General features: G+C 44.9%; 6 protein-coding genes across 6 annotated transcripts; 3 read left to right on the top strand and 3 right to left on the bottom strand.

Moving 5' to 3' along the window:
* Positions 1–8419: 8419 nt before the first annotated feature.
* Positions 8420–10675, top strand: LOC134222997 (uncharacterized protein K02A2.6-like). Its single transcript, XM_062702137.1, has one exon. The coding sequence runs from the start codon at positions 8420–8422 to the stop codon at positions 10673–10675; it is 2256 nt and encodes a 751-aa protein (XP_062558121.1).
* A 4093-nt stretch (positions 10676–14768) lies between these two features.
* Positions 14769–16372, bottom strand: LOC134226863 (probable cGMP 3',5'-cyclic phosphodiesterase subunit delta). Its single transcript, XM_062707913.1, has 3 exons — positions 16210–16372; positions 15962–16148; positions 14769–15650 (listed from the first exon to the last, which is right to left on the bottom strand). Exons 1-3 carry the CDS (start codon positions 16260–16262, stop codon positions 15435–15437), a joined length of 456 nt encoding a protein of 151 aa, XP_062563897.1. The 5' UTR covers positions 16263–16372; the 3' UTR covers positions 14769–15434.
* LOC134226861 (uncharacterized) lies at positions 16287–22795 on the bottom strand. Its single transcript, XM_062707911.1, has 2 exons — positions 21898–22795; positions 16287–16407 (listed from the first exon to the last, which is right to left on the bottom strand). Exon 1 carries the CDS (start codon positions 22748–22750, stop codon positions 22163–22165), a length of 588 nt encoding a protein of 195 aa, XP_062563895.1. The 5' UTR covers positions 22751–22795; the 3' UTR covers positions 16287–16407; positions 21898–22162.
* On the top strand, positions 16726–17632 carry LOC134226862 (signal peptidase complex subunit 2). The gene is made up of 2 exons (XM_062707912.1): positions 16726–16885; positions 17006–17632. The coding sequence occupies exons 1-2, from the start codon at positions 16838–16840 to the stop codon at positions 17540–17542; spliced, it is 585 nt and encodes a 194-aa protein (XP_062563896.1). The 5' UTR covers positions 16726–16837; the 3' UTR covers positions 17543–17632.
* Positions 22796–34644: 11849 nt separating the features above from the next.
* LOC134226860 (regulator of microtubule dynamics protein 1-like) lies at positions 34645–39522 on the top strand. The gene is made up of 3 exons (XM_062707910.1): positions 34645–35022; positions 35375–35632; positions 38312–39522. Exons 1-3 carry the CDS (start codon positions 34834–34836, stop codon positions 38906–38908), a joined length of 1044 nt encoding a protein of 347 aa, XP_062563894.1. The 5' UTR covers positions 34645–34833; the 3' UTR covers positions 38909–39522.
* A 13503-nt stretch (positions 39523–53025) lies between these two features.
* On the bottom strand, positions 53026–54291 carry LOC134223984 (regulator of microtubule dynamics protein 1-like). The gene is made up of 2 exons (XM_062703207.1): positions 54028–54291; positions 53026–53970 (listed from the first exon to the last, which is right to left on the bottom strand). The coding sequence occupies exons 1-2, from the start codon at positions 54112–54114 to the stop codon at positions 53371–53373; spliced, it is 687 nt and encodes a 228-aa protein (XP_062559191.1). The 5' UTR covers positions 54115–54291; the 3' UTR covers positions 53026–53370.
* Between the last annotated feature and the right edge of the window lie 1982 nt (positions 54292–56273).

The raw sequence follows: 56273 nt of genomic DNA, 5'->3' as shown, positions 1-56273 counted from the left end.
TCGACGTAGGCCACTATCGCTTTATCGGTTGAAGATACAGTGATCGTTCGCTAATTGGGGCACGACCTCACCCCAACTAGCGAATGTCGTTCGCTAATTGGGGCGTTTTTGTTAACAGGTTATGGGCCCAGGAACGATTCCCGTTCTCCATCTTAGTGGGATCGTATTGCCGTCAACGTTATCGCAGTGGGATCATGGATCGGCCGCATAAGTCGCGTGGCGCAGTGGGATCATGGATCAGCCACGTAAGTCTTGGGTAGCGCCGGACGGAATTCATCAGGAGGTTGGAACGTTCGGTAGGATGCTGGCTGGTCAGCAGGAGTCCGAGAGGAGCGTCGGAACATTCAGGAGCTGGTCAACAGGGTGCTGTGCAAACGTCGGATAGAGGCCATTTGTACGGGCAACGGATTGGGCCAGGAGGAATTGTTCAGCGAAGAGGAGCTCTGGACGGGAGGCTCGGTGTTAGGAGGAGCTAGTAGAGTTGCGAGGCGTACACACTAAGAAGGAGTGTTGGAATATCAGGTAGTGTGCGACGCTTCGCTGTAGATCGAAGATGGATAAGAAGCGGGCGCCGGTTAGTTGAAGTTGCTCTTTGGTATAGATTAAAAAATATTGTTATGGATGTATTGTATATACCTATTGTTGAATAAAAAGAACTGCAGCTGCTGGCAGAATTATTAGTCAGTATCCTGCCGTGGAGAGAGAGGGAACTCTAGTTTGTTATTCTTGGTGAGGGGGTTCCCTTCTCCGGTCAACAGTTTTGACAAGCGTCAATGTTGTTTACTTTTTGCATTGAACAAAAGAACAGTAGTCAATATTCAATCATTTTCAATTGCAAGATGTTGGCCAGAAGAAGGAGAACCCCCTCACGAAGAACAAAAACAATACTAGAGTTCCCTCTCTACACCACGGCAGGCTACTGACTGATACTTCTGCCAGCAGCTGCAGTTCTCTTTATTCAACAATAGGTATATACAATAATCCATAACAAACTTCCTTAATCTATACCAAAGAGCAACTACAACTAACCGGCGCCCGCTTCTTTCCATCTTCGATCTACAGCGAAGCGTTGCACACTACCTGATATTCCAACACAAGAGCGCAAAGGAAACCTGGGGAGCCTTGAGAAAGCACCTTCAAAACGTCCCAAGTAATCAAAAGTTTCTTTAAAAGTACGTTTTCCGCTTAATCAGCTCAATCAGGAGTTTACCTGAGACGTGTGATACTTTGACGACGACGTTAGAAAGTCGCTCGGACATAAACTCACGATGGAACTTTTGTATGAGAGCAAAATTTATTGACGAATCCTTAAAGGTAGCATTGGGGAGTCAATTTTGAAGATTTGATTGAATTCTGTACCATTTTTGCAACAAACCTGGTTATATCAAGAAAGAATGTCCATTGCTATTTTATTTCAATATTTTTTACCATTCTGATATTTCTTTCTTCAGCAATGATTCATTTAGGCTGTGAACCATTCCAGCGAATCGTTTAACTTTTAGTTAAAATTTGACAGTTCGATGGTTATTTCTCCGTGGTTAAAAATAACCCTGCTCCGGAGCATGGTTAGATTTGACAGTTCGATAGTTAAACTTTGTTCGAGAGAAAATTGGCGCCAAATCCATTTTGTTCCAAATAACTATCAATCTGTCAAAACTCAAATGGGTCGGCTTCGGAGTAAAATTTTAACCACGATGGGAAAATAACCATCGAACTGTCAAATTTTAACTAAAAGTTAAACGAATCGGTGGAATGGTTCACAGCCTTAGTATGATATTATTGTACTTGCATTTGTGGTACCAGTTTCGATATACGCGATTGCGCTGCGCGGTCGATCAAAAATGATGTCACAGGTTTTAGGGGGGAGGGGGTCTAAGATTTTGTGACAGCACATGTACTAGGTAATATACAAAAAAGCGAGACAGAGAGGGGCGAGGGGGGCCTTTTTTTTCTTCCTAAGCAATAGAGGGGGAATTTGCTCAACAGACATCCTGGGTTGTCAAGGAAGTGCGGGGTTAGGGGCCACCACCAACAGCAAACGAAGGAGGCAGGACTGCTGTTAGTCAACTGTTAGCTGCGTGTCCTTGTAGCATCGAACATCGTGACTCGCTTTTTTAGAAGAACACCATGGTATCGTGCCAGCGCATTGCGGTGCCTACGCCTGCCCCAGCCTTGACGAGGACCCCTTTCCGTCCTCGGGCTAGCCATTCCTCGAGTCCACGCGCTACCTTCTGTGTAGCTCCAAGACGATTTGGACGATAGCCGATAAAACGGCGTTCCAGCCCACTTCATCTTTACACATCCTCCGGACTAGGTTGTCCGGGGTAGTGTCCAGACCACATGTGGCAAGCATGTGGTCACGCATTGTGCGAAAACGTGGGCACACGAACAACACGTGTTCCGCCGTTTCCTCTAAACCTGCACACACCGGGCGAGGCCGAGTGTCCGAACCGGTGTAGGTACTGTCTGAAGCAACCATGGCCTGTAAGGCCCTGGGTCAGGTGGAAAGTGATTTCCCCATGGCGCTTCTTGACCCACCACGTACCTGTCTCCGGTATCAACCTATGTGTCCATCTACCCTTAGTGGAACTGTCCCACGCACGCTGCCATTTGACCATTGAGGCCAATCTGACAGTCCTACGGTTGCCTCTCGTGCCGCGCATTTCGAAGCACTCTATGTCTTCACTGATAACGATGCAATAGGCATCATACCGGTGATGACGCAAAGTGCATCGTGCGACACGGTACGGTACGCGCTCGCAACTCTTAGGCACATGAGCCTATACGTACTTTCTAACTTCGTTCTGTAGCAGTTAATACGCAGGGCCGTGCCCCAAGCTGGCCCCCCATACTTCAGTATGGACAGAGCGACGCTAGCCAGAAGCTTGCGCTTGCTGGCATAAACCGCAGAGCTATTGAACATCATCCGGGACAATGCCACTATAGCTGTGGAGGCACGCTTGCAGGCGTAATTGACGTGGCTACCAAAGGTGAGCTTATCGTCGATCATTACCCCTAAGAGTTTGATGGAGCATTCAGAGGTGACCGCGCAGTTGCCTGCCCTTATCACCGCTTGTTGCTCCGACTTTCGGTTGTTAACAACAACCACCTCAGTCTTGTGGTGAGCCAGTTCTAACTTCCTGGAACTCATCCACTCCTCCACAATTGCGATCGAGTGGGCTGCTGTCAACTCCACCTCTTCGATCGATTCGCCGTAGATCTCCAGCGTAATATCGTCAGCGAAGCCGACGATTACCACGCCCACCGGGAACTTCAACCTCAAGACACCGTCGTACATGACGATCCATAACACCGGACCCAGTATGGAACCTTGCGGAACCCCTGAGGTTATGTCAACGCACTTCCGACCCGCCTCCGTGTCGTATACCAGTACTCGATTCTGGAAGTAGCTACCGAGAATCTTGTACAGGTACTCGGGAATTCCAAGACGCAGGAGCGCATCTGCAATAGCTGCCCAACTGGCACTATAGCGAACTCCCCTCCTCTTACGCTATCTCCGCGGATTTGGTAACTGACAAGATAGCGTCTACGGTCGACTTACCCTTTCGGAAGCCAAACTGGTTACTCGATAGACCATCCGCACCCTCCGTGCGTATCAACAACCTGTTGAGGATGATCTTCTCGAGCACCTTCCCCGCCGTATCAAGCAGGCATATTGGTCTATATGCCGACGGATCCCCCGGTGGTTTTCCCGGCTTTGGAAATAGGACCAAGCTCTGCCTTTTCCATGCTTCAGGGAAGACTCCCTCGTCCAGGCATCTCTGCATGACAGATCTCGGGAGCCTTAGCAATAGCCGCTTTGATGGCCAGGTTCGGAATACCATCCGGTCCTGGCGCCTTACCTACACCAAGGGACTGTGCAATCCCCGCAAGTTCCGCCACAGTTACTCTTCCCTCGTCGACCACCCTAGCCCCTGGCAGCTCCACAAAGTGAGGCCAGGGTCTTGGGTCGTGACGTGGGAAGAGCCCCGCGATGATCTTCTCCAGCATCTCTGCAGAACGCTCTGTTGGGGCCATTGCGACCCTATAGGCATCACCCCATGGAATCGCGTTGACACTTTGACACATGCCCTCGAAGCAGGCTTTTTTACTTGATCTAATCTCAGTCTTCAGAGCGGCTCTAGCAGCCACGAACGCCATCCGTCGTTCAACACGCTCCTCTTCTGTCCTTGCCCGTAGGCAGGCGCGGCGCAGGTTCGCAAATGCTTGAGTCCACCAGTAAGCCGGTGGCCTCCCATTCCTAGGGTGGACTTTCCTAGGCATGGTGGCATCGCATGCACGCGAGAGTACTGTTACTAGCTGCTCGCCGCTCAGACCGAGAGTATTGTGCTCGCGGCGGAGCGCTTCCTTAAACACCTCGTCGTCGAAGTATGATGTCTTCCACATACGAGGGCTAGGCCTCGCCCCTTCTTTCGTCCGCTGAATGCTGGTCGTATAGTCGATACTGTAGCGAACCGCCAGGTGGTCGCTGTGAGTGTAGCCATCATCTACCCTCCAGTTCGAACTACTCGTTTGGTTAGGGCTCTAGAACGTAACGTCGATAATCGACTCTGCTCCGTTCCAGCTGTAGGTACTTTTGGTACCGACATTAGCCAAGTCCACATCCAACATGGCCAGTGATTTCAGCAGGATCTGCCCCCGTTGATTTGTGGATCGGCTTCCCTATTCCACGGCCCAAGCGTTGAAGTCCCCCGCTATCACCACCGGCCTACGCCCCATCAAGTTAGCCGTCAAACAATCTAGCATACGACCGAACTGCTCGATCGACCATCGAGGAGGCGCATAGCAGCTGCAGAAGAAGACCCCGTTGATTTTGGCAATGACGAAGCCCTCGTGTGTCGAAGACACCAACTCTTAGACTGGGTATTTCCCCGTTATCAATATCGTCGCCATTTTAGACCCATCGGTGACCCAATTACCGTTCCTGGCGGGTACCCGGTAAGGATCTGCTATGATGGCGATATCCGTCCCCCATTCAGCAACTGACACAGCAGTTGCTGGCTGCATCACAGTGGTTTAGGTTTAGCTGCGTTACCTGCACTGTGATTTTGCAGCACGCACGCCGGGCACTTCGAACTTTGCTGGAACAGATCAAACAGTTTTGAGCGTTCGTGCAGCATTGTACCTTATGTCCCTCCAATCCGCAGCGTCGACAGAGCTTGCTTCTGTCAGGGCCTTTGCAGTCCCATTGCTTGTGCCCCGGTTCCAGGCACTTGAAGCAAACTTCGGGTTGCTCATATATGCCCACAGGGCATACCGACCACCCCACCTTGACGCTCCCTAACTTGACTACCTTGGAGGCGTCCGCTGCAGATAGCCGAACCAATGCTACATGTGTCCCTGCCGGACCTTTCCGTAGCCGAACGGCTGCGGTGGGCGCCTCCACTTCACACTGCCGCCGCAGTGCCGTGACGAGCTCATCGACTTCGGTGATCTCGTCCAGGTCTTTGACCCTTAGATTCACCTCCGTCGTGAGTGCCCTCACCTTGACCGTCTCGTCTAGGACTTCCTCCGCCAACTCCTTGTAGGCGGCGCCCTTTTGCGAGACGCCCCGCTTTAGCTCGAGGATCATCTCGCCCGTCCGGGTGCGTCTTATTCGACGTACGTCGGCGCCAAGTTCACCGAGCTTGACGTCACTCCTCATCGCCTTCAAGACGTCCGAGTACTTAGCCTCGTCCGTCTTGATGACTAGGGCATCGCCCCTGGAGCGATTGGCACCTACCCTAGACGCTAGGGTCTAGGGCCCCTAGAAATCCCAAAAAGTAATGGACGTCATAGTTGAATCACCCCTAAAGTGAATCTCAAACCGTCCTGACTGTTTGAACTGTTTCTTGCTTGGTCTTTATTGTGAGATGTGTTGAAATCGACTCTGGCAAAGTTATGTTGAAGCAAATGTTATTATTATTACCTATTAAATATTAGAATCTTGGAAGCTTGAAAACCGACTTAGGACTACGGTTCAAAAAATGCACACTAAAATTGGCTCTATTCTATTTTTACCGAATTCAAGATACAATGAAACTTTCCCCAAGCCAATGTATACGAAAATGAATTGGTAACTAATGAAGCATCTTCTTGAATAAGCTCATAAAAATATCGACTAAATTATTGCTAAATTATTGAGTCTATATGAGTTCCAATTCGAAATTCGCATATAAGTTGATTCTTCTTCAATCAAACTGCCAATGAACATTGTGGTGATAGGTCTGTGTGCGAGCTATGGTAAAGCTTGGATTGATGAATAAAGAAGACACTACTCAGAAGCGGTCGTGTTTGGTGCGTTTCATTTACCACAAATTGGCGACAGGATCGGATTTTTTTTCTTCGCTGTGTTTCGTCTGTGAACTACGCGAAGGAGCCCAAGGGTTGATAGCGGTAAGTTTTTTATGGTAATGTTGATATTGGATATGAAAATCCATTCACTTGATTTGCAAATAAAATTCAGCAGCTCGTGAAAAAAAGCTCTCATGATTTGTTGTAGGTGTGAGGTGGCACTGCGTCTGGAAAGCAGAGAGAAAGCTCTACTGAAAAGCTCAGCAGTGAGCGAACGGCGTCTTGGTCTGTGTCTAGTAAACAGAAGCCGTGTAAGTGTGTGACTGAAGCTCTGTGTCTTGAAACAGAAACGTCCGCGTCTCGATTGCGGTAAACAGAAAAACAGTCTGCTAAAATTTCAGCAATTTTGATCCGTGCAAAGCTCTGTGTCAAGCGAACAGAATATTCAGCTAAAGAGACTGTCGATAGAGTTGCGCTGCGTCTGGTAAGCAGAAAATCAAATCCGTAATTACTGTTTATGCTGATTCTCCGTATGGTTACAGGTTTATGATACGAATTGTTTTGGCTAGAGCTGGCTAGAGGTGAACCAATCTTGCACTAACAGAACGATTACGAGGCAATGGATGAAAACAAAATATTTTCCAAGCTCCCTCCGTTGTCGATCGTTGGAGTTCCATTAACAGAGCGCAGGAACAGATGGGTAACCTGGAAACGAGGGTTTGAAATTTGCCTACGAGCATCAAAAATTGAGAATGGAACGGAAAAGAAGGATATGCTTTTGGCGTGTGGATCTTTTGAGCTCCAAGACATATTTTTCAGCATCCCTGGAGCAGACGTAGCGGCTGATGATGAAGACGAAGTAGATCCATATGTGGTGGCAATGCAAAAGTTAGACGACTATTTTGCACCCCAGCGTCACGAGGCCCACGAGCGATTTTTGTTTTGGGCTATGAAGCCCGATCCAGAGGAAACATTGGAGAAATTTCTGATGCGGGCGCAGGCACATGCATCGAAATGCAATTTCGGGAAGTCGACATCGGAGAGCTCCGGCATCGCGATCGTCGATAAAGTGCTTCAGTTTGTACCAGCCCAGCTGCGGTCGAAGTTACTGCAGGAGAAAAATCTCACCTTGGAGGAGGTTATCAAGCAGGTTAATGCGTTTGAAACATCACGTGTTGCTAATGATCAGATGAGTGGAAGAGCTACACAATTTCAAGTGAGCAGATCTGCTGATACCGTTCAGTACGTCGCGGCGTCTTGCAAATTCTGTGGCCGTTCACATGGTCAATTTCCTTGTCCAGCGCGTGATAAGACATGTGCGAAATGTGGGAAACGAGGTCATTTCGCCGTAGCTTGCTATTCATCTCCTGTTTACCCATCAACAAGCAGACCAATGCAAAACAGCAATACAAACAGGCACATGCATCCAAAAAGACCTTATGAGAGAACGTTCTCTTCTAGTTCGGGACCAGTCGCAAAGAAGAAAGCCACACAGTTTGCTAAGAAGATACATGCAATCGAGCATGAAATTGAAGAAGAGCAATTTGAACTTGTTGAAATGGTATCTTCCGGCAATGATGCAGATGAGCTGATATGGGCGAAAGTTGGCGGGGTGTTGATTGAAATGCAAATTGACTCGGGCGTACAATCTAACATTATCGATGATCGTACATGGGAATCTATGAGAAGAAATGGAGTTGCCGTAATCGGTGACATACGTAGTTCGGATCGGAGGTATATATATTATTTTATTTATGTCGTTTGGTTGAAATCCAGCGTGGAATGAAATTCATTTTTTACATGTATAGGTTCAAGGCTTATGCTCAAGCTGATTGCTTGGAGGTAATCACTATGTTTGATGCAGAAATCGTCATTTCGGATGGACAAAAACATCTTAAATCTGTATCACGGTTTTATGTAGTGAAAACGGACCTCAACCTCTCCTAGGGAAGCAAACAGCTAAACAATTGGGAGTATTAGTTGTTGGGTTGCCTAGCATGCGTGAATCCGTTCACCAAGTGGGGCGTGTCGATCGTTCCCTTGCGTTCGTGGTGTGAAGATACACATTCCCATAGACAAGTCCATTAAACCGGTTGCTCAGCGTCTTCGTTGGTTACCGCTTCCCATGCTACGCAAAGTAGACGAGAAGCTTGATGATTTGCTGTCCAAAGAGATAATTGAGAAGGTATCAGAACCAAGCCAATGGGTGTCTCCAATGGTCATAGTGGTCAAAGACAGTGGGGACATTAGGTTGTGCATCGATATGCGGCAACTTAACAAAGCAATACTTCGTGAAACACATCCTTTACCCACGATCGAAGAGATACGGTGGAAAATTAACGGTGCCAAATATTTCTCTCGGCTCGACATCAAGGATGCTTTTCACCAACTCCAGCTCGATGATGACAGCAAAAGTCTGACCACCTTCATTACACATCGGGGGCTTTTCCGGTATAAACGCCTAGTCTTTGGAATTTCATGTGCTCCTGAAATGTTTCAGAAGGTTCTCGAGCATATTTTGGCGGATTGTGAAAATACGATTAACTTTATTGACGACATTATTGTAGCAGGTGAGTCCGAAGTTGAGCACGACTTGGCCCTTCAGAAGGTTCTGAAGAAACTCAGGGATTATGATATACTGTTAAACCAGTCTAAATGCGCCTTCAAACTAACTGAAATAGAATTTGTTGGTCAACGATTCAATCAAAATGGAATGATACCATCGCAAAGGAAAATTGAAGCCATACAAAGTTTTCGTCCACCGAAAAGCTGCGAAGAGGTCCGCAGTTTTCTAGGTCTCGTGAATTATGTGGGATCCTTTATTCCGAACCTTGCGACCATTTCATTTCCCCTTCGCGAGCTAACAAAGAATAGTGCCTCCTTCATCTGGGAATCAGATCAAGAACGAGCTTTTCAGGATCTCATTCGTCTAGTCGGTAACATTGAAACGCTGGCTCACTTCGACCCTCAGCTAAAAACTAGAGTTGTTGCGGATGCATCTCCAGTAGGGTTAGGAGCGGTTCTTTTGCAGTTTCACGAAGCTCTACCTAAGGTTGTTGCATATGCCAGTAAAAGCCTCACGGCCACGGAATGTCGATACGCGCAGACCGAGAAGGAAGCTTTGGCGTTGGTGTGGGCTGTGGAGCGTTTCCAAATTTATCTATTCGGAATTCGCTTCGAGCTTGAAACCGACCACAAACCCCTTGAAGCGATTTTCACTCCAACGTCGTCCCCATGCTTGCGGATCGAACGATGGGTTTTGAGGCTACAAGCGTTTTCCTACGATATTGTATATCGAAAAGGAAAGTCAAATATCGCAGACCCATTGTCGCGGCTATCACGTCCAGCAGAAATCGAAGAGTTTGATCCAGATTCCGATATTTATATCAGGAATGTTATAGAACATGCAGCTGTTGATATAGAGGAAGTTGAGGTAGCCTCTGCTAATGATCCAGAATTGATAGCATTGAGAGAATGTTTGGGAAAGGGAGTATGGAATTATGCAAATGATATTTTGAAACCTTTCCATGCTTTCCGGAGCGAATTAGGGACAGTTGGAGATTTGATTGTCAGAGGTAGCAAACTAGCTATACCTAAAGACCTCAGGCAAACATTGCTAGAACTCGGTCATGAGGGGCGGACGAAAATGCAGCAGCGGCTAAGATGCACTTGTTGGTGGCCGGGAATGGATGAGTCGATCATTCGAATGGTGGAGAGTTGTGCAGGATGTCGGCTGGTAAGCCAACCAGATAGACCAGAACCTATGATGCGGAGGGCTATGCCTGACAAGCCGTGGGTGGACGTGGCAATCGACTTTCTTGGGCCACTACCGTCGGGGGATTATTTACTGGTTATCATCGATTATTTCAGCCGGTATAAGGAAATCGAAATACTCAGGAGAATAACCGCAAATGAAACCGCCGATAAACTGGAAAGAATATTTGTGAGGCTCGGTTATCCGAGAACCATTACTCTCGATAATGGACGGCAATTCGTGAGTACGTTCTTCGATCATTATTGCAAACAGCGTGGAATAGTGCTCAACAAGACCACCCCGTATTGGCCGCAGGAAAATGGCCTTGTAGAACGGCAAAATCGGTCGCTCGTGAAGAGGTTGAAAATAAGTCAAGCGCTAAACAGCGATTGGAAGGCTGATGTGGGTGCATACCTCTCAATGTACTACGCCACACCTCACAGCACTACGGGAAAAACTCCTACTGAACTAATGTTCGGTCGTACCATCCGAACCAAAATACCATCACTACAAGATGTCAGCACAACATCGCTGCCGTTATCGGACTACAGAGATAGAGATCTACAGATGAAAGAGAAGGGAAGATTGGAGAGGATGAACGACGAAAGGCCAAACCGTCTGTGGTAACTGCAGGTGATAGAGTGTTGATAAAAATGTGCTTCCAGGAAACAAACTCACCACAGCGTTCAGTCCCGCCATTATGACGGTTATTGATAAGCAAGGACCAAGAGTAACTGTGCAATGCGAAGAATCTAGAAAGGTATACGACCGGAATTCCAGCCATCTAAAAAAGATTAGCGATGCGAATGAAGAGATCGTCTTGAACAGGACTGCAGGAAATGCGCAGGCTGCTGAGCCGAAGGAACCCTTTATGGAACACAACGATACGAGTATCCCGGAGTCGAGAGACGAAGGTAATGCGAACCAATCATCTTCACTGGAACCCATGGTCGTGGGTATCCAAGCTAATCGGCCGAAACGTGTGATTAAACGGCCAAGCCGATTTGAGCAGTGAGTGTATGTTGTTATGTAATGTTATGCTTTCACGAACTAGTATTTTAAATATTTTATTGTAACTTTCTATTCTTAATATTTAAAACGAAGGAGATGTGGTGATAGGTCTGTGTGCGAGCTATGCTAAAGCTGGGATTGATTTATAAAGCAGACACTACTCAGAAGCGGTCGTGCTTGGTGCGTTTCATTTACCACAAACATCATTGTAATCAGTGACGGGAAATGTCATATCGATGTCATGGGACTAACTTGCTAATAACTTTTCTCACAAGTCATTTACAATTATGTTTTCCATATAAACATGTAGCCCTCAAATGACCCGAAAACTTTTTCTAATAGGTAATTTCTCTAAATATGATATTGGCGGCGTGAGAGCCGAATTAGTGTCAGATGACATTAATGTCATGACATTCCGTGACATTTTTTTAATCTCGCTCTCATGGCTCACACTTTGTATTTAGAACAATGATCTGTTCGACAAAGTTTTAGGACCCTTTAAGTACTATCTACATGTAAGGGCCACGTGCCACAGCCTGATATGTGTAAGGACATAAACGGGAACCTTCTTACGAACGAGCGTGAGGTGATCCAAAGGTGGCGGCAGCACTACGAAGAGCACCTGAATGGCGATGTGGCAGACGAAGATGGCGGTATGGTGATGGACCTGGGAGAACGCGCGCAGGACATAATTCTACCGGCTCCGGATCTCCAGGAAATCCAGGAGGAGATTGGCCGGCTGAAGAACAACAAAGCCCCTGGGGTTGACCAACTACCAGGAGAGCTATTTAACCACGGTGGTGAGGCACTGGCTAGAGCGCTACACTGGGTCATTACCAAGATTTGGGAGGATGAAGTTTTGCCGCAGGAGTGGATGGAAGGTGTCGTGTGTCCCATCTACAAAAAGGGCGATAAGCTGGATTGTAGCAACTACCGCGCAATCACATTGCTGAACGCTGCCTACAAGGTACTCTCCCAAATTTTATGCCGTCGACTAGCACCAACTGCAAGGGAGTTCGTGGGGCAGTACCAGGCGGGTTTTATGGGCGAACGCTCCACCACGGACCAGGTGTTCGCCATTCGCCAAGTACTGCAGAAATGCCGCGAATACAACGTGCCCACACATCATCTATTCATCGACTTCAAAGCCGCATATGATACAATCGATCGGGACCAGCTATGGCAGCTAATGCACGAACACGGTTTTTCGGATAAACTTGCACGATTGATCAAAGCGACGATGGATCGGGTGATGTGCGTAGTTCGAGTTTCAGGGGCATTCTCGAGTCCCTTCGAAACCCGCAGAGGGTTACGGCAAGGTGATGGTCTTTCGTGTTTGCTATTCAACATCGCTTTGGAAGGGATAATACGAAGAGCAGGGATTAACACGAGTGGTACGATTTTCACGAAGTCCGTCCAGTTATTTGGTTTCGCCGACGACATTGATATCATGGCACGTAACTTTGAGAGGATGGAGGAAGCCTACATCAGACTGAAAAGCGAAGCTAAGCGGATTGGACTAGTCATCAACACGTCGAAGACGAAGTACATGATAGGAAGAGGCTCAAGAGTGGTCAATGTGAGCCACCCACCACGAGTTTGTATCGGTGGTGACGAAATCGAGGTGGTTGAAGAATTCGTGTACTTGGGCTCACTGGTGACCGCCGATAACGATACCAGCAGAGAAATTCGGAGACGCATAGTGGCTGGAAATCGTACGTACTTTGGACTCCGCAAGACGCTCCGATCGAATAGAGTTCGCCGCCGTATCAAACTGACTATCTACAAAACGCTTATAAGACCGGTAGTTCTCTACGGACACGAGACCTGGACGATGCTCGTGGAGGACCAACGCACACTGGGAGTTTTCGAAAGGAAAGTGTTGCGTACCATCTATGGTGGGTTGCAGATGGCGGACGGTACGTGGAGGAGGCGAATGAACCACGAGTTGCATCAGCTGTTGGGAGAACCATCCATCGTTCACACCGCGAAAATCGGAAGACTGCGGTGGGCCGGGCACGTAGCCAGAATGTCGGACAGTAATCCGGTGAAAATGGTTCTCGACAACGATCCGACGGGAACAAGAAGGCGAGGTGCACAGCGGGCAAGGTGGATCGATCAGGTGGAGGACGACTTGCGGACCCTCCGCAGACTGCGTGGTTGGCGACGTGTAGCCATGGACCGAGCCGAATGGAGAAGACTCTTATATACCGCACAGGCCACTTCGGCCTTAGTCTGAATAAATAATAAATAATAAGTGCTACATGTTAATAAAAAAATCCGAACTGTAAATGACTTTTGGAAAAAGTTATAACGAAATTAGTAATAGCAATGCCATGACATTTTTTTGAATAGGTATTTCGGACATTAACCAGTTTTTTAACATTGCCACGAAGGTTTACAAATTGTCTCTAAATTGAATCAGATTGACTTGCATTGCCTGTAACTGCAAGTTCAGCGAGTTAAGTTTGTCAACGATGTCTACTATAGTTAAGCGAGACATTTCTGCCATCCCTTTTCATTGAGGTTGGCAAGCAAATCATTCCTTTCCTAACTTTTCTAGAAAAATTTAATTCCACCCCCAATTAAAAAACGCGGTTCAAAACATTGCCTTTTGATAACCGTTGTACGACAAAGTAGAAAAGAAGGACCACGTGATCTGCATTTCTCTGCAGAGTTCTTTCGACAAACGGGTGATGAGAGTTTTAGCTTTCATACAGTTCACGATTCTTACATTTATTAAACTCAGTCCAAAATTTAACTAAGTTTTTTTTTTATATTTGCCCTACGTTTCAACACAGTCGATCCATAATCAGAAAAGTTCGCGATGTTTTAAGCTCACGATTCTCCCGTACAGTCGATTCAGTAAAGTTCGATTTTTTTATTCTTATCTTAAATCCTGATTTTATCCCAAGCATTGCTGGTGCACCATCCGAGAGCAGCACAAGTCAGACTAGAAAAGTTTACATCAACTTTTTTGTGACTAATTCTGGTTACATATCAGTTGCAGTAACATATGTGAAATATTTGTGCTACTAGGGTCAGTACAAACTCACCCAACTTTTTCCTACTGAAAGTCACCAGATTGTTTTAAAAATGTAAGTATTGTAGCTATGATGTAGTCACTTTTGGTTGGAGTTTTCAAATCATTACAGAAAAACAATTTTCTTTCAAATTTCCTGATTTTAAGTAAAACTAATAGATTGATACACAAAAAATAATATAATAATATAAAAACAAAAATGAGTCCATAATAGATAAATCACAAAACGTGTACTTTGCTAAGGTTCCTTGCCCCCCTTTGGTACAGTCTCGCGGCCCCCCAGGGAGTCGCGGACTACTGGTTGGGAAACACTGGATTAGCTTGTCAATCAGCTAAATAATGTCTCTTCTGTGATACAATCTCCTTTTTGTTACTAAAGACACACTTGTGATACAAGTACCATGATTATATACCCTAGTACATATTGTACCATGGTTTTACACGTTGTACCAGCATGGTACAAGGTGACACACTAGTGGTACAACTTGTACCATGGTACGAATACCACCAGTGTGTCATTAGTATTAGCGAAACATTCTGGTGAGTGGTTTCCTGGGGGAATGTTATAGAATTGGACTAAACATGAAAAGTAATCGTTGGTTGGTTGAGTGAACGTGAAAAGTGGAAGTAAAATTATTTCGGATACTTAGTTTAGAATATTTCCGATTATTTTACAATTTGAATATTGAAACTATATTTCAAACTACGGTCTGACTTATAAACAAAATATTGTATACATTCATAAAAATAAGCATAGGTCGTAAATGTAAAATTGCCAGAACAGCAATATTTCAAATTAGAATGCACTAAAAGTTATTTAATTTAAACGGTTCAGTTCTTATAATAAATGCATTTTTGCTTTAGATTAGTCTAAAGTGAATCATAATATGTACTACTGTTGCATGTGCAGTAGGGTGCAGTTAACGTATTTCAACCACTATCAGCTCTCCGAACGTCTTTAATCTCTATGCTGTTGAAATATGCGATTTTCTGTTAGAACCATTTTGTTAGAACAATATTTGGTGTTTTAAAAAAACTTCAGTTTAGCTTAATATTAGCACTTATTAGAGTTTGAGGTAAATGCAAGTACATAGGGCCAAAGTTTGTTTCAAAAATGGTAATTCAAGTTTGATTTTTTCGATAATGAACAAACCACACTCTAATCATGTGTAGACTATAAGCTCTTGAGGCAAAACGGAATTGCGCCATAGCGATTTATAAACAATTTCATTTTGTGTTAAAATTACCTCCCTGGATATTCTGGCAGCGACCAGCTCAAACGTTCGCACAGAAATAGGCGCTCGACTAGACAAAAAACTTAACCGGTAATACTTAGATGTAGTACAATCTGACGACCGACTTGCTGATGAGTGTTTCGCCATCAAAAAAGCTAGTTTCGATTGTTACATTGCCGTTCAATACCTTCGCCGGCATCATCTGCGATTCTGGAGCAGCCTCGATCGTCGATTGCCATGTATTCGTCGTATTGGGACTGACCCAGCCCATCTCGAAGAACCATTCCTCCATGATGCGACCTTTGAAAAGAACCTGCGGAGTACAAGAATATAAGTTAGTAATAAACGTTATTATGATGAACATGTCGAAAAAATCGATGGTCTACAATTTGTTTCACACGAAAAACAAACACCCTACCAGCCCTGGGATTACCTTTCGACCTTGGTAATGTGCGTGTTTACCCTCAACATAAATTGATAACTGATAATACTCTTTTCGTCAATTGAATTTGCTTTTAACTTGCTCTAATTGAGACACAATTGAACATCCTTTCGTGACCACATTAATTATAATCGTTCGTTTACAGTTCTCGTCCACCCACAACCCACTTCTGATCGACTCACCTTTTGATCCAACCGAAAATTTTCCATCGATTCCACGGTACTAAAATTGATTTCCCTAGAGACGGCTCTCAAGTCCAGAATCTTGATCGGCACCCGCGCTTCGTGTTCCACTTCCGGACACGAAAAGTCCTTGTTCTCTTGCCAGATTATCTTACCGGTGTCGGCATCCCGCAAGATAAGCCAATTTCTGTGTTACAGAGAGGAAAGTAGTAAATTCAGTAAATTGCAGCGACTATCGAAACACTTACATTTGAAAACCATCGCGAATCTTTTCACTCCGGGCCACGTCGTCCGTTCCCATTTCGCTTTCTATGCTCTAAATAATTTTTGTGAGTTTCGTGGTAGAAAATCCAACGAAGATGTCCAAAGCCGTCGAGAACACGCAATGTTATAAACAAACACTGACGGACGATGATGTTTTAATGCGGGTTTCCGAAATCATTGATCTGGATCGTGTTCGGTAAAATAAATTTTTGACGTTTCATTTTCGATTTCATCCCTGCATCAAGCACTAATGATGTTATTTGCGATAGTGGTGCTCAAAATTCAACTTCTTTTAGAAGCAAGATTGTAATATTTTGGTTAAAACTGAATACTACAACCTGTTTAAAAATTGATTAATGTCAAGACTAATGTAAAACAATTTAATAGAATGATTTTTTTTATTTAAATAGTTTCCAATCCATAAAATCACCATTATTTGATCTTTACCTATCTATTAAATTTGCATCGATCTTTTCGTTCATCTGACATCCCTAAAACGGTTGCATCGATTTCGCGTCGCGTTGTCAAATCACAAAAGATCTTCACGCTTAGCTGGTGCATTTGCTGCGAATTTCAATTTAAAATTGATAATTCAAGCTATTTCGTCTGGAAATGACTTCTAAATCGAAGCGTGGCGACAGTTCAGGCAAAGACGATGAGGTAACTATCAAGCATTCATATATCCTGTATTTCGAAGCACTTTTTGTGTTGGACGACGCTCCACATCCAAAATCGACACGTCAGAGCAAAACATTTCTAACCATTTACTTTCCCCGACAGCCGGTCAAAATCAATAAATGGGACGGAACCGCCGTTAAGCACGCTTTGGACGATTCCGTGAAAACCGCCCTCATGAACCGGACCAACATGAAGGAACACCATGCCATCATCGACGGGCGGCTGCTGATCTGCGCCCTGGCCGTGGCCACTGCCCTCGTTGCCCTTGGGTACGACTACCAGTATTCCTTCCCCACGTCCAAGCCCGTGCTGATCGTGTGCGTTTGTTTCTACTTCTTCCTGATGGGGGTGCTCACCATCTACACCACGTACGTGGAGAAGGGCATTTTCGCCGTCGGTAACCAGAAGGATGACAAGGGCAACCAGAAGCGCTGGCAGGCCAGTTCCGACATGAAGAAGTACGACGACAAGTACGAGCTGACGATTCAGTTGCGCGATGCGCGGGGAGTGCGGGAGGCCACTGTTGTCAAGTCCGTGGCCAACTTCATCGACACCAATGGGTCCGTACTGGACGATTTGGTGGCGAATGAGCTGAGCCGTATCGTAAATTCGTTAAATTCCGAGAAAAAAGATAAATAGGTTGCTCAGTGGTTAATAAGGTCTATAAAGACCCCGAGTACGGATGTTTGCATGAGTGATTAAAAAATAATGATCTTGGATAAAATTGAACATGAATCTCGACTCATCTAAAGCGTTTTATATCCGAACGTCTTTATATTGCATTTTCACCTGTAGGACTTCATTGCATGGGGGTGCGTCCCATGTAACTCCTTCTGCTTCCACGATACGATCATCTCGTCGACAGATTTGATGTCGCAATTCAGCTGATAGTCCTCCTGCGCCAGATGCAGGGCACTGAATTCGTGGTCAGCTTCACACACAGCGCGATAGATTTCGTGGCGGTTCTGGCTTTCCACGAAGTATCTTCGCAACTGCTGGATCTGGGAAACACATGGTGTTTGTATATCGGTGACGCCTCTTCCTCCTACTGTACGTGGCACGGTGACTCTCTCAATGGACGATTTTGGATGACGCATGCGATGCTTAGTGAACGCCACTCGTACTGCTCGTTCTAACGCCTCCAAGTCAGTCTTGGTCCACTTCACCACCCCGAAACTGTATGTCAACAAGGGCACAGCAAACATGTTTATCGCCTTCACCTTGTTGCCGGCCGACAAGAGGTTCTTCAAAATACCGTTGACACGATGCAAGAACTTTTCCTGCAGCTGTTTCTTGATCGCCGTATGGCGAATTCCTTTCAGTTGCAGGAAACCTAGGAACTTGTACGTTTCGCCTTCAACCATGCTTCGAATCTCCTCCTGTTCGTTGACGCGGAAACTGTCGGCATCCACCAGGTGACCCCGGTGTAGATGTATGGATCGACATTTATCGATACCAAACTCCATCCGGATGTCGTTGCGGAATACCGTTACAAGCAGCAGAAATTGGTGCAGCTTCTCCACAGGTTCCGCAAACAGCTTCAAGTCGTCCATAAAGAAGGTGTGGGTAATGTTTGTACTCCTTTCCCCACTCTTCAAATGATAGCCATAGTTGTGTTGGTTGAGTGCTCTGCTAAGAGGGTTCATGGCAAGGCAAAACCATAGAGGACTAAAGGTATCGCCTTGGAATATGCCCCTCCTGATGCTGAGAGTCCTGGACCGTAACACCTTTTCTCCGTCGGTAAAGTGTAGGGATGTGCTCCACATCCCCATAGCGTGCTGCATTAGCCTGATGACGTTACCGTCTATCTTATACAACTGCAGTACCTTAAGAAGGTACGAGTGAGGTACTGAGTCGTATGCCTTTTTATAGTCGATATACGCCATGCTCAGGTTTCTTTGCTTGTGGGTGGCCTGCCCAAGAACGACTGCATCAATGATGACCTGATCCTTGCAGCCTGGTGTGTTACGTCGTTATTGGTCTGTACTTGGCTGGGTTCAAAGTGTTCCGATCCTTCGGTAGAAGATAAGTGACACCCCTAGTGATGAATTCCGGTAGCTGCTCGGGGTTATCTAGTACCGTGTTGAAGCATTCCGCCATCCGCCCGTGGACCGCTGTGAGTTTTTTTACCAGAAATTATGCACAAAATCGGGTCCTGGTGCAGCCCAATTCCTGGTATACCGGGTAGCCTCACGTATGTCTTGGGCGGTCACGTTGATAGCGGTCATGTCTCCAATTCCACCACTTTTTAGTGGAATGCCTTCACTTGTCATAAGACGAGTTAATACAATCCCATTGAATTCCACCACTTAATTGTATCTTGACAGATACGTATTTCGACCTCAACAGTAAGGCCGTCTTCAGTGTCTCGTACTTGACTCGACATAGTCGAGACACTGAAGACGGCCTTACTGTTGAGGTCGAAATACGTATCTGTCAAGATACAATTAAGTGGTGGAATTCAATGGGATTGTATTAACTCGTCTTATGACAAGTGAACTGGTTAAGGATGCTTACTGTACTCGTCAACCGATAGGAGTACTGCAACTTGGGTATCCGGTGTCAGGACATGGGATCTGTCCCACGGAACTGTGTAACTGCTGTGCCCATATGATTAGCTAGTTCGTCCTTCAATTGCTGTCGTTGCGGCTGGTGCAATCGAATCGCGACGGTTACTTGCGATTGATGCATCCAACCCAACAGAACTCCTTCTCGACGTATTGCTCGAACTTGCCTCCTTCTCCTCTCCTAGTTCCCTCTGCACTTCCCACTTGATGTACAGTACGTCTTCTGGAGTCAGCATATTATGTGACATAATAGCTCTCTGACGCGTGTACAACTTGTTCTGGTCAAGATGGGGTGCAAACCGAGGGAACCTCTCATTGAACATCTCCAGCATCGCCGGTCTGCCGGACATATCCGTCTCCATCCTGGTGCAAACTTAGTAACAACGGATCATGTACTGATTCATCTCCCTTATCCACATGATCCGTTGCCGTCGGCGGCCCGCTAACTTGAGTGATTGACGTCGATCAACCACAGCAACAACAGCAGGTGCAGCATTGCCTTGGTGATTTCTTCTGCTGCCGTTTCTGTTTTGCCTTGTCAGCACGGGCTGACCCGATGACTACAGGGTCGCTGTTGCACCTCTCCTTCCTCTAGCCGCTGGCCGCTCGCTCTGTCCCCCGTTCCAGGACCAGCTCCAGTAGGGGCTCCCTCCTCGGGCAATCGCATGGGTGGTATTCTTCTTGAGGGTATTCTTATTATTATTATTGATTTTATGTTTTTACTTAATTTTTAAAATATAATGTATCATGACGACCTTCAGGAGGCGCTAGTGTGTTTGTAAAATTTGATAACCTAACTACTATGTACACTAATATTTACAATAAAAATTTGATAACCTAGATTGGAACTAGCGCCCTAATTAGAGCCTGATCCGAATGCAAGCAACGGACCCTAAACTTTTCTTTACACTCACCAAAGCGTTCATGTAAGGTTTTTATTCCGGCCAGACGGTGGACCTCGGATGTTCTTGTCCTGGGAGGGATGTTGAGGATCATCCTCAGGAATTTGTTTTGGACCCGTTGAAGTTTGAGGTGGTGGGTTTTAGCGCAGCTCTCCCAGACTGGCATGCCATATTCGATCACAGGGAGGATGATTTGCTTGTAGACAGCAAGCTTATTTTTCAGGGACAATGACGACCGGCGGTTGATCAAAGGGTACAGTAGTTTCAACAAAACGTTACATTTGGTCACCGTTTTGTCAACCTGTTGCCGGAAAATAAGCTAGCTGTCGAGGGTCAAGCCAAGGTAGTCGGCCTCATTGGCCCATTCCACAGTCGTGCCATTGAGGATGATTCTACAGTCCCCAGGAGGAACATGTTTAGGAGATTTGGAGTGGGGAAAATGATGACCTGGGTTTTCGCCGCGTTGATACAGATCTTCCAGCTGGTGAGGTACTCTGTCAGGGCATCCTCGTTGGAGTTTTGCCACTAGCGCTCTGATCACTCTACCGTTGTAGACGATGGAGGTGTCATCTGCGAACAGAGACAGAATGCCGCCTTCAGGAGGTTCTGGCATGTCGGAGGTGAACAGATTGAAAAGCAGCGGCCCGAGGATACTGCCCTGGGGGACGCCTGCGACGATGTTGTGCGATGTGTGCGACGTTGGTAACTCGAGTCAGTTAGTGTACAGTTGACCGACCGCGTCGGAAACCAAACTGTTTCTCGAGCAAGATGTTGAGATTTTCGGCAGACTCAAGTAACCGGTGATGAATAGCTTTTTCGAATAGCTTGGATAAGCCTGAGAGAAGGCTGATGGGACGATAACTTCTGGGGGAGGAAGGATCCTTCCCAGGCTTCCGGATGGGGATGACTTTCGCTGACTTCCAGGACGATGGGAAGTAGCTGAGCCGGAGACACTGATTAAAGATCTGCGAGAGGTGCTCAAAAAACGGAGCACTCATGTGTTTGAGCTCGAGATTCAGGATGCTATCGAAGCCTGGGGCCTTCATGTTTTTCGATGATTTGATATAGGCCGTCAATTCACCAGCTCCGAGAAGTCGTTGGGAATCAAATGGATGTTGTTAGCATGCTCGTTGACGGCTGCTTCGTGTGGACTGAAGATGTTCTGCCCAAGATTGTGTGAGCTGACGAAGTGACGACCTATTTCAGCGACCTTCTCTGCAGGAGTTATCAAGCGATCCTTAGAGCCATTATTGTCTAGTGGGATCAAAGGTGGAATGGGCCGAGGCTTGGATTTCAGTATTTTGGTCATTTTCCAGAACGGCTTAGCATAATCTGGGAGAATGCGGATCATATTTGAGAAATCGTTATTTTTGAGGTCCACCATTCTGGCCTGGATAATTTTTGTGATTCGATTGCAGCGTGTCTTAAGTTCAGACAGTCCAGTACGCTGGAACTGCCTGCGAGTGACATTCCGCAATCGAATCAAATCTTTGGTGAGTGTATCGATGTTTAAGGAGTTGCTTACCTGCCGAGCCGTCGGTACATGTTGCTCCCGGGCCGCCGTGATCGCCTCCTCGATAGCGCAAAGCTGGCGGTCGATACTTTCCGGCGTCTCCGGACGCACCTCGTAATCGACGGTGTTATCGACGCACTGCTGGAACCGCTGCCAGTTCACTCGATGGTAGTTTCGCCGTAACTGCTGGTGCCGATTGACCGAGGAGCCCAGTTCCGCCACCACCGGATAGTGATCCGAACTGAGCTCCTGGTAGACGACCGGCTGCGAGACGTGGTCACTCAGGTTTGTTATGTAGAGGTCGAGGGTTGCGTGGACACCGGACCGACTCAGCCGAGTGGGGGAATCCGGGCTCAAGATCGTGTAGTGCCCTTCCTACAAGTCGTTGCTCCAGATGATGCCGTTTCGATTGCCGTGACTGTTGCCCCAGGCTTGATGTTTGGCATTGAGGTCGCCGGCAATGATAAACTGACCTTGCCTCCGCGTAAGCTTGACGATGTCCCTCCAAAGGGCAGCCGATGATCCATCGCCGGCTTTGGCTTGCGTTGGACAGTACGCCGCGATGAGCGCGATTGTGCCGACCGAAGTGGTGATTTCGACACCGATGGCCTCGATGACACTGAGCTGGAAGCAGACGACAGTTGATGTTGTAGCGAAGAGCGATGGCCACACCGCCTCCCCTGGTCGGCCGGTCGAGTCGCACGATGCGGAAGTCCTGGATGTTGACGTTCACCTCCGCTTTTAGGTGCGTTTCGGTGATGAACGCCACGTCTATTTCCTTCTCCTCAAGGAAATCCTTCAGCTCAATTATTTTGCTCTTTAGCGAGCAAGCGTTCCAGTTGACCAGGCCCACACTAGCAGCCATTTTCAATGATGAACATGCCAAGAGTGAAGACCTGGTTGAAACGGGTTTTGCAGCCGCGCAGCCGAGTGGCGAGCTGCGCGAAGATCGGCATCAGTTGCTCCGGAGTGTACAGCGGGACAGATTCTTCCGGTGGGACGGCTTCGTTCTTCGACTGCCGACGGAACCCAGGAGGAGGGATTGGGGGCCATTCGCTGGTGGCTGGTGCCGACGATGCTGGAGCTTAGACCGATGCAGCTGCCGGCAGCTGCCGGCAGCTGCCAGCAGCTCGGCTCACTTTGGGCAGCCCGATGTTTGTCGCCACAGTTGGCGCACTTGAGATCGGCCACCTCCATTTTGTCGCACTTGTCAGTCGGATGGAGTTCGCCACATTTGTTGCAGCGTGGCTGCATCCGGCAGTTTCTGGTGCCGTGCCGCAAATTGAAGCATTTGGTGCATTGCGTGACATCGCGGTGCAGTGGCCAATATCGCTCCCAGTCAACGACGGTGTAATTTATAACGCCAACCAGCTTCAGGTCCTTCCAGGTAGTGGAGCCGTGCTCCAGATGGATCAGGTAAAGCTGGTCGCGATATCTTCTCACCTTGTCGTGACGAGCGATCTTGTGCACGGCTACTGACTTCAGTCCGTAACTTTCAAGCTCTGTTTGGAGCTCTTCCTCCTTCGTATCGCGGAGTCCTCGCAGCAAACCCTTGAGCAGTTTCGTGTCGGGATGATCATAAGTGTAGTACTCATACTTGTGGACCTTGAGGAACTCCACGACGGACTAATGGTGGTCCTTGTTTGCCAGGCATCATTTTCACGCCCTCGCTACAGAGCCGAAAAGTACATTTCAACCCCTTAGCGATTAGCTGGCGAATTTTTGGGCGTAAATCCGGTGGATCGTCTTTCACAAACACGGGCGGGCACTTCTCCTTCCGCTCCGGTTGCACCTGCGGTATACTCTCCCTTAGTGCGATATGCTACAATCCGTTACCTCATGGCGCTAGCAGTGAAGAACAATTTTGATATCGACCAAATGGATGCCGTCACCGCTTTCCTGTAAGGGGAGCTGAAGGGCGAAGAAATCTACATGGTACAGCCGCAGGAGATCGATCAGCAAAAAGGCAAGGTATGTAGATTAGAGAAAGCGCCTTATGGCTTGAAGCAATCGAGCAGAGTGTGGAATGCTCAATTGGATGACATTCTTCGAAATTTCGGCCTAAATCGTTCATCAGTATAGATATTTGTTTGTACTGGATAATTACTGGGGAGAAGATAATATTTGTAACAATTTACGTCGATGATTTTTTGATTTTCACCAACAACCAGAATCTGAAACAAAAATTAAAGGCATTTTTTAGTAAGCATTTCAAAATGAAGGATCTTGGTGAAGCCAAATACTGTCTAGGCATGCGAGTTACGAGGCAAAGAGCAGATGGCAAACTCTGGCTCGATCAGCAGGCATACATAAATGAGATTATCCAGCGTTTTGGCATGGTTGATTCAAACCCCGTTGCAACTCCTGCTGACCCAAGTACAAGACTGAGTAAATCAATGGCACCGAAGAGCCAGAAAGAAATTGAAAATATGAAGAGAATACCGTTCAAAGAAGCTGTTGGATGTTTGTCTTTTGTAGCCCAGATAACCCGTCCGGATATTGCTTATGCAGTGAATGGGGCTGTCCATAAACCACGTAGACTCTTGAGAGGGGGGAGGGGTTTTGAAAAAGTCTACGATAGTCTACGAGGGGGGACGGGGGGTTATACCAAAAGTCTACGTAGACTTTTTCATTTTTATTTTGAAAACGTTTTATACAGCAGTTTTGTGCGGAGTTCACTAGTTTGATTTTTTAGGATTTATCAATTTTTTGCATGACTTTACCGAAATAATCTCTTGCGTTTCTTCATAAAAATGTTATGAATTTCACCAGGAAAGTCTTCTGTGTTGAGCAGGAAAATTCTCCAAAGTATTCTATAAAAACTTTCGATTTTTTTTCAGTCTTCACTTTGATTTTACTGCAGATTCTACTAGAATTTCTTTTGATTTTTGGCAGGAATTTCTTTGCAAACTATGGAAATTAAGGCGTATTTCAACGGATTTTTTTTTTGAATTTATGTACAAAGGAAGCATTTTGGAATATTTAAGAAAAAGTCTTAAAAGCCCAAATGATATTCTTTGGAACTTGTAAATGGAATTTTCCGAAATTTCCGCAAGAAACTCTTCAGAATATTCACTGGAGATTTTCTGGTAAGTTCCCGATTTATTTTAATTTCGGAAATTCTTCGGAATTTTCGCGAGGAATTCTTTGGACATATAAATAAAATTATTCGAAATGCCCGTGGAAAATTCTTCGTAAATTTCTTTGGCAGTTCTAATGCAAATCCTTTGGAATTATCGTTGGAATATTTTCGGAACTTCTAAATAAATTGTTGAAAACTTACACGAGAAATTATTTGAATCTCCCATCAAAAACAGTTTTTACAAAAATAACAGCATTTTTTTTAAGTCTTTCTAATTTTCATGAAAATTTATTCGAATTTTTTACGAGCAGTTCACAAAAATTTCAACTGAAAATTCTCCATAATTTACACCAAAAATTATTCAGAAAATATTTTTTGGAATGCCCAAAAGATTTATTTAAATTTCCTCAAGAAAGTGCTTCGAATTTGCAAGAGAAATTAAAAAATAACGTAGGAAACCATTCTAAATTTCCACGAGAAATATTTCGGAATGTCCGTTTGAACCTAAAATTACCTCGGGAAATAATTCTAAATTGGAAAATTACTTGGGGTGATCAATTGATAAATTTTACGAAATTTCCACGCAAAACTTATTGGAATGTAGACTTGACATTCTCGGAATTTCAACTCGAATTTTTTCTAAATTCTGAAAATTCTTCTGTTTTCACAATTTTGAACAGGCTCACAGTGGCTAAAATCGTGTTTAGCGCGTTTATTTAATAGTAGGGACACGGCAGGTATTTCCGTCCATTGTCATAGGGGCTAAAAACATCGAAAGAAACGTCCCTTTGCTAGAACTCCAATATAGCAGAACGTATCTCCTGAGTTTACGATTTGATACGGATGAGTTTGTCAAAAAAGTTTCTCTTTTATTGGTTTTCGAGACTACGACGAAAAGACGAAAATACCTGCCTTAACCCTACTTTTATTATGTGATTTAGCGTAATGGCGTCCTCGAGACATTTTATCAGTAAGTCGATGTGCCTCTTTGAGGGTATTCAGCCTTATGATCAATCCCCTTAAAAGTGTGATGAAAATTTTTTTTTCTATTTTTCAACATGGAAGGTACATGTCTTCGCGAGAGTTGAAGCAAAAGTTCTCCTGAAATACTTTGTCAAAGACACCAAGTTCGTTATTTCATTACTTTCGGAGATTTATTGCTTTTCATGCCAACAAGTTTTAAACATGTTCAATGTATAAGCATGGAGGCGCATGGTGCATTGGTGCATCAACTCCTTGTGATGAGTGATTGATTTCTACCTTACATAGTAGGAAATGGTTTTTTATTAAACATTCCTTACATTCGCTGACAACTCTACAGTTAAGGTATTGATTTTAAGTTCATTACTTGTACTTGTTTATGCATATGAGATTGACTGCCACGATTTGCCCGGTGTCAAGTAGCAGTTAAATAAAATATGACTAAAAAAAATCCAATAAAACTTTTATAACTTTTATTTCTTAAGTTTTTAAGTCACAATAGCCACCCAACGACGTATTTTAATATTATCTATAACTTTTTAGAACATGCGAAAAATGTAGAAATGAAAATGTAAAAGATATGATGAAAACCCCATTTTAAGGGGTTGTCAGCATAAAACGTAAAAAATCTCCAAAAGTAACGGAACTACGAACTTGGTGCTTTTGCTACAACTTTTATGAAGAATCAAAACTTATATGTTGTGAAGTGGAAAAAATAAATTTTACATCTCACTTTTAAGTGAGATGTGAGATTAAGATCAGTAAGCTGAATACCTCCAAAAAAGCGCATAAACTTACTGATTAAATGTCTTAAGGACACCATTACACCAATTGCATAATAAAGGAATTATTAAATAAACGCGCTAGAAACCCGATTTTAGCCATTGTGCGGCGTTGAGAATTATAGGTCGGATGCGTGACAGATTTTATCAGTGGCGCGCCGATGCAAAAGTGTCGGCGATGGTGGCGCACACCTCTAGGAGGAATTGAATTCAACAGTAATTAAATTAATTGGCTTTGAGATTTGATTTCAGAAGTTATTTGATTTCGTTATTTGGTTTTTGTTTTGTTGGATTTTGTTCAGTTCGATTTTATTATGTTTGAAATTCGAATTTTGTTGTAATGTTTACATGGAAATTGAATAGCTGAATTGCTTAAAACGTGGTTTTCCATATTTTTCAATTACATATTATGTTTTGTAAAATTTGGAAAAGTCTACGTAGACTTCATGGTGGGGGGAGGGGTTTCGAAAAAGTCTACGAAAGTCTACTAGGGGGGACGGGGGGGTTTGAAAAAGTGAAATTTCGGTCTACGTGGTTTGTGGACAGCCCCAATGCTGTGAGCCAGTTCAGTTCCAACCACTGGCGGAGCCAGCTATTGTTATTTGGTGGGGTACCACTTGGCGCAAGAACAATAGCCTATGAAAACAATAGTGTGATTGCATCATGTGGTGCCCCACCTCTGTCTCCGCCAGTGAGTTCCAACCCGAGTAGCACACATGTTGTACATCAGTTTCTGCAACTGCATGATAGAAGGAAATGAGCAGCAGAGAGAAACACCAACACGTCCGATGCGTAAAGCGCGTTTATTAGATCTGAATAAGTGATTACACGTCAAAAGTAGTTTAGTTATATAATGTGTGTTACACACTGAGATAGGATTGTTCATATTATTATCAATAAAAACACATAGTGATTAGGTTAATCTTAACACTCCTCCTTAATCTTATCACTGTTGCAATCCTAGCTTCAAACAATGCTTATTGAATAGCGCTGGTAGAAGACCCTTAGTTAGCATATCTGCTGGTTGTTCAGCGGTTGGTATGTACTTTACGGCTATCGTTCCATTTTGGACATTTTCTTTGATGAAATAGATTTTTACATCTGTATGTTTGAGACGCTTCGATGGTGCATCAGATTCTGCAATTGCGATAGTGGATTGATTGTCTTCGAAAACATCTATGGGTCCTTCCATCAACAAGCCTAACTCGATGAACAACTTCCGAAACCAAATAATTTCACAGACGCAGTCTGCCAGTGCTGAACATTCGGCTTCTGTTGATGATAAAGCAACCGTTCTCTGTTTCTTTGTGCTCCACGCCGTAGTTGCTCCATACACTTGAAGAATGAAACCCGAAACAGAATGTCGATCATTTACATCCGTTGCCCAATTCGCGTCCGCGAAACCAATAATCTGCTTAGTTCCCAATTCCATGATTTGTTGTACCGCGCAAATAACGGAGAATCCGTTTAGCATGAGACCAATGTTCTTCTGATGGATTACTTTGGAATTGGCTAAAGTATGACACCGCAGCACTTAAGTCCGGACGAGAGGTGACTACCAGATAAGTCAAACATCCGATCAGCTCTCGGTACGGTTTGTCCAAGTTTATTGGATTTTTCTCCTTCATCAGCTGCAAGTTTGCTTCGATCGGAGTGCTGGCTGGCTTGCACTTCTCCATTCCGAACCGCTTCAGAACTACCTCAGTGTACCCAGGTTGACTCAACTTGATTACACCTTCCGCCACATTTCGTTCAATTTTTAACCCAAGAAACATCTCGGCTTCACCGAGGTCGACCATCTTGAATTCCTTCTTCAGCATCTGCTTAACGATCTGAACTTCACGAAGAGACTTGGAAATGATCAGCATGTCATCTACGTATAGCAATAGATACACAGGTCCACTCTTGCCATGCCGCACGTATAAACAAGGATCTTCCTCACACCGCTTAAATCCGATTTGCAACGCGAACTGGTTGAATCGGTCGTTCCAGGCCTTGGACGCTTGTTTCAGTCCATAGATGGATTTGTTCAATTTACAGACCTGGTTTCCCTCCTCAAATCCTCTAGGCTGACGCATAAAAATATCCTCTGTTAGTTGACCGTGCAAAAACGCTGACTTAACATCCATTTGATGGGCTACCAGATTCTGCTGATTCACTAAAGCAAGCATCGTTCGCACTGTTGACATTCTGGCAACTGGGGCATAGGTTTCCGTAAAGTCTAAACCATACCGTTGGCTGAACCCCTTCGCCACTAGTCTTGCTTTACGTTTCTGAATGCTTCCATCCGAATTCAACTTCAAACGGAACACCCACTTACAGTCAATAGCCCGCCGACCCCGAGGAAGATCAACGAGTTGCCACGTTTCGTTTTCTGCCAACGATCTCAACTCCTCCTCGATTGCACGCTTCCAGTCTGGCCAGTCCTCCATCTTTTTCAGATCATCGATGCTTGCCGTGTCCTCCACGCAACTTTCAGCGTTCAAAGCAAAAGCAACACATATATAATCTTTAAGCTTCGATGGTGGATTCCGTATACGTTCAGTCCGACGTGGTTCTGCGAAACTATCCTGTGCCTCATCAGCATGCCCTTCCTCGTTGTCAGTTTCACCATCCTCTACGCTATTTCCTGCTTCATGATCAGTTTCAACGGCTTCGGTTTGAACTTGATATTCCGTCGTCACTTCAGCAGGATCAAACGAAACAGGCCCGGCAAGCTGTCGTCGGTCATTCGATTCCAGTTGCTGCTTTGCTTCGACCCCTCGAACTTGTTCTGCTAATGGTGACTCCTCGACTACAACATCACGAGCAAGGACAACTTTACGACCGTCCCACACTCGATATCCGTTTACAGCATATCCAACTAAACGACAAATTTGACTATGGGAATCCAACTTCTTACGCTTCTCTTTCGGTATGTGGCAAAAAACCTTACTTCCAAAAATTCGCAGTTTAGAGACATCAGGTTTCTGACCATGCCACTTTTCAAACGGTGTTTGGTTCCCTATCACAGCTGCAGTAGGACTACGATTTATCAAATAGACGGCTGTCAGTACTGCTTCGCACCACATAACTTTGCTCATATTTGAATCTTCAATCATTGACCTCGCCTTATCCATGATCGTTCGGTTCAGTCTTTCGCTCACACCGTTCTGTTCCGGTGTGTATGGAACGGTATATTCTAGTTGGATGCCTTTGGTGCGACAAAATTTCTGAAAAACTTCACCGATATACTCGCCGCCGTTATCGCAACGCAAACGACTAACGCGGCTTCCAAACTGTGCCTCAGCCATAGACACATACGTTTGAAAAACATCCAAAGTCTCATCTTTAGAGCGCAAGAAATATACTGCGCTAAAGTGTGTGCAATCGTCAGTAAAGGTAATAAAATAACGCTTACCATTCCAAGCTGTGGGCGTCATTGCTCCACACACATCTGTGTGAATCAGTTCGAGGGGCCGAGAACTCCGTGGTAATGACATCTGCTTGAACGGTTTCCTTGTCTGCTTACCTTTCATGCATGGAACACACACAGTATCACTACTTCCCATATTATTCTTCAGCTCAAGGCCATTTACGATTTGTCCGTTCACAAGTTTTGATAATCCACTTTTACCGATATGTCCATATCGCCTATGCCATAGTTCCATTTCGTTCATTGGCATCACACTAATTAAAACTTCTGATTCCGCTTGCTTCAAAATCTCGACGTTCAGTTCGTAAAGCCGATTCCGACGGCTTGCACGGCACACTACAACACTATTCCGCTTGATCAAGGCTTCGTTTTTCGCAAACACTACTTCCATACCCAACTGATCAAGACGCCGAATCGAAAACAAATTGTATTTCATACCGGGAACCAATAGCACATCTTCAACAACACATTTCACTTGTCGCATAAACACTCTCCAATGTTTCTCCAGAAGCCACTTGAATCTTAACCGGTGTATCCAGTTTTCGTACATCGCGTAACCAGTTAGCACAACAGATCATGTGGTCTGAGGCCCCGGAATCCAAAATCCACTTTGATTGATTGGTTTCCGAACTAGCACTAAGCGAATCACCAACAAAAACCACCTCTGACTCTCCGCAATGAGCCTTTTCTCTCTTCCACTGTTTGCTTTTCTTCGTGCCACCAGATTGCTTATGAGAAGGGCACTCTGAGCGTTTGTGTCCAATCTTCCCGCACGAATAACACTTGAATTTCGGAGGGTTGCCACTTTTTCCGGCAAAAGCGGTAGAATCTTCTGCAGTTGCCCCCACATCGCAGTTTTCTCGTTTTACACTCTCACAAAGCAACCGCGATTTCACAAAATCGAGAGTACATTGTTCGGTAGGGAGGGTTTCAAGCACCGTCACAAGCTGTCCATATGACCGGGGCATCGTTTGTAGTAAATAAAACACAACCAAACACTCCTGAAGTTTAACCCCCGCCGAGTCAAGATCACGCACCATTCGTTCGAATTGTAGCAAATGCGTTTGCAGAGAACCGAGCTCATCAAATTTCATGGCCGACAGCTTTTTGAGCAGGTAGAATTGGCCAGAAATTCCTTTCCGGGCGAATGTGTTTTGCAGAGTTATCCAGATTTGTGCCGGAGTTCGCTTCCCCTTGACGTGTTCAAGTTGCGAATCCGCAATATTCCGGATCAACACCGACTTGCACTTCACATTTTTCTTCTGCCGTTCTGCCACTTTCTTTTCCTTTTCCCGCTTCACTTCAGCCGAATCAGTCGGCGACACTTGTGTGGTGACGCTTCGATTCCATTTCTCCTTTGCCATTGAAAAATGTAGCTTCTACACCAAGAATATAACACTGAATGAATCAAAAAGTGTACGTTGCACTTTATACCAAATCACATGCCTACTGCGATTGAAATTCAAATATGCTATAATAGCTATAATTTACCAAGATGGTTTGTGTACTGGATATCTAGTTAGACATATTATGGGATGCTGTAGGGCACCAGCACTTTTTGCCTTTCTCGTACAACAAAGTTGTACCGAAAGGCTATCATTTCACTCTGAAAACTTTTACAGGACTTACTTTTTATTTTATTATTATAATTGAATAGCGTTATGGGTTCATTCCCAACTTTTCATTTTATTCAGCATAATGATCAATTATTATTCAATTATCAAAACGGAAAATAAAGCACAGGACAACATGCATTTATATGTAATCCTCTATATATTTAACATTTATCCATTATATATCCCACAACTTGGAGCTCCGCCACTTCTTCTATTTCTAAGCCGATGCAATCAAGCAAATTCAGCTCCTCGAGGTGCACTTCCATGCGAAAACTCCAATTTGCGTAATTGGAGCCATCGAACAAATAAATTTTCTTATCGTCCTCCATCTCGCACAGAATTCAGCGCAGAAAATCCACTAACCGAGAAAACTTTTACTTACACGCGGTTTCTCTTTTCACACGCGCCGAAAACAACACCGATCGAACACGATTCTTGCTGAGACCATAACCTGATAGAAGGAAATGAGCAGCAGAGAGAAACACCAACACGTCCGATGCGTAAGGTGCCTGCCAGAGTAGACGCGTCTACGCGACGCGGCGCGAAAATTGCACACAAAGGAATAACAATCAATAATAAGGAGCTGTCAAATCGTATGGACGCTTCGCTTCGCTTCGCACTTCGCGTCTACTCTGGCCGCACCCTAAAGCGCGTCTATTAGATCTGAATAAGTGTTTACACGTCAAAAGTAGTTTAGTTATATAATGTGTGTTACACACTGAGATAGGATTGTTCATATTATTATCAATAAAAACACATAGTGATTAGGTTAATCTTAACACTGCAATGAGACCGAATAAGGTTGCATATGAGTTGCTGTAACTAAATCAGTCTGAATTCTGCTGCTTGGGAACCCAGGACGACAACATTGGGAGGCGGTCAAAAGGATAATGCGCTATCTTAAAGGGACATCATTGAAGAAACTGGAGTATAGCAAACATGAACCTCGTGATCTTGTGGGATTCAGCGATGCCGATTGGGGAGGAGATCCTGACAACCGAAAATCGACCACAGGCTACGTGTTCACCTTAGGGGCCGTACGCATATTACGTAAGCACTTAGGGGGGGAAGGGGGGTCGGTCAATATCTTACGCTCCCTATAAATAAAAAAACATTTGTATGAAAAAATCTTACATGGGGGGAGGGGGGGGGGTTTCGAAAAACCCAGAAAAATTGCTTACGTAATAAGTGTACGACCCCTTACAAGGAGGAGCCATATCATGAAATGTAAAAAAGCAGCCTACCGTCGCTCTATCATTTTGTGAGGCAGAGTACATGGCGTTGTCCCGTACAACACTGTTGTATCCGCATTAGCGGAATTTCACTTTAGAAAGTAAATGTAGCTATACTGTGAACTCATGAATATATTATAATTCATTCCGATCGGAAGTTCCAATACGGATGTATATGTGCTTGGCGATCTCTATAAAGAAAAAAATATACGTTAATAGCTCACTCGATTTCAGACAGAGCTCAAAAACAGTTGTGTGTTATCCTATAAAAATCCTACAAGTATCACTACCTTATTAATCACGGTGAGGGTTTCTGATAAATTAGTGGACGGTATTAGGGTTGATTTTTCGAACAAGAAAAACACAAGAGACTATGTGGTGGAACAACCTACGTTCTCAGATGTTTGAAGATCGCTCGATTTTTGTCAAGTGTGACAACCAGGCTGCAATCAGCATCGCAAATAATGGCTCATACAACCCTCGCACAAAACATTTTAGCATCCGCTACCATTTTGTGCATGATAGCCTCGAACAAGGAGTTGTACAACTGGACTATCTACCAACGAAGGAGCAACCAGCCGACGGTTTCACGAAACCATTAGCTGTTCAGAAACAAAGACAATTTTGTGAATTACTTGGCGTCTCGGATTAAGGAGGAGTATTATAGATCATAGCAATCATTGTAATCCTTGTCGCTATACGCTTGTCGCTGAACGTTCGCTAATTGGGGTTTTTCTAGTTGGGGCGTTTTTTAGTTGGGGGTTCGCTAAATCTAAACGTCAGAATGTGATGTCAAAAACGCGTTGACATTTTGTTTCCGTGTTTGGCGGGATCGATAGTTTCTGGCGCGTAAAATTTTCCTTTGTTCAATGTGAAAAGTAAACAACATTGACGCTTGTCAAAACGCCCCAATTAGCGAACGGCATTCGCTAGTTGGGGTGAGGTCGTGCCCCAATTAGCGAACGATCACTGTACTACCATGTTAAATAAATAGAAATAATTATTCCAATGTTAAACGCCAATGAAACCACACGTGTTTCAATTAGTTAAAACAGCCCCTTCCCCCAAACTAACTGTAAATAATAATGATATCAATTGTAAATATCATAAAGAATCTCGGCTCCGTGTTGTACACTGCCAAATAAATGCAATCGATAAAAAAAAATCTATGTGAGCTAAATAATATCTATATGTATATGAACAACTAATTTCAACATTCCATTTGCATAAATAGCATACATGTAAAGTAGATATGACGGATGGAAAATAAAATGCATGTGAAATTTTTGATATAGATATTTTTGATATATCCTTACGAATTGATTTGAGTGATGGAGTAAGCGATCAAAGTTGGCGAGCTCAGTGCTTATTAGATACTCAACAATAACGTCCATCGCACGGTCTAGGTTCTCAGTTCAGTATGTGACAGAAAACCAATTAATTGAATGATACAATAATATCGTTTTAGAATCGCCCCTCAAACTGGCCCATTGTATGACCAGAAGCGTGTCAGTATTTGTACCTTAACACCAAAACATGTTTTGTCACTCCCATCTCTGCGTACGGTATATAGCTGCGCAGCGTATTATCTATACTTCTTGTTGTGTTGTTGCAGTTCCATTAATATGCTATAGATGTTATGTGTAGTCGCATTTCTTCAGTCGCACATACCAATTGTGTTGTTTTGCTTTTTTGAATCACTCGATCTTCTCGTTGAAGCAATCTATCGACGTAGCTACACTTTTTTTCACCCTTATTTTGGCACAACAGCTGCAGTACATTCAAGTTTAGTCAGTGCAACTATCTGTCCAGTACACATTTAACTGTGCAGATTGTGATAATGGTGACTAAAAGTTCGTATGCTTGCCGGTTTTTGATCACCAGTATACTCGCACTAAGACAACAATCTCCCATCGTTGCACAAAGCTGGAAGAGCTACTTGAGGCTTGGATCGAGACAGCAACAACGGATCTTCGATAATAATCACGTCATCTCGCGACTGAGGGCCATATTCGTGCGATCTACTAAGGTGAGTCAAAGGGAATTCATCTTTATTGAGGATACTTTGTTTGCTTTCTTGTGAGATAAAGCTGCATACAGTGCATTGTCAATATTGAGGTAGGTATATATTCTTCGATTACACTTGAGTTTACCCGACAGTTGGTTATAGAGCCATCATATTCGATACCGTCGAAGTTGAGTACAAAGTCCATTTTCACAAATTTATCAAGCAGCTAGACTGCGTGTGTTATCAGTGCATAGATAAACATTCGTTCCAAAGTTTGACTGACTGATTCAATTAAAAACATATTATTCATATTCAGTCACAGCTTAACTGGATATCATCGCAAGTAATTGAAATTCGTTTATCGTCTATGCAGTTGAGTCGCTCTATCGAAGCGAGACCGCCACGTACTACCACAGCAGCTGCATCCACGGGACTTGGTTTCTTAGCATCGTTTTCGTTATTCTCATCGGGTAAATCGAAGAAAGATTCTGCAGCAGCGGAGAAGGAAGTCGGTGTGAAAATGGCCGAAAAGGAAGCTGCCAAGAGCCTGAGCGAGACCATTCAGCATTCGGATCAGCTGTTCGACGAGAACAATTTTCAGGAGGCGTACGATTTGTTGGTGAAAAGCACGGTGAGTGGCTAATATTGACTCATTGGAGGCTATGCTTTACTGTTTTTGAAAACTTTATTTTTGCTTAATCACCCACAAAAAAAGAATGGAGATCTTATAAACATTTCCACCGTTATCAATACCACGAGATTGTTTGCTATTACATACATGGATTTGTATCTAACTAACACAATGACACACCTTTGCCCACAGAATCGAAGATCTTTTGCACCAATAAAGATCCTAGATTTAGGGTCGTATCGTGCTTACCTCGACTTATAAGACGTTTGGTTAATTATCAATGTTCTACCACCGATCTACTATTGCACCGTGCATAAAAAAAATAGTACTGTTACTGTGATTTGGCCCAACTTCGCGCTTTATACTAAATTCGCACTGACTACTAAAAAATCTAAATAATTACAAAATGTTATTGTTATTAAATATTTTTCACAAATAAATTTTGATCGCAAGAATCACAGTTGCATTAAATATATTCCAATAATATTATATTTTATTCGTAGAATTTCATGCTTTTTTGCAGTCCACCAATGAAAAAAAATATTTAGTCGAACCAAGCACCTAGTCAAGTGCCTAGGGGCCCTCCTTAGCCTAGTGGTAAGATGCGCGGTTATAAAGCAAGACCATGCTGAGGGTGGCTAGGTTCGATTCCCGGTGCCGATCTAGGCATTTTTCGGTTTTAAAATTGTCTCGACTTTCCTGGGCATAAAAGTATCATCGTGTTATCCTCATGATATACGAATTCAAAAAATGGTAACTTGGCTTCTTCTTCTTCTTATTGGCATTACATCCCCACACTGGGACAGAGCCGCCTCGCAGCTTAGTGTTCATTAAGCACTTCCACAGTTATGACCTTCGAGGTTTATAAGCCTAGTTACCATTTTTGCATTCGTATATCATGAGGCTAAACACGATGATACTTTTATGCCCAGGGAAGTCGAGATAATTTCCAATCCGAAAATTGTCTAGACCGGCACCGGGAATCGTACCCAGCCACCCTCAGCATGGTCATGCTTTGTAGCCGCGCGTTTTACCGCACGGCTAAGGAGGGCCCCTAAGAGACACTGAAGACGGCCTTACAGCTAAGGTCAAAATACGAATCTAAAGATTACAACGTTATAGAAATAAATGGAATAGTACTCAGAGTGTAAAATAATCGAAAGTTTTTAGTGAAGACCATTTTTCTTCATTTGTCAGTTCACTTCCGACACATTCATAGTCGGCTCTGGACAGTTGGACAGTTTCATTCAGTTGAATATTAGTCATTGAATATTTATGCACATTTTACAAATTGATAAATTATCCGAAATCTGAACACGTTTCAAATGAGTAAAGTGATTTATCACACAGGACTGAATCCGATTTTCCTCCGCGAGGCACTTTCAGTGGTAAACATCAACATAAACAATGCTAATTATGTTTTTTTCTGCACATAGTAAACACATTCAGTGACAGTCGAATGAATGAGTTCGTGGTGTAGTCGTCTGACTATGTCATTCTATGTTTTGAATATTCATGCGATGGTTGTCAAAATTCGGACCGAAGTTGCTTCATGAAGATGAATATTTTAAGCTCTGATAGTACTAACTCGTATCATGACAGGTGGAAGCTATCCATGTTTTCGGCAAGCACTTTGTTAACTTTTCAAACTTAAGTCTAGACAAATTGTCTTTTAAAGCTAAAATTTCAATAGAACACATTCTTGGCGAAATGTGGCCATGCACGGGCGAAACAACATAATTCTATTACTTAGATTTCATTGATTACTAGTGGTATGCTTTTTATACTACGTAAAGCGTTACATGTTCAGACAAAAATCAAAATAATGTTGATAAAACTTAATTGAATACAATTACTAGATTCACATCATAAATCCCACTGCTGAAAAAATCGCAAAAAATAGAAATAATTCATTGTTTTTTATTCTAATTCTTATGGGTACATTTAGGGTGGCTCAAATTAGTATGGAAAAAACTTTTTTCATTTTTTTATAGGCCACCCTCTTATTCTGTTATATTTGATGCCCTGGTGCTCTGGACAAAATTTCAGCCAAATTGGTCAACGTTTAGGCCATGCTTAGCTTGCTGGAAGTTTATATGCAAAACAGTATGCAAAAACATCCAAAAACAGTGATTTGCAGTTGACGGCACAATTTACGATGAAGAACTATGATACTCATTCAGATCTTGAAGAATTTAATACAGAACTATGCAGAACTTATGCTAAAAACCGCAAAAAGATTAGTGTTTGCCCGGCGAAGTTATTAACATTTCTCTGAAGTGGGGTATTAGCAAATTTCGTTTCTTTTACCTTTGAAAAGAAATAAATTCACCCATACAAGACTCCAGTAAAATGCTAATATCTTTGTCTAAAAAACTCTAATCTTCTCGTGATTTTCAGCATAACATTCTGTATTTATTTCTACAAGAACTGAGTATCATAGTTCTTCATCGTAAATTGTGTCGTCGAACTGCAAATCACTGTTTTTCGATTTTTCTGCATACATTTTTCCATATAAACTTCCAACGAGTTTAGCACCGCCCATACATTGACCGATTTGGCTGAAATTTTGCCCAGAGCATCAGAACATCAAATAGAACCGATCAAAAAATTCAAAAAGTGTTTTTTGAGCCACCTTTGGGTACATGTTATGAATTCAATGTCTATCTGTATTTCCAGAATCCCGAAGCATACGAGATAAAATGGCGCCTGGCTCGGGTGCTGTACAACCTGTCGAAAAGCACCCCCAGCCCCAAAAAGGAGGAAATGGTCCGCGAAAGCTTCCAGTTTGCAACGGAAGCCCTGGCCCTGAATGACAACGACTTCGCCTCGCACAAGTGGTACTCGATTCTGTTGGACGCCAAGAGTGGGCTGGACGGTATCAAGGAACGTGTCACCCAGCTGGAGAATGTCAAGAAGCACATGAAACGGGCACTGGAACTGAATCCCACCGATGCCACCAGCTGGTACATTCTGGGTCAATTTTACTACGGCCTGGCGGAACTGCCGTGGTATCAGCGCAAAATTGTGGCCACGATTTTCGCTACGCCACCGAATGGAACCTACGAGGAGGCATTGGATTGTTTCCAGAAGGCCGAACAAACGAAACCGAACTTCTACTCGATGAATCATTTGATGTTGGGAAAGTCTTATCAAGCGCTGAAGAACAATGAAAAGGCAAAGGAGTTTCTTTTGCTGGCTGCTAATGTAACGGTGTTGAACGAAGATGATAAGCAGGCTAAAGAGGAGGCGGCTAAACTGTTGAAGAAATTGTAAGATGATTTCGGAGGTAAACTCAAATAAAACGCCTCAATGTAGAGTTAGTAATTTTCCATAAAAAATGCTAAGAAAATGGGGTATAAACAATGGATTATTTAAAATACAAAGTGCACTGTAAAATTGTTAATCCATTTTTTGGTTAATGGGTAGGTGTATCAAAATAAAGAGGAGATGGCAGACATTGTTAGTATTAGGTTTTTGTAGATTATTTAGGCCAAACTCAATCATTTTATATTTTGTTATCACTTTATTTATATTGGCACATTCGAAGTTCTCTATTAAAAATATATGCTTTATAGGAGGTTTAAGGTTCCCCCAAACCCATGCGACGCGACAATTGCGATGCTATTCGATCGCTTGGCGACTGCAATTCTGTTTCCGTTGGTATGGAAGCGTAAATGGAACAATGTCTGTAGCGACCCAACGATAGAATCGCGGCAATGGAATCCCTTAGGTCTGGGGGAGCCTTTATGAAACTATTTTTTTTTATATATGTTTTTCTTACAGCCCATAAGCAAGGAGACATGACATGTTATTGTATTGTATTGTGTTAGGATGGTTATGATATATTATGAGAAATAAGTAAAAGGATTTTTGGTATAAACATAAAATCGAGTTCATTCTTTTCCACTCTTAACATACAATATATTCTCGCAGCGGTCCATGCTTTGGTGGTTGATGCTGAAGGTACCTTCAAGACTATAAGTATTCATCCAGAAACTACGTGGTTATACTGCCGTTATACGCATATGTCTCCCGCTACGGGGCAAGAAGGGCAACCTTTCAAAAAACTTTTTTTTTCTAACTTAATGCATGGAGTGGAGGTCCCTACTAGAGGCAGAACGGAAGATTCGCCTTCTTACTGAGGAAAAGGAGTTGGCGATAAGTCAGGCGGCGAAGGTCAGTGAGGAGGCTGAATCAAAGATTCGTCGCCTCACTGATGAGAAGCGGTTGGTCGAGAGCCATACCGCAGAACTTCAAAAACGCATGGCCGTTAGCGGAGCAACTCCGACCTGAATGAAGCTAAATCGAAACCAGTTCCTCCACCAAGGAAGGAAACTGTATCACGCCGGGAGAGGGTCGTGCAAATTGCCGATCCTAAGGAACAGAGGAAGTCAGTGCCTCCACCTAGGAGGGCAACTGAAGTTCGCCGGAACGATGAACAACCCTGGACTGTGGTTGTAAATCCAAAGAAGACGAAGCTACGAGCGAAAGAAGCCGCAGGCAAGGAGGCAGGTGGAACGCAGCTTACATCTGCTAAGGAGGGTAGAGCCCGTGTTGCAAAGGGTGCGCCTTTCAATGGCAACGGTAAGCGGAAAGACAGAGGCGAAGCGATCATTCTCAAGTCTGATGATAAAAGCTATGCCGATGTCTTGAAGGCCATGAGGAGCGATGATAAGCTTACTGGTCTAGGAGGCGACGTCAACTGCATCCGTCGAACGCGAAAAGGCGAGATAATTCTCGTCCTAAAGCGGGATGCTGCTCAGAAAAGTGCTGAGTATAAAAAGTTGACAGAGGAGGTACTGCGTGATGGGGTTCAAGTGAGAGCCCTATGCCCAGTATCGGTCATCCAGTGCCGCGGCCTGTCAGGCCGCACCGAGGTGTCTGATCTGTCCCCCTAATACAGACAACAGACACCTCACCGGTGCACAGGCCTGTCCGGCCTCTAGAAGGGTCCAGACATGCAAGTAACACAGCTAAACTTAAACCACTGCGAGGCAGCGCAAGCGCTGCTACAACAGTCGGTTACTGAGTGTAAAGCTGATGTTGCCTTGCTGTCCGACCCATATCGCATCCCTGCTGGAAACGGCAGTTGGGTTGATGACAAGTCAGGATCGGATGATTCAACAGACTGGCCTGATACACCATATGGGTCGGTTGACGTGGTCCCGTTAGTGACTATCGAAGAGCTTATCGAAACCGCAAGAGGTTTTAAGCTCAATAAGGCGCCGGGACCGGATGATATTCCGAACCTGGCCCTTAAACACGCGATTCTTGCCGCTCCAGATATGTTCAGGAGCTGCCTCCAACGGAAACGACAGAAATTGGTGCTATTGCCTAAGCCTGGGAAATCCCCGGGAGAACCTTCGGCATACAGACCGATTTGCCTCCTCGACGGAGCTGGTAAGCTGCTTGAGAGAGTTTTTTTTTTACAAGGGAGAATGCATTTACACACTAACCCAGTACACGAGCATTGTAGTTGCCAAACTACCACACGGAAGTGTACTGGAGTGTCGGACTCGACCATACCGGTAATACCGACTAAACTCCCTTGGGCTCCACCATCGTTTCCCCCAGGAACTACCTCGCAGTACTACTTCTGGGGGGACGGCAGTACTAAGCGTACTCGCTCATTATCGCTCACACAGGCACTCGTCCCACGCGAGACTGACTTGGGTGCTCGCTCTATCGCACCCTCAAACACACCCTACATACTCTGTTGCACCTCTGTCATGCCGTGCAGGTCTAACTTGTGTGCCCACCCTTCTCATGCCATGTGGGTCTAACTTGTATGCCCACCCAAACCCTTGATTCATGCTCATACGCTCCATGCTTGCACACACATTAACGCTCCTATGGGTCTGACTTGTGTGCCCACCCTTCTCATGCCGTGCGGGACTAACTTTTGTGCCCACCCTTCTCATGCCGTGCGGGACTAATTCTATGCCCACCTTTATCGTACCATGTGAGACTGCTCACCTCTTTCATTCAGTTCGCGCTGACACATACTACTCGAGTCATTCGACCTAACACTCCCTCTGGCATCCCTTGTGGGACTCTTCGCTTAGGTTCCCACTTCTGACATACCATGTGAGTCTGACTCACCTCATTCATGCCATATGAGACTAGCTCAACACGACTCAACTCATTCCTTTCGTACCATGTGAGACTGACTTGGATGCTCCCCCTACACTCCTCTGCCACGCCACGGGGTATCAGTAGTCGTAGGAACCAACATTCCTGCGCTACTCCCAGCGCGGCGTGTGCAGTCCATACATACACCTATTCATTCACCCTTCTGCCATGCTTCGAGGTGACGATCTCGGTTGCCACCCGCTGGGCCATTACCTCTGCGTGGGCAGACCATTCACACACTTCTTCGCGTTCGGCCCTTTCGCTCTAACACCAATCATAAGTTAGTCATGCTTGTCGATTGTTGCTCGGCGCGCCAGATTCTCTGCAAGCTGCAGGCAATCTGAGTGGTTGCAGTCGAGACTGCGTTCCACTTCTCCACCGCTTGACACATCCTTTGGATAAGATTATCCGGAGTTGTGTCCCGGCCGCAAACGTCTAGCATTGCTCTTCTTTCGACGTCGAAACGAGGACATACGAACAGTATGTGCTCTGCAGTTTCGTCAACACCTGGGCAGTCAGGGCAGACGGGGACCTCCGCGTGTCCAAACCTGTGGTGGTACTGTCGGAAACAGCCATGGCCTGACAGGAATTGTGTCAGATGGAAGTGAACCTCCCCATGGGGTCTCCCCACCCAGCTTGATATGTTAGGAATCAGCCGGTGGGTCCACCTACCTTTCGAGGAGTTATCCCACTCGCGCTGCCATCTGGCAACCGAAGTCACCCTGATACGCTCGCGGGCTCCTCTGGTGCCACGTAGGTCAAAACACTCCTCGTCCTCCCGGATGACCAGCCCGACTGGCATCATACTCGCTATCACGCAGGATGCGTCGCGCGATACCGTGCGGTAGGCCGATATCACCCTGAGACACATCAAGCGGTAGGTGCTCTCCAGTTTCTGCAGGTAACTGGTTACCCCCAGTGCTTTTGCACAGGACGGGCCGCCGTACCTAAGAATAGATGCGGCAACGCCTGCCAGTAGCCTACGTCTACTGGCGCACACCTTGGAGCTGTTGGACATCATCCTCGATAATGCCGCCACAGCAGTCGAAGCCTTCTTGCACGCATATTCGACATGGCTACCGAAGGTAAGCTTGTCGTCTATGATGACCCCAAGAATCTTCAGACTCCGCTTTGAAGTGATCGCGACGTCTCCCACGTGTACAACTGCATGTTGTGCCGACTTACGGTTGCTGACGATAACCACCTCCGTCTTATGTTGAGCGAGCTCAAGGCCTCTCGCACTCATCCAGTCCGCCACAGTGCTGATCGCGTGTTCTGCGGTTAGCTCTACTTCGAGGATTGACTCCCCGTAGACCTCTAGGGTTACATCGTCAGCAAAGCCGACGATCTTCACACCAGGAGGGAACTTTAGCTTCAGAACCCCGTCATACATCAGGTTCCATAGTACCGGACCCAGGATTGACCCTTGCGGGACTCCTGCGGTAATAGGAACACTTTTCTGACCGGCATCGGTCTCGTATAGCAGCACACGGTTCTGGAAGTAGCATTCCAAGATCCGGTACAGTCCCACCGGCAGGCTAAGCCGGTGTAACGAGAGCGCGATGGCATCCCAGCTTGCGCTGTTGAATGCGTTCTTCACGTCCAGTGTCACCAACGCACAGTATCGAATTCCTCGCCTTTTCCGTTGGATCGCTACCTCTGCAGTCTTGAGGACTGAATTGATAGCGTCCACCGTGGACTTACCCTTCCGAAAACCAAACTGGTTACTCGACAGGCCATCCGTACCCTCTGCATACGGGGTGAGCCTGTTGAGGATGATCCTCTCGAGCAGTTTACCCGTCGTGTCGATCAGGCAAATTGGTCTGTACGCCGATGGGTCACCCGGAGGCTTCCGGCCTTCGGCAGCAGTACCAACTTCTGCCTTTTCCATCTCTCAGGAAACAACACTCATCCAGGCATCTCTGCATAGCTAGCCTGAACATGTTCGGGTTCGCTATGATCGCTGCCTTAAGTGCACTGTTTGGAACTCCATCGGGGCCTGGAGCTTTGTTCATCGCAAGGGTGTTAGCCACTGCGAGTAACTCTTCGTTCGTCACCGGAGCCACCATTTCGGCCACACTCTCAGCGCCTTGCAGCGCAGGAGGAGGCCAGGGACTTGTGGCTCGGGACGGGAAGAGTACTTCGATAATCCTCGCCAACCGGTCCGGTGACCGTTCGGGGGGTGAAGAGCCCCCTTTGGTCTTGGCCATCACGATCCTATAGGCGTCACCCCACGGATTCGCATTGGCACCCTCGCACAGGTTGTCGAAGCACGCTCTCTTGCTGCTCTTGATGGCCTTGTTAAGGGCCAGTCTCGCAGCTTGAAACACTTCCCGGCGGACCGCTCTTTCCTCCTCGGTGCGAGCTCGTTGCGTCCTACGTCTAGCCTTGAGGCAGGCTGATCGTAGGGCTGCAATTTCGGCACTCCACCAGTATACCGGGCGTCTGCCATTTCTTGGCAGGGCTTTCCTCGGCATAGTAGCGTCGCACGCGCGTGATAAGACAGCTATCAGCGCATCCCCGCTTAGACTGTCGGTGTTGGCCTCCAGTCCCAGGGCCGCGGTGAAAACTTCGCTGTCGAAGTGAGTGGTCTTCCACCCACGGACCTGACAGGGATCACCCGCCTTCGGACGCTGCACACCATAATTGATCTTGAAGCGAATTGCTAGGTGATCACTATGGGTGTAGCCCTCGTCTACCCTCCAGTCCAGGTCCGAGACCAGACTAGGGCTGACAAACGTTACATCTATCCATGACTCGACCCCATTCCTACGGAATGTGCTACTGGCTCCGTCATTGACAAGCACTGCGTCGAGTTTTGCAAGTGCCTCGAGTAACGCTTGTCCCCTCTGATTGGTGCAGCGGCTGCCCCATTCCACTGCCCAAGCATTAAAGTCTCCCGCTATAACGAACGGGCTCCGACCTACTAGGTCGGCCGATAGCCTGTCGATCATCTTGTTGAACTGTTCCATGGGCCACCTTGGTTGGGCTTATCATCTACAATAGAACACCCGTTGTTCTTGGCTATCGCGACACCCTCCGCGGAGGAGTGTACAACCTCTTGAACGGGGTACCTGCCTGTTGTGCAAATTGCCGCCGACCTAGACCCGTCCGCCACCCAGTTGCCGTTGCCGGCAGGGACGTTGTACGGGTCGGACAGGAGGGCGACATCGATCCTCGACTCCGAGACCGCCTGCCACAGCAGCTGCTGGGCAGGTGCACAGTGATTCAGATTCAGCTGTGTTACTTGCACGGCTTTTTCCGATTGGCTTCTCCGAAGGGACACGCAGGCCCGCCCATAGCATGGTTCCGGGCCTGCTTCTTACTGGCGCAGATAAGGCACCTAGGTGCCTTGTCGCATTCCTGTGCTTTGTGTCCCTCCTCGCCGCAGCGACGACACATCTTGCTTCGGTCTGGGCCCTTGCAGTCATAAGACTTGTGCCCGGACTCAAGGCACCGGTAGCACCTGTCCACTGAAGGTGGCTGGAGCACGCTTACGGGGCATACTGACCAGCCGATCTTCAGCTTCTTTTTCTCGATGACCTTTTTGGCGTCAGCCACCGGTAGTCTGAGATAGGCTACCTGCGTACCAAAGAATCCCCCTCTTAGACGTACAGAGGACCGCTCAACCTCTGTGCCGCACTGCTCTTTGACGGCAGAGACGACGTCTTCCGCGGTCGTGACCTCATCCAGCTGCTTACACTGGAGGGTCACTTCCGCACCCAACGACCTAACCTGAGCGCCGTCACCCAAGACCTCCTGGGCAAGCTTTTTGTAAGCCGCCCCGCTGGATTGCGCGCCACGCTTCAGTACCAAGATCATTTCACCGTTCTTGGTACGTCTAACGCTGCGCACGTCCTGGCCCAGGGCCGATAGGCTATCGGCCGCTCGCAGCGATTTAAGGACATCGGCGTATTTGTCCTTGTCGGTTTTCACCAACAAGGCCTCGCCTCTGTCTCTCACTTTCTTCATTGGTCGAGGGTGTTCGACTTCCGCCCCTACTGACCAGTTGCCAAGGATTCGCATCCCCTTCGGCGGGTACCGATGGCTGGCTGGGGCCAGCTTGTGGCTCAGCAACTTGTGCCTGTCTAGTGCCTTTCGCCTTCTTGGGCATACGCCCTTCAGGCTCCGGTGCACCATCCAGGCGACGCTTCGCCTTAATGGTAGCGCGTTTGGGTCGCTTCTTACTTGGCGTTTTCTTGCCCTCACTGGCCGTAAGGGCGGTCGCCTCTTTCGCCGCAGTAACACCGCTAGGGGAGGAGAGGGCCTTGGTCTGCTTGAGAGGGTTCTTCTGAACAGATTGTCGACCTATATCGCGCGAACTGGTGGGCTATCAAACAACCAGTACGGCTTCCGTAAAGGTCGTTCCACCGTCGAAGCAATTCGATCGGTAACGGATACGGCCAAGATAGCGAGAGGTTTGAACAGGCGAGGTATTAGATACTGCGCATTGATTACACTTGATGTAAAAAATGCGTTTAACAATGCTAACTGGGTAGCTATTGCTGACTCCCTGCACCGATTGAGAGTTCCGGATTACCTGTGCAGGATACTGAAAAGTTATTTCCAGAACAGGGTGCTGTTATACGACACTGATGCTGGTCAAAAGTCGATCGTAGTGTCTGCGGGTGTTCCACAGGGATCGATCCTCGGACCGGTTCTGTGGAATATTATGTACGACGGAGTATTACGCTTAAGTCTCCCGGCCGGTGTGAAGATAGAAGGCTTCGCGGATGACGTAATGCTAGAAGTAGCAGGTGACACTCTCGACGAAGTTAGACTGAAGGCTTCATACGCGATTGGCAGAGTGGAGGAATGGCTCAACTCGAGACGGTTGTCCCTTGCACACCACAAGACGGAAGTCGTGGTAGTGCATAACCGCCATGGGTTGCAGCAAGCGAGGATAAGAGTAGGGACCTGCACAGTTAACTCCGTGAGGTCTCTCAAACATCTGGGCGTGATGATCGATGATAAGCTCAATTTTACGAGCCACGTCGATTATGCATGTCAGCGGGCTTCATTGGCGATAAAATCTTTATCACAAATGATGTCCAACAGATCGGCGGTGCATAGTCAAGTGCGTAGACTGATGGCTGGCGTAGCATTGTCTATCATCCGTTATGGCGTGCCGGCATGGGCCGTAGCACTAAAAGCCGAGTACAATGTAGAGAAATTGATCAGAGTACTCCGGCTGATGTGTCTACGTGTCGCGAGCGCATATCATATGAGGCGGTGTGCGTTATAGCTGGAATGATGCCGATTGACATACTCCTAGAGGAAGATGTGGAGTGCTACAACGAAAGGTGCAAGTGCGACGTGTCAAGAGAGCAGCTTCGTTTGCTTAAATGGCAAAAAGCATGGGACACCGCAGTCAAAGGTCGTTGGACCCACAGACTGATTCCAGATGTGTCCAACTGGGTTGATAGGAAGCATGGTCAAGTCAACTTCCACCTAACACAGGTGTTGTCTGAACATGGTTGCTTTAGAAAATTCCTACACAGGTTTGGCTTCGCAGATTCTGCGGAGTGTCCTGAATGTGTAGGTGAGGTAGAATCGGCAGAGCATGTGATGTTCGCATGCCCGCGATTCGAGGTAGAACGCAATGCCATGCTGCTTATTAGTATGGATACAACTCCGGACAACCTCGTCGAGAGGATGTGCCGGGAGGAAGCTATATCAACAGATTATGTCGAAACTGCAGCGGTGGTGGCGTCTTGCACAAAACCAACGAGTGCAGTAAGGGTACCTGTGATGCAGTGAACACTTTGCTCACCCCGACAACCAACATGTCGCGGGTGGGCTGCGGGGACCTCAGTACGTAGATATAGAGGTCATTGCGGTTCACGCGCGGTGGTTGTTGTCGGGGTGCTCGTCTCCAGCGTGAGATTATGATACGGACCGCTAGGTTACTATAATAGCTTGCGATCGACGGGTGGTGAGGTAGCCACCCTTGAAGTCGATGTTGTGTGTATTGACGTCAAGTGCGTTAGCATAGGCGTGAGCGTTCTCAGTAGTCCCCCCCTGATGTATTGCTTAATTGCGGGCCGGGGGTACGGACTGGCGAAAGGGTTTTGGTTTTAGTGGGTCGGGTAAGAGTTACATGACATACCCATCCCCACACTACCTGAGTTACCTCCTCAGGTGTCTGGTTGCAGATTTCCGTTTACCCTTGCTCAAGAAAAAAAAAACCGCTGAAGGTGATTCTACGAGGATTGGATGATATGAATATCAAAGAGCTGGAAATGTTACTTGGTGAGTCCGGTCTGCGGTTCACGGATACCTCCCGAAAATATCGAGACCAGCTTTACCTGGTTCATCTGGTCAACGGATCCATCTCGATGAAGGATCTTCAGAAAATCAAAGCCATTGACAGCGCTACAGACCAGTCCACCGTGATGTGACTCCATGTATGAGGTGCTTCAAAAACCTGCCACATGGTCCATCGGTGCAACACTTGTGCCGAAGTACACGATGATCGTGCATGCAACCACAACATCATGGCATCAATCACCCCAATAACGCAAGAAGATCTCCAATGTGCAAACTGTTGTAATAATAATCGGGCTTCTTCGAGGAACTGTCCGAAGCGGGCAGAGTTCATTGGACTTCAGAGGAAAGCGCGTGCAAAAACTGTTCCCCACAAAACATCTGTGGCCTATTCCTCCACCAGGATTTCGCCATCAGCAAGACAAAAAACTTTCTTCCGAAGAGAGTCCTATTTACACACCGAAGCAATTGGTGCCCATATTCCATCAACTGGTGGCGAAACTACGAAGCTGCAAGTCACGGATTGACCAGATCTTTGCGCTGGGTCTTTTCGTTATCGAAAGTCTCATTAGTTTGATTCTTGTAATGCCTTTCTTCCGTAACAGGCAGTCCTTAGGACAGTAGTAATAAGTAGGTAGGTTATCAAATTAACTAATTCAAAAACAATGCTCGCACAATGAACAAAATGTTAAACTAGTTGCATACACACGCAAATAAACTGATTCATAACAATCAGACAAAAGCTGTGAAGCCCAAGGGCTGTGGCACTCAAAATGTACATTAGTTTATAAGAAAACAATTGATTAAAAACAAAAAAGATAAAAAAACACATCTCACGCAATCGTGACATATTTTAATGTAGTAAAGTTTGCAAAAATTGCTAGACATCATGGTTTTAAGCGACAAAGCTACCTGAATTCTGTTTCGCTTCCATAGAAGAGTGCGAGATTTTGATAAACACACAGATCCACTATGTACAAATAACCTCGTGTTTAAGACTTGATACAAACGACGATTTGCCTCAGATTCTCACAGTTACCTAACGGCACGTGTTCACAGCACTGATTACCGCGTGAATAAAGGCTTGTAGATTCATTGCGCTCATCGCGGAAAATTGTGTAATCGATTGAAATCTCTAAACTTGTAGTATTGGAATGTAGCCATGTTTCGGTGAAAACTAGCACGTCATAATCACAGCTTCCCAGTAGTAGTCGTAAGCGGTCCATTTTTGTGCGAAGCCTCTGAAATTTTGGTAGTAAAGTGAAATAGAGTTGACTGATTTCCTTTCAACAGGACTCAAGAGCACCGGCGATTGAGACGATAGGCTTCGACGAAGGACTGAGCTTTCTCCTGCAATAAGAAACTTCATTAGCATGGGGCGTTCCTGGAATCACCGACTGGAAACCCCTTTTACCAGATCCAAACACCGGGTCAGGACAACTCTTGATCGCAAGCAGGACGGACTCGACTGTGTTGGAAGGCTCTGGGTCTTCAGAGATGCAAGATGGAGTGCTCCCTGAGTAGTGAGCTGACAAGTCGTTAAGTTACGTGCCGAAAATCCAATGACCTTACATCTATGTTTTTGGTTAAATATCTTGGCTGTGCATTGCATATGCACAGCACATGTTTCGAAATGGATAAATTAAAATGGAATTTGCGTGTCTTGGAAGGATACAGACCCTCAACCTCCTACTCTCTAGATAGGCGTGAAAATCCCTACACAACAAGACCACTTGGAGGTCACGTTTGTGGAAAAGCCATTAGAATCTGAGTACCAACCTCCACTGCGGTACCAACCTCCCACGATGTGACAAATCAAGTACCGAAAGATATTGAATGTGCAAAAAAGAGCTAACCGCGGTGGAGGTTGGGGGTGGAGGATCTAGAGAGTAGGAAGTTGAGGGTTCGAGTCCATCCAAGACACATGGATTCTTTTTCGCAAATTTTATAGCAATTTGTCCATTTCGAAACATGTGCTGTGTATATGCACACTGCACAGCCGAGACATTTAACAAAAAAAATGATTAAGAAAAAGGGACAAGGGAAAAAATGATTTTCGTACGGCCGAAATGTCGAATTATATGCAATTAATTGTCTTACATCTATTGCTAGGGGGAATGTCTACAGAGCTTGCAATGTTCATATAAATATAAACCGTACTTGCCTGAGAGCACAGGTTAGAAGCTCTTTACACCTGGCCCAAACACAGGACCAGTTATGGGACATGTAAAAAGTATCATAGGAATGGGATTGATATTACTTATATGCCAATAATTTTTTTCAAAGATTATTTACAGCTCAAATTTTTTTTGGCAAAGTCTTACCCGAAGGTACTGGGTGTCTAGTTAGAATCTAAAATTGGGGACCGTCACGAAATCAAGTAAGATTTTGAATGTAAATAGGATTCCTACGATTCCGTAGGATTTTGCAGATTTATATATCAATCGACTCTAAAATTCTCCAGTAATTTGTGATTTTTTATTGAAACTCAAGATTATTTACGATAAGCTATTGAAATGTTTAATTCTTGGCATATTCAGTACCCATTTCACGCATTCACGCAGACGCATAGTGGCTGGAAATCGTACGTACTTTGGACTCCGCAAGACGCTCCGATCGAATAGAGTTCCCGTAGACGAGCCAGCCTAGGGCTGAAAGTCTCCTTAATAAAGACAATAAAAAAAATAGAGTTCGCCGCTGTTCCAAACTGTCAATCTAATAAACGCTCATTAGACCGATAGTTCTCTACGGACACGAGACCTGGACAATGCTCGTGGAGGACCAACGCGCGCTGGGAGTTTTCGAAAGGAAAGTGCTGCGTACCATCTATGGTAGGGTGCAGATGGCGGACGGTACGTGGAAGAGGCGAATGAACTACTTCAAATGAACTACTACTGATTTCACCCTTAGTGACAGAAAAGGGACGTTACGGTAAATAATTCGATTCTTTTCAGAACCATAATGTTATAGAAGAGAAGGTTGAACCGATGTAAATTTTCACTTGACGACAACAAAATTATTAATGAAGAAATAAGTAAAACAAAGATATAACAATTATTGTTATTCAATCAAATAAAAAAGTCATAGCGTTTCATCGGCAAATAATCCATTGGATGATATTGACGTGCAGCAATGAGTTGTTAGAAAAAGTTACGCTACATGTTTATATAAAAATCATAATTGTAAATAACATGTAAAAAAAAGTTTTTAACAATTCAGTCCCATAACATCGAAATGACGTTCCCCATATCGAATGTCTTCCTCTTGTTGTCCATTTCAATGTCTGTCGTTAACCCCTTTCGTATGTCTTCCTCTCATTGTTGTCTCCCAAAAAAATTTTTGTCCCGTTACAGATGTGAAACATCGCCAAGAATGTCAACTATGTGAACATCAGCATCGTAATTACTTAAGCACCCTAAATTCCCTTCCTTTCCTATTATATTATTGTACTCCCTAACCTCGACCAAACCGCGAGTCTTTCGGTTCCCTAAAACTAACATTATGTATAAGATTTAAGAAGTTGTTAAACTTGATTTCGGCTCCGTAACGCTTCACGGCAATTGAGCCTCCAAAATAAACGAAAGATTAAAAAAAAAAAACATCGAAATGACATTTCCCGCAAATGACTAGGGTGACTGTTGATCGCAGGCCTCGACTTCAAGGTGCTAGATAAAAGATATTTTAGTTACCAGATAAAGATTGTCGCTTCGGTTCCCTTTGTTCTGCTGTCCGAAACATGTGTGGTACCTAACTGTCAAATCGTATGTATTTTTCCTTCATAGACATTTAGATCCCCTATCCTCGCCAGCAAAAGATGTTACGGACAGCGACGACAGCGACAATCTTTATCTGGTAACTAAAATATCTTTTTGCTAGATGAAGTGCGTCCTTGAACTTAGATCGTGGATGAGATGAGGCTTGTCGAATGAGAAGCTCGATTTTGATGCTGGAAGAAGCGTCTAACCCGTATACAGGACTAGAACGGCAGATGATCGTTAGCGGGATGGTTTCGACTCTGTAGGGAGGTTCTATTGCTTCCAACGTGATGGATTCGGTGCACTCTTGGTGATCAGTTGGAGTTTGGCATTTCGGATACTGACATCCATTCTGCAGTTGAAAATGTCTGCAAAACGGGCAATGTTCAAGCATGAAGAGTACTTGCCTGATGGCACAGGCTGGAAGTCCTTTACACCTGACCCAAGCGCAGGGCCAGGACAGCTGTTTATCGCTGGCAGGTTGGTCTCGACTGTGCTGGGGGGCTCCGGAGCTTCCAAAGTGCTGGACGAAGTGTGACTTGAGTGACGAAGAAGGATGTTTTGTAGTGAATGGTGAACTTTGATGCTCTAATTATAATCCTGTGTTGATTCAAATTCTGAGCACACTGGCACTTTAGTGTCATTAACTAAGTTTTTCATCGGATTTAAGATTCTATGGAAAGAATTACGAGAATAAAGCTAAAATAGCCATTTAAAAGCGAAATGGTGCTATTCTTAATACATTTCATAATGCACAAGAGAGTCACCATCATAAATAAGTTTAATATAATGAAAGTAAATGAAAGTATTGTAAAATCTTTTGATTGTCTAAATTATCCCCAAAGACGCTCAACAAATAATCAAACAGATTTGTGGAAAATAAACTGTAATCTGTAATAATCCACAAGCTGAACAAAGTGATTTAGCATTCTGAACAAAAACAATATTCCCTTAAATTGATGCAGCTTATCGTCTGTATAATCCTGGCTGTATACTGCTTGTTATCGACTACTTAATATAGTTCACGATCTCGATCTATTGCTGGAAAACACCGTGATAAGATAATGATTGAAAAGTAATTGTTTACCACTTGCAAGTGGAAAAGATAAGTCAGTAAGTATTTTTCAAGGCATAAAATAAAGAAATGGAGTTAACTCACAGTAATTCGAGGTTAAAAGTATTTTGTCCTATAAATGTGGACATCGAATTATGGTGAGTTGACTTCAACCTTCAAAATTGACCTGTTAAGAAATATCACTCATATATTTATCTCTATGACATTGATCAAGCGCAACTATAGGAAGATAAAGCATCGTTACCATCATTTATTGTACCCATGGATCCGGTTTGTCTGTTGCCTCGCTTCGAACCAAACGGAAAATTGTTAGTGCTTGAAGAACGAAAATAAACTCTCTTTCGATAGCGTGCTAACTAGAATTCAATTCCATTCGATCGTTAATGTCGCTGATTCAATGCCGCATTACTCAACACTGTCGCAAGCTCCTATGGCAAACACTATCTGGAAATCACACCGTTCTTACTCATAAATTATCGTATGGCAATTAAACAAAACAACGGAAATTATAGTTTCTTCAATGCCTCGCTAGCCTCCTCGCGGCACACCCGATCATCTTCGCTGTGAACTTCGACCTCGGATGCTTTCTGGAACCACTCGCGCGCCTTATCTTTCTGCTTCAGTGCCAGATAGGTTTTTCCCAGGTATAGTTGGTTCTGGCTGTAGAAGCCCGCTTTCAGTCCTTCAGCCTTCTCAAAACACTCAAGCGCCTCCTCATACGAAGCAGTTGGTGGGTTCGAGGCAACCGAATTAATGAGCTTACGCGTGACCCAGTTCACTTCGGAGAGCTTGAAATTGAATTGTCCGAGCATATGCCAAATTCCTGGATCCGTTGGGTTGCAATCTTTGGCCAGCGTGAAGTGTTTCTTTACGTTTTCAAGCTGTTTAATTCGTTCGGTTACCCCATCCAGGTTGCTTTTCTCCGATAGGGTAGTTCCATACCATTTGTTGGCTCCAAAGTTATTTGCATCCAACTCCAGCGCTCGCTGTGCGAATCCGAACGCTTCTCGAACGAACTTTGCTTTTTCGTCGGAGTTGTTGGTTTGCTTCGACACGAAAAATACTGCCCGAGCTAAACGCCACTGAACTTCAACTACGTCTTTCTCCTGGAAATTTCAAGTTGTCATTATATTTTCTTTCTTACGTAGCATGACAAACATTACGCTAATCTTGTCCAATAGATCGACTGCGTCCTGGTACTTTGCATCGTCGAACAACTCGTCGGCCAATTTTAGTTCCTCCGCAGACATTTTCTGTTCTGTTCAGTATAAAGTTCACCTCACTTCGTTAAATCTATATAGAGACCAATATAAATAGGGGAATAAAATCGAACACCGCGCAACCGTCTGACACACTTTCCGGTCTGGCACTGAATGAGCATCCAAATGGGTAGTTCCGCAGTTACATATAAACAGTGTTGACTGTTCATGCGCTTATCAACGAATCACAACGATTTCCATACATAGGCTACAACGCTTCGGCTCGACAAACGCGATACGCCTGTAATTCGGTAAACGTTCGCAAGTGCGCTCATTGATGATGATGGTGATGACACAATCCGGTGGATTTGTAGACGCTATTCCACTTCAGTACCCAACCCGGCGTTGTTAGTCGGTGCTGTTTACCACGCTAATCAACTTAAATTTAGTGAGCTTCGTTGTATACATTGACGGCGGTCTTCTAAAGTAGCGAAAGTCACGATAAGAACAGTCACTAGGTGCTGGACTCTGCACTGTGAACTAAGCGTGACGCCGAATGACTTCCTCAGAATGTACCTACACCGCAGCTATTAAGAAATGTATTGATACATTTTTATATCTGAGAAAACCTTGCCTCAATTTTTGGTGAATACGTCTGTCGAATTATATTGTCAATGGTAATGGTAATCGAATCAAGACGATGATTTTTTGAAGCTGTACAAATCTGTCTCCCTTACAATTGGATGCATTCCTGTACGTCATATCCAGGGAAAGAACTATTTCCGTGCTAATTAGCCATGTGGTTGTGTGTATGCGATTTTACAAACAAACGCTTGAACAATGGGATTCTAAGAATTCTAGCACTAGTACTGCGGCACACAGCTTGATCTTTGCGAATAAAACTACTTTCAGTAGAAACATCATTATGTGCGCCCTAAACGCTAACAAGTCCATATCTATGATGGACATACAGTTAGATACACTTTCCTATACAATACAAAGGCAAGGAGATACTTTGGCGTGCAACTGCGCACGCGTTTGTTTTCATCGCGTTCTCGCCAGTATTCTCGCTGGTCATGGCAGCCGGTTTCGGAATAGAGCACATGATGTTGTCGTGCCGGTCACAATTACGGTGCACTGTGTATACAAATAAGGAGGCGATGCAACGACTAGCGTCGCGACGGTCACATCGGTTTTGAAATTTAATTTGGAGAGCAATAATTAGCTGAGTTTTCAGTTGGTGATAATGACCATAGAAAGCAGTTGTATATAGGCTGCCCCAAACACATGTGACGCGAGCGTTGCCGTTGCTTGGCGATTGCGATTCTATCGTACTATGATATGGAAGCGGACATTGCATGCAGCGACTTAGCGATAGAGTCGCGTCGCGTGTGATTGAGGGATCCTTAAAGCTGTACATAATCTCGCTCTAAAAACGCTTTTTAGTCTTTGGGACATCAAAGTTGCAACGAAATTTCTTTGATTTTATATTTTTTTAAAACTAATTCTATTTGCTAATTAGGTCTAATTAATTAATAAAGCCAATTAATAATTTAATACATGCATTCATCTTTTATACTAGGTGTTCCGTGTTTTCTTAACACTATCATCCTTATTTGCTATGTTACATTTTGAGTTATTATTAATACATTTCAATTGCCTCTGACAGTTAGGATTTTTTCTCTGGTTGAATTTTTGTTTTTTTAATTTAAATTTCTTTATTAAAGTGATTTTTTAATTAGAAAAAAAGTTCATCACTGCTCCGGTTGAATTGAACCATGTAGGAATTACAATGTTTGAAAGTTAAAAACTAAACTTAACCTAATTTATACTAAGGGTACAAGAAGCTAATCGTTGCAATAGAAGATTGCAACGATTTTTGTCTAAAATTCGAGATTATTTTATTGAACATTTGTTGCATTGCTCAATATTAGAAATTCTATGAAGTTCATTGGTACTATACCACGGAGGCAACTTCATAATTATTTTTAAATATTTTTCTAAATCCTCTGAAATACCTTCTTTCTGGTATTGCAGCAACTACACTGGTGGAGATAAGTATGAAGACAAGCTCGGTTTTTATATAAAATGGCTACGTTGGGTGGTCAATATCTCGATTCTTAGCGATTCGATTAAACATATGTTCTTTAGTTCACATAGGAACCATCAGTCATATGCTAATGAAAGGTACATTTTCTGCACATAGCATT

The sequence above is a fragment of the Armigeres subalbatus genome, chromosome 3 (assembly GCF_024139115.2).
Source record: "Armigeres subalbatus isolate Guangzhou_Male chromosome 3, GZ_Asu_2, whole genome shotgun sequence".
Classification (NCBI taxonomy): Eukaryota; Metazoa; Arthropoda; class Insecta; order Diptera; family Culicidae; genus Armigeres; species Armigeres subalbatus.
Note: the sequence above shows the minus strand (reverse complement) of the source record. Positions and strands in the feature narration are given on the sequence as shown.

Excerpts from the sequence above, each read along its gene's own strand:
- LOC134222997 (XM_062702137.1), top strand. The coding sequence starts at position 8,420 with ATGCTACGCAAAGTAGACGAGAAGCTTGATGATTTGCTGTCCAAAGAG.
- LOC134226863 (XM_062707913.1), bottom strand. The coding sequence starts at position 16,262 with ATGGGAACGGACGACGTGGCCCGGAGTGAAAAGATTCGCGATGGTTTT. Across the intron at positions 16,149-16,209 it reads ATTCGCGATGGTTTTCAAAT|AAATTGGCTTATCTTGCGGG; the intron begins GTAAGTGTTTCG and ends TCTGTAACACAG. Across the intron at positions 15,651-15,961 it reads ATTTTCGGTTGGATCAAAAG|GTTCTTTTCAAAGGTCGCAT; the intron begins GTGAGTCGATCA and ends TGTACTCCGCAG.
- LOC134226862 (XM_062707912.1), top strand. The coding sequence starts at position 16,838 with ATGACTTCTAAATCGAAGCGTGGCGACAGTTCAGGCAAAGACGATGAG. Across the intron at positions 16,886-17,005 it reads GTTCAGGCAAAGACGATGAG|CCGGTCAAAATCAATAAATG; the intron begins GTAACTATCAAG and ends TTTCCCCGACAG.
- LOC134226861 (XM_062707911.1), bottom strand. The coding sequence starts at position 22,750 with ATGGCTGCTAGTGTGGGCCTGGTCAACTGGAACGCTTGCTCGCTAAAG.
- LOC134226860 (XM_062707910.1), top strand. The coding sequence starts at position 34,834 with ATGGTGACTAAAAGTTCGTATGCTTGCCGGTTTTTGATCACCAGTATA. Across the intron at positions 35,023-35,374 it reads TATTCGTGCGATCTACTAAG|TTGAGTCGCTCTATCGAAGC; the intron begins GTGAGTCAAAGG and ends TCGTCTATGCAG. Across the intron at positions 35,633-38,311 it reads ATTTGTTGGTGAAAAGCACG|AATCCCGAAGCATACGAGAT; the intron begins GTGAGTGGCTAA and ends CTGTATTTCCAG.
- LOC134223984 (XM_062703207.1), bottom strand. The coding sequence starts at position 54,114 with ATGTCTGCGGAGGAACTAAAATTGGCCGACGAGTTGTTCGACGATGCA. Across the intron at positions 53,971-54,027 it reads ATCTATTGGACAAGATTAGC|GAGAAAGACGTAGTTGAAGT; the intron begins GTAATGTTTGTC and ends TGAAATTTCCAG.